Raw genomic sequence first — 61,505 nt, 5'->3', positions numbered from 1 at the left:
GTGCAAAGTCACTCTCAGAACACTAATATAAGTGTAAAAATTTAAAAATTGAGCACCATGAACAATTTTCTGAAAGGTTAAAGGCAAAGTGGATTACAGCGTTGGTCTTTTGTTTTTGGGACCAGGGCTGAGATGGAGCCCAGTCGGATTAGGGCTAAAGTCTCTTTTTGATGACAAAACAAAGCAACTCACTCCACCTCCCCGAAATCATGAGTCTGACTTCCAAATGCCAAAATTTAAGACAAGTTGCCAACGTCACTCCAGGAGACCATAGCAGATTTGGATAATGGGACTGGAACAGTGGTGAATACTCAGTTGAGTTTGAGGTTAAAACACATGGTTGCCAGGATAATGTGGAGAAAATGTCAGGAACTGGATGAAATCAGCAAACAGGCTGGAACTGACTGTCAGACTGCATTGCACAGTCTTGGGTTAAGTGAAATTCCAGATCGTAATATTCTGCCAAAGTTAGAGCATCATTAGAGGTAATACTGTATTGTCACAGTTTCAATAAATGATCGAACATTTAAAAGAGACCAACATAGGCAATAATCACTCACTTTTAATGATGAGAAATCGCTTTATGTCTTATTAATCTAATCAGTCAATTATGATCATGAATGAATTAAAATTGCTACATAAAATGCCAGGTTTATGCATAAACATGACAAATTTGTAAATAATACATCAACTGTTAAACAGGTGCCTGCAATGTATTATGTTGTACAGCATTCCCTCGTGGATTGTCATACAGCACATATTAATCTGAACCTGGCAGTGTATCAAAGACTTGATAAAACTTTCATATGGAAAGATGAAACATGAGAGGATATCCTTGACAAGTATTTGAAAATAATATTGATCTTTCTCTACACCCTAGCTATGACTGTAACACCACATTCTGCACTCTCTCGTTTCCTTCTTTATCAACGGTATGCTTTGTCTCTACAGTGCGCAAGAAACAATACTTTTCAATGTATACAGTTGACGATAATAAATCAAATCAAATCAAATAGAGATCATCATAACTTTGCCCTCCTATTCATTATACTATACTTAGGATTGGGTGGTTGGAATCCACTTTCACATCAGACCTTTGGGAGAAACTGTTTACCTCATTTCCTTTTTTAATTGAATCATTAAGCATTTCCTGGCCAGATGTAGCATCAGCCTGATGTTAAATTCCCTTTGCTCTGCCCCATCAACATGTATTCATCTCAACTTCAGGAAGGCATTGGTACTGTACCATTGCAAATGTTCTACTTTACATACTAATCAATCTTCTCCCTCTCTGGGCAATACTGGCAATTTGGTGCTGAAATATAAGCAACTTTGTACTGCCTATCTGCATATTCAAAATATATGGCCTCTATCGCAAACACAGAGGGGATTTTCATCCCTTCATTATGACTGGTTTCCAATTTAAGTACCAAAGGTGAAAAGGAATGTGCCCTAATCCACTGCAGTGCCCAGTACAGCTAATCAAAGCTGTGATAACTTACCACAATATATAACACTGATTCCTGTCAGTTGTAACATTGCATATTATCATATTGCTAAAATAGAATAATAAATAAAATTTAACATTTCAGGGTCAAAAGTTGTAACAAAGAGTCATCCGGACTCGAAACATTGGCTCTATTCTCCCTCCACAGACACTATCAGACCTGCTGAGATTTCCCACATCTCCTGTTTTTCTTTTAACATCTTAGGGTTTGTGCTATTTCAGAACAGTACATGATTTATGAGAGCATCTGAAATCATGAGTAGCCAGGACAGTCATCGGTGCAAGAAGTGATTCAAGGTGGATCTGTTGAAGCTTAGAGGTGATAAGCTTCAGAAATGGAGACATTCCAGAGTGCACAAAAGGAGGCAGAATTCCTGACGGGAGGTGATCACTCAGATAATGGAAATACTGAGACAGAAAAAGGACAATGGATGACCATCTAGTGAGGCTGGTGAAGAAGGACACAACTGGAGGTACTGCGGCAAACCACTGGCATATGGAGTTGTTTGGTAGTTGTGCAGTGCTGGATAACTGTGATGCAAAGCAGGACAATGTCACAGGGAAGGGTTAATCATGTGCAAATCAATGGCACCATGAAGCAATTAATATCCAACTGAGGAATATACTGAAGTGGGTGAAGATGAATCTGGAAGGGAGTGTGAACAGGTCAAAGTCACGGTTCACCTTTGAACCAGTGACATGTGAGGAGGGGGTTAGGTGGCGTCAGCATGATAAAGTTCGTATGTGGGGAATTTCAGGAGTTAACCTGAGATTTGGAAACTGGATGGTAGTAATTGCACCATAGTCTTACAACCAAGTGCCAGGCGAGTTGAACCAGATTAGATACCAACATTTGATTTGAAGATAGTTTAAGAAGGGAGGGTTCTTGTTTTTCTGAACATCAGTATGAGTTCTGGAGCAAGAGCCTCGGGTGACTGTCTGTGAGAAGTTTGCACATTCTCTTTCTGTCTGCGTGGGTTTGCTATGGATGCTCTGGTTTCCTCCCATAGTCTAAAAAGTGTAGGTTAGGTTGATTGGCCATGCTAAATTGCCCCTTAATCTCCAAAAATGTGTAGATTAGTGGGATTAGCCATGGTAAATGTGTGGGGTTGCAGGGTGATGGGCGATGAGCCAGGGTAAAGGTGTTCTTTTGCAGGATTGGTAAGGGTCAGTACAGACTCACTGGGCTGAATGGCCTCCTCCTGTACTGTGGAAGCACCAAAGCTAAGGTGGGCTTCACCTAAACTGCTGAACCAGGTCCATGCTCCCAATAGTGAGGATAAATAACGATGTGAGAGGATTTGTACCGAAAAACTAGAAAAGGGCAAATATAGATGAAAGATGAGGAACCAATATAAAATAAGAATATAAAATGACCTAAAATAGTTTGCTGGGAGGAAATGGAGTGACAACCTGGAACAGTTAGGAAAACAATTAAGAAGAAAGATAGTGATGGCCAAATAAGACAGAATATAGAAGGGTAAAGTATACTGAAAAATATAAATGTGTCAGGGTAGCAACATTTATATATGAAAAGCATTAGAAAAAAACATGGGATAAGTTGGCTAATTAGAATGAACTCAGTTATCACTGGAAACCACACAAAATCAATGTCATGTTGAAAATGTGCATCCGATAAATTTAACTCAACAGGCATGCGTGAAACTGGAAGCCATGCCTCATTTTAATAAGCTGCCACTGTTCCTCATGCTCTTGTTTGGCAGCTCATCAATTTGGGTAACAACCATTTAAAGGCAGCCTGCACATCTTAAAGGGTCGATGCATTATGCGCATCTGCCCACTGCAGTTTAAAATGGCAAGCAGAGGTGTGTTGCGTTCCGCTAATCCTTTCAACTCTCCTCCTGCTGCCTGGAAAGTCTTCAAGGCATTGAAAGCGAGAGCCAAGAGGCGCAGGCATCCTGGGCAGCTCGGTGGCACAGTGGTCAGCACCGCTGCCTCACAGCACCAGGGATTTGGGTTCAATTCAGGCCTCGGGTCACTGTCTGTGTGGAGTTTGGACTTTCTCCCCATGTCTGTGTGGGTTTCTTCCAGGTGTTTCAATTTCCTCCCACACTCCAAAGTTGCGTGGGTTAGCTTGATTGGCCATGATAAATTGACCCTAATGTGAGGGAGTGAATGTGTGGGGTTACGGGAAAGAGGGCCTGGGTGGGATTGTGGTTGATACAGACAGACTCAATGGGCCAAATGGCCTCCTTTTGTACTGTAGGGATTCTGCGCATGACCTGCTGCTGGGCTTTGATACCAGGTGACCTAATTCAATGACAACATCCATTTGAAGCAGAACTGCTGGACACAAAGCTCCTCACTCAATCTGAAATAGAAGATTCTGTTGCAGAAGACCAGTAGACTGTATGGCATTTCCCTGCTTGTAACAACAGTTGCTGCTCATTCCCTTCCTGTGCATCAGAAGAAGACCTAGCAACGCATTCATTTTATTATACAAACAACTGAAGCCCTTCCCCTCAAATCTGAAAAAAAAGTGTTTTTGCAAACTTTTCTGAACCATTTTCTCACCCATGGAAGTTAAAAAATAAGTTCCTTGATCTTAACAAGATCTTATGCAAGAATGATGATAGGAGTAATGTGTCACTCCCACAGGTACAGGAGTCTAAAACTAGAGGGCATAGATTTAAGGCGAGAGGGGAGAGATACAAAAGTGTCCAGCGGGGCAATTTTTTCACACAGTTGTGGTGAGGGTCTGGAACAAGCTGCTGGAGGTAGTAGTAGACACGGGTACAATTTTGTCTTTTAAAAAGCATTTAGACAGTTACATGGCTAAGATGGGTATAGAGGGATATGGGCCAAATGCAGGCAATTGGGACTAGCTTCGGGATTTAAAAAAAGGGCAGCACGGACAAATTGGGCTGAAGGGCCTGTTTCCATGCTGTAAACCTCTATGACTCTATAACTTATTGTTTTGATTTGGGAATGGCACATGCCTGAGATTTCCTCAGGTCTTCCCCCTGTGAATATTCTCCATGTCCCAGCAATTGATCATAAAATAATGCTTATTAGGTGGCCTTTCCACTGAGGAGTATCAGCCTGTTTCTTGTGACCTAGAAAATGAGTATGATTGATGGCTGTGTCCTGGTGGTTTACCTTTCTGATTCCTGATTATCTCAAATGTATCAACCAGACTTTTGTGCAGATTCAAAATTGCAGTCTCTTGTTTCTTAGAATAGGTGAAAACACTGCAATCCCAAAGAGTTTTTGCCATGGTAGTGCCATGAGGTGGCTTATATTTCAACCAATTGATTTAATGCTATCATTCTCTCTTTGTTCAATGTAGTGCAGTAACCCAATGAAGTTTTGGAATTGTTCTCATTTTAGAATGTAAATAACAATGGTTAAGTCTGGTAGAAGCCATACAGATTGTGTTGCAAACAAGTTCATTTATTAGTCTCATGAGTAGGCTTACATTAACACAGCAATGAAATTACTGTGAAAATTCTGAAGTCACCACACACCAGCACCTGTACAGCAGTGCTAACCACTGTGCCACCGTGCCACCAAATGCACCCTTGATGATTCTATGACTTCATTTAGACCATGCAGATCAGAAGAGGCTGCACATTCATTATTGGTCTGTGCTGGGGCAGCACGGTGGCACAGTGGTTAGCACTACCGCCTCCCAGGGTCCTGGGTTTGATTCCCAGCTTGGGCCACTGTCTGTGTGGAGTTTGCTTGTTCTCCCCGTATCTGTGTGGGTTTCCTCTGGGTGTTCCGGTTTCCTCCCCCAGTCCAAAGATATGCAGGTTAGGTGGGTTGGCCGCGCTAATTTGCCCCTTAGTGTCAGGGAGACTAGCTAGGGTAAATGTATGGGGTTATGGGGATCAGGTCAGGATGGTAGAGTGAACGGTGCAGATTCAAGGGCTGAGTGGCCTCCTCCTGCACTGTATGATTCTATGATTTTAGCTGGAACGGCAACTATGACAACTATAATCAACTTCAGCTCCTCTGGGTTATAAGAAAACAAGGGACACATATTGCAGCTTTTTGAATGCTATCTCCTGTGGTGGTATGCATGTGATGTCATCAGGAAGGATAGGATTGGGTTTAACTGTGACATTTGTCATAACCTATCAACACTTATTGTCAGGGTTCACACTTGAAAAACTTCACACTGAGCAAGTAGACTGAAAAAGACAGGTCCATGCGAACAGTAATTTGAGTTGTAATCTTAATTAACACTTAAACACAATGCAGAGGGAATACTGCACTGCTGGAGATACAGTGCTCTGAATGAGACATTAATGTAAGGTCCAAACTGCCTGATTTTTTTTGGGTGATGCAGAACAACTCATGGCACTACTTAATAAAAGAGCAATGAGTCCTCATTGTATCACTATCAACTGCCATTACTAACCAAAAGAACACCATTTAACAAATCATTCATCTTATGGTTGTATTTGGGTTGTTACTGCTGCAGATGACCACCCCCCCCCATTTAACATGTGACTACATTTTAAAAGCATTTTATTTTATGATGCATTTAAGATGTTCTAACAAGATAAAATACCATGCAGATTTTAATAAAGGAAAACAGTGCCTGCAGGAGAGATGATGGGAAGAAAATCTGAGGAAAAATGAAGCATTAAGAATCCTTAATTAACTTAAGCAGATCATTATCATCAATATGTGACCTTCAGACAGAAATTATCTTGAGGGCCACAGTTTTAAAATGTGATACTTTCTGGTTTTAAGCTGATTTTTTTTTGTTGCAAATATAGACATTTACTTCAAGGCTGCTAATAGTTAAGTTGTCCCCATTCTCTGCCAACTTCATCCTTTCATCATATCTACTAATTAATTATAAGACATCAATTTAGGGTAACACTGTGATTAGCACTGCTGCCTCATAGTGCCAGGGACCTGGGCTTGATTCCTGGCTTGGGTCACTATCTATGCGGAGTCCTCACATTCTCCTCGTGTCTGTTTGGGTTTCCTCTGGGTGTTTCGGTTTCCTCCCACACTCTGAAAGACCTGCTGGTTAGGTGCATTGGCCACGCTAAATTCTCCCTCAGTGTGCCGGCGTGGGAGTCAGAGTGTGGCAATCAGGGGATTTTCACAGTAACTTCATTGCAGTGTTAACATAAGCCTACTTAATGACACTTTTTTAAAAAATATTAAAACATTATCTGAGTGATTTTTATTGCAAAACTATTGAATTGCTTAAAGTAACAACTTGAGGTTCATAGCTCAAAGTATAGTCATTATAATCTTATTGGATACATGCTGTAATTAAGAAATTTTTCACAGTATGAATTATTTTGATTCATTGTATTAGAGTGAGAGCATTATTGATATGGAATCATTGGTGTCTATTGGAAGGGGAAATAATGACTGAATCACTTTAGGTAGCATTGGCAATGTGCCAAAAATGTACTTGCCTGTTTGGCCCCTTTTAGATCTTATTTCACGGCCATGCTTGTGTGCTAACTTTAAAAGACAAACTGTGCATGGCCACAGGGAGGACTGTTGTTCAGTTTGGAGGGAATATTACACTGGGCTGTGAATTGCCACACATTTCTGCAGGATTTGCACAGCTCCAGCATTAGTATTGTAAAAATGGGAGCTTGCTCATGGGTTTTAAGATATTGCCACATTCGCACTGTTGAAGCAAACACTCGCTAGGAAGTTATTGGCACTTTGATATAAGCACCCTTTTAATGATCTGGCCCATGTTTCTGCAGTGTTACTCCACCAGGTGGATTGTAGGTCATTGTGTTCAAAGTGGATCTTTGGATGATAAGGGGACGTCACCACAGTGTGTGAGAGAGGTGGATTGATCCATGGTCAAAGCATAGCAGAGCAGGCTGGTAGGGCCGAATGGACTACTGTAGCCCCTTTTATATTCTTGCAACATGGAACTGAGTTGATGATAGGGAAGTGGTAGCTTGTTAAAGATGCACTCTCAGAAGTTGTTCTTTATACGTGCCAATGTGACTACTTTCTCTGAGAAGCTGTTTACTTTGATAGAAGGGTTGGAACAGAACCCCAATTATAAATAAGGTTGGCACCGTTTAACAACAAATAGTTACAATCAAAATGTATTTTTTACAAATGTGGTTGCAGCAGAGAAAGATTGTTGATTTCACAAAACTGTGATTAACATTGCTTCTTGAATCTCGATTATAGAATCAGGGGAAATAGTTTGACCTTAGATGTGCGAAAGATATCTGAATAAACGTGATCCTTAACCCTGAAAACATTAATTGTTAACCCAGAGAGTTTCTGCTTTAATCACGAGGTTAATGTGAGCTCCCATTTCTGCAGTGTTGTTGTTGTTGGTGTGTGTGTGTGTGTGTGTGTGTGTGTGTGTGTGTGTGTGTGTGTGTGTATATGTTGGGAGGGGGGGTTGGAATCAGCACAAATCATCCAGGAATTTGTGGTACTCGCAGTTTACCGGTTCTCTCCTTATCAGTACAAAGCACTGAGCTGTTTCAATTCGCCTCGCACAGGGCTCGGTAAATCTTTCTACCAAAATAATACTACCAGCGCTTGCTCCTTGGATAAAAAAGGTACCAGGAGACACAATTGGTTGTTAAAGATAATTTGTTGTAACCTTGGATTTTTTTTAAGAATACGATAGTGCTGGTGACATTTCTTTTCACCTGCTCCCAAGAGTTTGAGTTCCTTAAAAGAGGCCAAGCGTTTGAGTTTTTAAGTGTCGCATTTCTACAGTGCAGATGGAGGCCCATCAAGTCTGCACCAACCACAATCCCACCCAGGCCCTATTCCCATAGCCCCATGTATTTACCCTGCTAGTTCCCTTGACACTAAGCAGCAAGTTAGCATAACCAATCCACCTAAGGTGCATATCTTTGGGAGGAAACCAGAGCACCCAGACAAAACACGTGCAAACAACGGAAGAATATGCAAACTCCACACCAGTGTGATCCAAGCCGGGAATCAAACCCAGGTCCCTGGTGCTGTGAGGCAACAGCGCTAACCACTGTACCACCCTTAAGCCTATTGCATCAAGTATTCCCAGGCAGTCTCCCATCCAAATACTAACCAGGCCTGAGTCTGCTTAGCAGCTGAGATCAGACATTATTCAGACTAGTATGGCCCTAGATATACTCAGCAAATGAGCAGGGCAGGAGTCATCTGCTGTTTCTCATAAACTGTTTATTTATTCCCTTCGAGATATAACAGCACCAATACGTTACATATTATACCACATTTACTATTGTGGTGTATCATAACAACAGCCACTTTCAGAATGGAATTCTGAAAGATAAAAGTGGAATTGGTTAGATGAGTTTATGATTATCAAGCCATAAGTTGCTGATAAGATTTGATTAGTTTTTTTTCATTAATTCATGAGACATGGCCATTGCTGGCTGGCCAGTGTTTATTGCCCATCTCTACTTGTCCTTGTTCAGAAGGCAGTTGAGAGTCAGCCACATTGCTATGGCTCTGGTCTCACAAGTAGGCCAGACTAGGTAAGGGTGGCAGATTTTCTTCCCTGTTGGACATTGGTGAACCAGATAGGTTTTTCTGACAATCAACAATGGTTTCATGATCACCAGTAGATTAATTCCAGATTTTTTTTATTGAATTCAAATTCCATTGTCTACTGTGGCAGGATTCGATCCCAAAACACAGACCAGTAACTGAGTTTCTAGGTTAATAATCTAGCAGTAATACCACTAAGACTTCACCTCCTCCAGTTGGGTCTGTATGCTAATTCTATCAGTCAGGTGAACTTTTCCAGTTAGGATTTCATGCAGTGAGAGTAGGCAATGATTAATAAGAAGCTGTTTAACAAGGGTTTATTTACCAAAGGTCGCTACAGCATGGGATCAAAATATATGTTGTATGCATGACCTTGAATTTGTTGCTCTGTTCAATTATTGCTGGGTTTTGTCTGACAGCCTGTTTGAATATACAGTGGAAACTCTGATATAAGAAGTGAAAGTTGCCATGAATTCAACAACCATAAGTTTATGGGTGGGGAGTGAAATGTTCTGACAGACTTTAGCCAATTAGGGTCCAGTTGGAAAGGCAAATGAATTTGAAATTGGGTGAGGCAGTAATTCTCTGTGTACTGTATAAACGGAGAAGTCTTTCTTAACTCTTATTTAATTAACATAAGTTCATTGATATGAAACAGTCATGGATCTACTTTTACAGCACTTTGAATCTACAGTTTTTATGTCAATCCATTTATTCGATCATTAGAGGCTATATGTTGTTACGGTGAGTTTGATCACTTATAAATTTATGTGTGAGCAGAAGTGAGCTTTATTGCATTTTTAAATCCACTAAAATATTAATTAAGTTCATCATTCAGTAATGGAGAGTATGAAGAAAAATTGAATTGTTTAGTATTATGTTTGCTGGAGTTCAAAAGAATAAGGGAGGAATCTCCTATGAAGCTATAAAATTCAAAGACGACTACACGTGAAGTGTGGTAGAGAGGACACATCTAAGGATGTGGGGTAAACCTTTTGGGACAGAGGAGAAATTTCTTCACCAAGAGAGTGGTAAACCTGTGGAATTCACTACCATAGACAGCAGTTGAAGCCAAAATATTGTATGTTTTCAAGGCGGAGTTAGATGTAGTTCTTGGGGTGAAGGGGATCAAAGGCTATAGGGGGGAAAGTGGGATCAGGCTATTGAGTTGGATGATCAGCCATAATCATAATGAATGGCAGAGCAGGTCTGAAGGGCTGAATGGCCTACTCCTTTTCCTATTTTCTATGTTTTACGAATATAAAGCTCTTCACAAAATATTATACATCCTAAAACTAAATAATGTAACAATTTTGAAGGAGAAGTGTAGAATTCATCCATGTTTAAATAGCCTAATCGGGAAACCATGGGTGGGATGCCCAAACTTCTTATTTGGGAGTACATGAAATATTTCTCCATTAATTTGCATATATCTTAAGTTGTGGATACTGACAATCTTAATGTTTTATTTAAGATTTATCCACCAATGAGGCAACAGCAATTAGTATTTTTTCCAAACTTTAGGTCACAAAATGCAGACAAAACAGTGAGTGAGAAACATGAGTGCAAAGTAGGACTAAACTGGTTTTCAGAGCCAGTGGACTTCTGCTTGAAGATCCCTAACTTTGACTCTAAGAATACAGTTTTCCAAAGCACAGAAAAGAATAAATCCAAATGTGTCAGTACTTTGACCCACAAACACTCCTCTCTCTAAAAGAAGTGGGTCCTTTCTATGTGCAATAGGTGCTCCTATATCATATGGTTGAGTGTGTCTTCCTTTCCTCTCTGAATACTCAACTGCACTATCACAACACATAATAAATCACCATCAAAAATCAGTCAGATAATTAACCAACGCAATCATAGAATCTTTACTGTAGGTGTCAAGTTGCCACTATAGGATTGGCTACCTGTTGTACCCCTATCAATTTCAGTTGGAATGGGAAATTTAATCGTGGATGGGTAGCCGGTGGGATATTGCCAGTTTTGTGCCTGACACATTTGAACAGCATTTTTGGCAATAAACCAATGCTGCAGGTTATTCACGAACGTTTAATCAATATCTTGCGTACCAAGACTATGTGAATGTACAAATCTCAAAATAGAATTTCCCAACCAGTAAATAAAATCGAAGTGTATGATCCAGTTGAGGTTTTGCTTTGGAAAGCCTTAAAAAAAAGCTGAACTACTATGATATTTTTATTGTTTGAAATGTTGAACTTATTACTCATACAGTAGGTTAATGAACACATTATTTTAAGGCAATGAACTGGGGTTTCAAAGAGAAATGGACAGAATCACAGAATGTGGTCTCCAAGACATCAGCCAAAATCCTGGAAGGTCTTGTAATCCCATGAAGATAGATGAAACTGATTTGTTGCACCACCATAAACTAATCATTCTATCAATGGATAGAATTGTTGAACTCCAATTAACTTAGTACTTGCTGTAAAAAGTGGTCTTAGTTATTGTGGTGTGGAAATGAATTAAATGAAACGTGATCTTGAAATCAAGTCATGACCAAGTCAAGTCACTTTGATCCCAGTAAGGCTTAATCTTTTATAATTATGCAAGTTTTCATAATTTAGTTTAAGGGTGCACCAAGACTAAGGTCAGAAGAGCTGAACTATGTAAATTTTCTTTTGCTATTAACTGGATCAGTGTCTGTTTAAATCAATAAGGTCTACAGGTTAATTGGATTTTAATTATTGTTGTTGAATTTGTAAGTGAGACAGTAATTGTAAACTTCTGGTTTTGGCTCCATTATTTATTTATTTTATTTTATTTTGTTCCATTAAAAAATGTGGCATCTGGAGAGTGATGAATATTGCTAGATGCAAAATACATTGCTTTCATTTGGCATTGCACATGGTAAACCAGGAAATAGATCAAAGCTATGTAATGTATGAGAAAAAGGTGTTCAGCCACATTCTGCAGTGGCTGCACATGGATGTGATACTCCATTATCATAATTTCTTTGAAAACTGAGCAAGTGAAATTAGCATTCTAAACCAAGGCCTGATATCACTGGTCTGCCAATCAATTATGAAATTGGTCTCTTGTTCCTAATCACTTGTACACTGTGTCACACTTGAAGTGTCATGGTTATGGTACCAGAGTAGGAATTCAGAGATTTAAAAATTCAAAACCCATCATGGCAAGTAGTGAAAGAGAATAAAATAAAAATCTGGTAAGTAATGATAAAAGTTGCTGGGTTATCATTTAAAACCAAACTAGGTCACTTGTGTCATTCAGGAATGGAAATTTACCACCCCTACCTATCTGACATGATGTGGAGATTCTGGCATTCGACAGGGATGGGCACAGTAAGAAGTCTCACAGTACCAGGTTAAAGCCCAACAGGTTTATTTGGAATCACGAGCTTTCAGAGTGCTGCTCTTTCATCAGGTGAGTCCTGATGAAGGAGCAGTGCTCTGAAAGCTCATGGTCTTTGTACTTTAATCTGGTGTTGGGAAACTTTTTATTGTACCTGACATATGTGTTACCCCAATGTGATTGGTTCTTAATTCCCTCCAAGGTGATATAGCAAGTCAATCAATTCTTATAGAAACAAATCATAAAAATATGAGAAGGACCCATCACCCATAACCAAGTCATTAGACCTGAACATTACTCCAGTAATCCCAGTTCAATTGGCCCAGCAAAATATTTCTGCCTACCATTTAAGGATTTGTACTTGTGTTGATCAAGCTCCAACAAACTATTCAAGCAACAGCAGTATCATATTTATCAGCTCACCTCCTAAACACCTCCAATTGGGATGCAGTTTTAGACACCACCACATAGTACATCATTTAGATAAATTTAGAGCAGGGAATTCTCAACAAAGTAACCAAATTTCAATAAGTCTCATGTTTCAGGTCAAAAAACCTTATGGTGATCACCTGCAGCTCCTTAAATGGGGAATCTATCTCAATCACCTTTCTCATGTTCTTTCTGTGGGTCTGCAGCCCTATGGTCCTTCTCATCATCCTGCTGCTCCAAATGCAGCAAGAATATAAGGACCAGGAGCAGGCAATTAAGCCCCTCAGGCCTGCTCTGCCTTTCAATACAATCATTGCTGCTCGTTCACCATGACCCTTCAACATATCACTGATTAAAAGTCTATCTCCTCAAATCTACTCAATGACCTGGCATTCACTTAATTCCGGGGTAGTGAATGCCAAAGATTCATTACCCTTTCAGAGAAATAATTTCTCCTCATCTCTGTTTTAAAACTATGACCTTTGTTCTAGATTGCCCTACAAGAGGAAGCATCTGCTCTATGTCTATTTTGCTGGAGTTTCATATTTCATATTAAATCTCTTGATACTGTCAATGTGAGTAATCAAAGCATCATGACTGTTCCCTGGATACTAATCATATGCATAACTTTTTTCCTGTGGCTAGATACTCCCTTAACATCTATGGAGTGGCCTTCTTTTCTGTTCAGGTCAGATTAAGATTTCCATGTAAATTCCATATAAAACTCCCATGACTTTTGGATAAACTATCTGGGGGGGGGGGGATTGTGCCTCTCTGAATGGTGTTTCCTTTCCATCTAACAAGATGATAAAAATTGTTTCCCTTGGTGAATATGATGTTAGTCAAGATTGAATGCAAATTAGATTATCCTATAGCTGTCAACTGCAGTGGCTTGGAATGAACACATTGCGTTGTTACCAGTGTAACTTGCAGGAATACCATCCCATTCCTTGAGGTCCTCTGAATATCAAACTGCAGCAGATGGCACAGCTTTGATTATGACCTTTGTCAGTCAAGTAGATGAGGTGAAGACAGCTTTCTGACATGTTGAGGTAGGAATGGCCTGGTCTTTCAAGGTGAATCCTTGGGTACTGAGAGCAAAAGGCATGTCAGAGGAACAGTGAAAGAAGGAAGCAGGGCAGGAAAAGACATTTTACTGCATAGTGGAGGGAACAGAAAGTAGTTGTAAAAAGAAAACAAAGTGCTCAGAGCTGATAGGATGGGTGTGAGAGGCAGTAGGAGAGAGCAAAGAAGAGTGATGAGAGGAGGTCTGAATCCTTTGACCCTCCACCTCAAGATGTGTTAAAGGGGTTTTCCAATAGTAAGCTGGAAAATCTGTTGTCTAAACAGTAATATCCGTTTGAATTTCATATTTTCAGTTTGAATCGGGGATTTCCCTGTCAGCTAGAGTGGGAAAGCCTTGAGAAAATTCTGCCTGCACTGAAAGTAGTGACATTTCTAACTGTAAGCAGAAACCTTCCCTAAATTAATGAAGTGTATTTCCTTTTAAAAGCAGGTGTGTTTTCAAAAATGCTGACAATATCTTAAGTTGCATTTGGTTTTGTAGCCAGAGAGAGAGAGAGACAAACAGCTACATTTCAGATTAGTGTTTCAGTATTGTGTTTCATTGTGATCTGTTGCTCAGAAACTAGCACATGGTCTAATGTGAATTGTTAATGAATTTACAATATAAATAAACATAAAAGCCTATATGGAACTAATGGAATTTTAACAATATTTTATATTGGGAATGACTATATACAAATGACATTACTCACCTAAAAGTAGGCTTTGGCTCCATTAAAATTTGCCATGGAATTAGCTCTGTCCTGTTTAGCTCCCCTTCGTAAAGCAACAAATAGGTCAAAATGTCTCGACCTGAATGTATGACGGGATATTTGGCAGCACCAAAGCATTGGAATCTGTTGTTTGAATTCTTTTCCTCCTGTACTGAATGATGTAATTGAATAAATTAACCCAGCAGCCAATGAAAATGCATTCTCTTATGAAATATCTGAAACCTTTCCAAAGTGTGCTGAAATGTTGTGAGATCTGATATTTTGTTTCAAGCTGATGATGAATACTTTGAGGCTGCTGTATTGGAAAGTGAGAGCTTCATGTCTCTATGAGGAGAAATTGAGTAAGTACCCTATTTTCATATTACAACCTTACTACATTTTTTAATCTTCTAGGCTTTACTCTGTGCATCTTCATGGGAACAGAGTTAAATATGCAAGCTAATTGTTAAAGGATTCTGAGTATTAATAAATCTGCCTCTTTGAAAATATTAAATTTCAAGACAACTCTAGGAGTGAATACTTTTGTTCAAGGTACAAAGGGTTACTCACAAAGAACATCTTATTCCATCACCTCCCAAGATTTTCCTACAGGATTTCCCACCCTTCTGGTTAATCCAGATGTTAACCATGGGCCACCGCCCACGTGGGCTGAGACTGAAAGCTGCCAAAATGCCTGGAAATCATGTTACAGGCTGGAAAATCTGACTACACCCAAGCAAGGCACACTCTGTTTTTAAGATCTTCATTTCTAAGATGAAATCAGTGTTGAAAAAGAATTATGAAACTGAACTTCTGGAAATAACATTATTTAACATTAGAACATTTAACAAAATACTTTAACCCCTGTCCTTCTTTAAGTTAATTTGAGAAATTAGTTGTCAGTGCATTGTTCGTCTGACATTTATGATTTTCTTTTTGAGTGGTGTGTAAAAATATAAATAAATCCAGCAATCTACAGATCCACAAGTTACGCTGCAGTCGATCGAACTGTTTCCAAAATTAGTAAACCTCAATGCTCTGGTTCCTCAAAGTGATCCTGTTATTTTTGTGTGATCCAAGTCCACTGTCTCCAAGGACAATCTGTTACACACATTCAGCATCCTTTGTGTGTGAAGCAATAAAATCCAAACTGTGTTTGCATCTTCCCTCTTCTGAACTTGGAATTCATGTCCCTAATCCTAAAGTTTGTGATTAGTATGAAGCATATTATCTGTGCCCATCTCTTCCCACAGTCCCTCCTAAGGATGTAGAAAAGACGGAATCAATTGCTAACAGTGGTAAGCATTCCTGCCCCACAGCGCCAAGGACCTGTGTTTGATTCCAACCTTGGGTGACTCTATGTGGCGTTTGCATGTTCTCCTGTGTCTGCGCTCTGGTTTCCTCCCATAGTCCAAAGACATGCAAGTTAGGTGTATTGGCCATGCTAAATTGCCCTTTAGTGTCCAAACATGTGTAATTTAGGGGGATTAGTAGGGTGAATATGTGGGGTTACAGGAATAAGGCGGGAGCTGGGCCTGGGTAAGATGCTATATTAAAGAGTTGATGCAGACTCGATGGGCAGAATGGCCTCCTTCTTCACTGTAGAGATTCTATGGTTCTTAATGTTCGCTCATTTGCAATCATGTCATCTCCGGGCTCTTTCATCAGTCAAAGTGCTTTCAAATTAATTTATAGACATTACTGTATTCAATACTCTTGTTATCCTACCCCCTTTATCTGGGTATCAGATTTATCTTAATTCACTGTGCTTCTCGCAGCTTAATATTTTAGGGACATTGGCTTAGAAATTCAATAATGCAACCCATTTTCCAAATAAAAAGAAGCAAAGAAGCACAATGTGGTCTAAGGCATGTGCACATACATTTCTTGCCAGATGATCACCATATTGGTTAAGGTGACCCAGTAGCTCTCACCTGCCTGAAATTGACCAATGCAAGCCTGAGTCCAAGTAACTATTTCCAGTCCCTTTTACAAAACTGGTTTCAAACTAATTGCAGCATCCACCCGGAACGCTGTTCTATTGCAGTTATTCTCTTTGCCATGATATGCATATCCTTACACTCTACTAGATTCTGTTTGCTGTTGGTTCTTACTTAATGTCCATCCCAATAATCACACTGCCCTCATTGATTCATATATTTTTATATTTGCTACTCCATTGCAAATAGACTTTGCTACCCTCATGATCCAGATTATATCTTTATCTTCTTTTCTAAATCCTTGCCAAAGGACACTGACTTAACTGGAGCTTCAGGCGATTGATTCTAAAGTCTATCAGACTGAGAGTTAGGCTACATGCCAACAGGCAATTCATTGAGCTAAGACATGTACTTTTGAAAAACATCTTTCTCTCATTTATAAAACAAAGACCCAGCTCTATTTAAGCAACACCATGGCCAGAATCTTATGGCCATTCGTGCCAGTGGGATTTGCCCATCCTGATGCAGTGAACAGGGATTTAAGTTAATGTTTATTTATTAATAACAAGTATGCTTACATTAACACTGTTATGAAGTTACTGTGAAAGTCCCCTCGTCACCATACTCCAGCGTCTGTTTAGGTACAGAGAGAGAATTTAGCATGGCCAATGCACCTAACCAGCACATCTTTCGGACTGTGGGAGGAAACGGGAGCACCCGGAGGAAACCCCATGCAGACACAGGGAGAATGTGCAGACTCCGCACAGATAGCGACCCAAGCCGGGAACCAAACCTGGGTCCCTGGTGCTATGAGGCAGCAGTGGTAACCACTGTGCCACCGTCATTTGGCTGGTTGCCAAATTCTCTGACCTCGCTGCAGTGGGAGTGCAGCATGAACAGCTGGTTAAGATTGCGCTCCATATTCATAAGAACATAAGAAATAGGAGCTGGATTAGGCCATCTAGCCCTTCGAGCCTGCCCCGCCATTCAATAAAATCATGGCTGATCTGAAGTGGATCAGTTCCACTTTCCCGCTTTCTCCCCATAACCCTTAATTCCCTTCTCTATCAAAAACCTATCTACCCATGACTTAAATATATTTAGCGAGGTAGCCTCCACCACTTCAACGGGCAGAGAATTCCAGAGATTCACCACCCTTTGAGTGAAGAAGTTCCTCCTCAACTCCGTTCTGAACTGCACCCCCCCCCGCCTTATCTTGAGGCTGTGCTCTGTAGTCCTGCTGTCCTTTCTAAGCAGGAAGAATTTCTCTACCTCTACCCTATCTATCCCTTTCACTAACTTATATGTCTCTATAAGATCCCCCCCATCCTTCTAAACTCCAACGAGTACAGACCCAGTCTATTTAGTCTCTCTTCATAGTTCAACCCCCTCATCTCCAGTATCAGCTTAGTGAACCTCCTCTGCACTCCCTCCAAGGCCAATATATCCTTTTGCAAGAGCGGCGACCAAAACTGCACACAGTACTCCAGCTGCGGCCTCACCAGTGCCCTGTACAGTTGCAGCAAGATCTCCCTACTTTTATATTCTATCCCCCTCACTATAAAGGCCAGCATTCCATTCGCCTTTTTGATCACCTGCAGACTGGGTTTTTGCGACCCCCAGGTCCCTCTGCACCGTAGCATGCTGCAGCTTTTCGCCTTTTAAATAATAATCCCTCCTACTATTATTTCTGCCAAAGTGGATAACCGCACACTTGCTAACATTATACTCCATCTGCCAGGTCCTTGCCCACTCGCTTAGCCTATCCAGATCCCTCTGCAGACTTTCCACACCCTCCACGCAATTTGCTTTTCCACTCATCTTCGTGTCATCAGCAAATTTCGTCGCCCTACACTCAGCCCCCTCCTCCAGATCGTCTATATAAATGGTAAACAGTTGAGGCCCCAGCACCAGTCCCTGCGGCACTCCACTAGTCACCAACTGCCAATCAGAAAAGCACCCATTGATACCAACTCTCTGCTTCCTATTAGACAGCCAATCCTCTATCCACGCTAACACCTTACCCCCAACTCCGTGCACCCTAACCTTCTGTAGCAACCTTTTATGAGTCACCTTATCAAACGCCTTTTGAAAATCTAAAAACACTGCATCCACCGGTTCCCCTCTGTCTACCGCACTAGTCACATCCTCATAGAATTCCAATAAATTTGTCAAACACGACTTCCCCTTAACGAATCCGTGCTGTGTCTGCTCTGTCACACAATTCTTGAAAATTATTACACACTTTGTGACAAAATCCAACCGTAGAGTCAACTGGTCTAATGACTGAAGACTTGATGGATTATTTGGACTTGACTAAACATTCAAATGGAAGTTTTTAGCCTACTAAAGGACTATAGCCTTTCCAAGTAGGTTAATCCCCATGATAAATTAGATTTCCTTTCATAAAGAACACTGCATTCCAACACCCACCACTGTTTTTATCTCTGAAGTAATCTGTATGTCATGTTTACACAACCCTTGCCACTATTATCAACCTCATCATCACCTCTCTCAAGTTCTGCACTGTTGCTAAATGACCACACTGTGTATCCTACATCCAATTCTAGATGAGCAAAAATATTTCCCATTTAAATATTGGGAAGACTGAGCTATCGTTTTACTGCCCCCCCCATCTCCCCATACTTTGTTCCCGAGCTACTGACTCTCCCCCTTTTCCTGGTAACAGCCTGAGATCAATCCAATCTTTACACACTTGGAGTCACATTTGATCCCAAGATGGGCATCCAATGTCATTTTTGTGCCAATGTTTCGGCATTTGTTTTTTATATTCTTTAGTGGGACGTGGACATCATTGTTAATGCCAGAAATTGTTGCCCATCCCTCATTGTCCTTGCGAGGATGGTGGTAAATCACCTTCTTGAATTGCTGCAATTCATATGGTGCAGGTATATCCACTGTTGTTAGGGAGTCCCAAAATTTTGATTCAGTGACTGAAGAAACAGTGATGTAGTTCTAAGTCAGAATGGGTGTTTGGTTTGGAGGGAAACTTGTATATGGTAGTGTTCCCTTCTTACCTCAACTATTCCCATCCACTCCTAGCTTATCTCCCACATTCTATTCTCTTATTTTTCTCTTGAGATACCTCAAGTAGTCTGCAGCCTGTGTCTTAACTCATAACAGGTCCTTCCACAGTCCAAAGTTGTGCAGGTTGGGTGGATTAGTCATGCTAAATTGCCCCTCGGTGTCCCAAGATGTGTAGGTTAGGGGATTAGCAGGGTAAATGTGAAGTTATGGGGATAGGACCAGGATAAAATAAAACGTTGGGTTGGTGCAGACACGATGGGCCGAATGATTGCCTTCTGCACTGTAGAGATTCTATAATTCTAAGTCCCATTCACACATCTCCCCTGCACTCACTGGTGTGCACTGACTCCCTGTAAAGCAACATCATGACTTTAAAATTCTCAACCTCATTTTTGAATTCCTCCTAGGTCATTGGTGAGGCCGCAGCTGGAGTACTGTGTGCAGTTTTGGGCGCCGCACCTGCGCAAGGATATTTTGGCCCTGGAGGGAGTGCAGAGGAGGTTTACTAGGCTGATACCGGAGTTGAGGGGATTGAGCTATGAGGAGAGGCTGAATAAACTAGGCTTGTACTCGTTAGAGTTTAGAAGAATGAGGGGAGATCTCATTGAGACGTATAAGATGATGAATGGGATGGATAGGATAGAGGTGGAGAGACTCTTCCCGCTCAAAAAAGACAGTAGGACTAGGGGGCACAGCCTCAAGATAAAGGGGAGGCGGTTTAGAACGGAGTTGAGGAGGAACTTCTTCACTCAAAGGGTGGTGAATCTCTGGAATTCTCTGCCCGTTGAAGTGGTGGAGGCTGCCTCGCTAAATATTTTTAAGAAGCGGGTTGATGGGTTCTTGATAAGAGAGGGGATTAAGGGTTATGGGGAGAGGGCGGGAAAGTGGAACTGAGCCACAACAGATCAGCCATGATCTTATTGAATGGCGGGGCAGGCTCGAAGGGCTAGATGGCCTACTCCTGCTCCTATTTCTTATGTTCTTATGTCTCATCCCTCCTTCGTTCTGTAATGTTTTTGTCCCACAACTCTCCCAGATACAATTTTTGCACTCCAATTCTGAACCTTCTGCATCCCCAATTTTAATTGCTTCACCATTAGTGGCAGTGCCATCAGGGCCCAAACTCTGGAATTCCCTACTATTCCCCCTCACTTTCCTCCACTAACATATTCTAAAACCTACCTTTTTGGTCATCTGACCTCCTAATGTGATTTGATGTCATACCTTGTTTTATAATGAAACATCTTGGGATGTTTCATTGCATTAAAGATGTTATGTAATTATAAGTTGCTGTTGTATTGAACTGTGTTTTCATAATGCTTACTGAGATTACTCTATCTGCTCCATCTATCAAGAAGCACCAGGTGTCCCATTCTGTTCTGCTTACATTTATAGAACTTTTGGACATGATCCACTTTCCCTATAATCAAAAACTGATCTGTTTGTTACCTCTGCCACTGAGGGTGAACAGAAGTAATGCTACCAGCTGTGTACATTAAGTCTTTTTGTCTGTAAATAATATATTTCAACAATTAATAGATAAATTTCAATAAAACTTGGAAGCAGGGCATGTCCTAAGGAACAACTGATTCATTTTTGGCAAAGCTGCAGATCCTGAATTTTTTAAATGGTCTGTTAACTTTGGGAGATGAGGTGAATTGATTTTAATTTTAGAATGTTGTGGATTGTTTTACTTAATGTTGTTGTTTGTTTTAAGATGTTTGGGTCACCTACAACTTGTTTAAGGTGTTTTGTGTAATTTGCACAGCTGTCCAAATGTGAGCAGGGTTTTCGGAGCAGGTTGTTGGGGTGTGGATTGGCCTGAAGCTGCTGCAGTGTGATGACAGTTCTGAATAAAAAGATTTTTTTTGGTTTTTGTAGTTACAGAATGTCAACCTGGCAGGGAAAAGCCTCAAGGAAGAATAGTAATAATTTGAGGTAATTGGGGTGGCAAGGTGGTACAGTGGTCAGCACTGCAGCCTCACAGAGTCAGGCTCCTGGGATCGATTCGTGGCTTGGGTCACTGTCTGTGTGGAGTAATGTTACATACACATTCTCCTTGTATCTGCATGGGTTTCCTCCAGGTGGTCCGATTTCCTCCCGCAGTCCTAAGATTTGTGAGTTAAGTTGATTGGCCATGTTAAATTGTGCCTAGTGTCAGGGTAAATAGGTGAGTTTAAGGGCCTGGGTGGGATTGTGGTCAGTGCAGATTCCAAGGGGCAAATGGCCTCCTTCGGCACTGTAGGGATTCCATTCTACGAACAGGCACTGGAGTGTGGCGACTAGGGAATTTTCACACTAACTTCACTGCAGTGTTAATGGAAGCCTCCTTTGACACTAATTAATAAATAAACAGCGTGGAGGAGATATACTCTCTACCGTGTGCCCTCTTGTTTATATTGTTTGTAGTCACACTGTTGTCTCTACCTACTATGGCATCACTTTCCATCAGCCCTTGCTTTAATAATCCTTCTTCTTATTTCTTTCTTTGTGTCTCTTTCACCCTTCGTTCAAATATTCGCCCCCACCCCTTTAATTTCTTTTTCAAGAACACTCCCAATCCTCCACCCGTGCTATACACAGGCCCAAATCTAAAACTGCCCGCAATCTTGCAGCATCTAATCCGCCCTCTGGGCAGCTCAGTTGATATTAAATACACTTCCTCGTTCTCTCTCCTGCCGAACATACACATCTACCGATTCTCGGTCGCGTTTCTGAGAATGTGACCGTCTCCAAACCATCACGGTCCCCCCACCCTGGCTCAGGCTGATCCTGTCGCGGAGGGAAGTCTGTTCCGCTGCGGCTGTAACCTGACACTGATGTGGGGCTCCTGCCTCAGGGTAGAGGGAGAGGCTGAGAGAGCGCGGAAGTGAGTGATCTGGGCGGAGTACAGGATCAAGCAGTAGCAGCGCCATGGCAGGTCAGTGCTCGCCGCCCTGCCACACACGGGGCAGCAGGGCGAGGGCTGGGCGGAGTGGCCTGGTCTGCTAGCACCTCGCCGCCCAAAGCCCTCCCGGCGGCTGTCTTCATTCATTTCATTTTAATCTGGGTGGGTGGGTGTGCTGGGGTGGGATGAAGTTGGCGCTGGTGGCGCCGCCTTGTTATTTCCTGGCAATGTATTGTAATTCCACCCTCCTTGCTGCTGTTTGTGATCCCTGATCCCAGCTCTCAAAGCCTGTCCTTGCAGGAAGCATCAGGACACAGTCAGCTAACCTTGGCGTTGATCAGTCAGCTGACCTTGGCGTTTTATTGTCAAGGGGGCTTTGTGATGATACATTACTCACAAATCTTAACACTGCCTTTCTTGTAAATTTCGAGATTAAATTTCAATGTCAATTCTCGGAGCAATTGGAGTTCACGTTGTCCTCTGTCATAAATAGATATATAAAGAAAACCTTCCATAGTAATTTTCACAATCACCAGACCTCTCAAAATCCCTTAACAGCCAATTGACTGTTTCTCGGATTAGTCACTGCTGCAATGTAGGAAATGCAGCAGCTAGTAACACATTCTGCAAACTGCCACAAACAGCAATATGATAATGACCAAATAATCGACTTTTGTGATGTTTGTTGAGGGATAAATATCGGCCAAGAAACCAGGGGTCAACGCCCCAATAGATTTTTGAAGACTTCTCATTAAAGGAGCCAGTTCCAATTCCATCAGACCTGTTTACAGCACAAAGTGACATCTTAAGAGTTTTCAACACAAAAAGAGACCCTTCAACCCATCATGTCAAGCACCTATCCTAATCCCATTTTCCAACACTTGGTTCATTGCCTTGCACGCTGTGGCATTTTAAGGTGCTCATCAAAATGCTTCTTAAATGTTGAGGGTTCCCCCTTCTATCAACCTTTCAGGAGCGACTCCCTGATTCTCACAACCTTCTGGGTGAAAAGGTTTTGCCTCAAATTCCTATAAATCGCCTTTATTTAAATCTATGCCCCCTGATTATTGGCCCCTCTACTAAGGGAAAAAATTTCTTCCTATCTATTTTGTACACCTCAATCAGGTCTCCCCCTCCCCTCAGCCTTTTGTCTGTGTGAATTTCCTCTGGGTGTTCTGGTTTCCTCCCACACTGTAAGAATGTATGGGTTAGGTAGATTGGCCATGATAAATTGCCTCTTAGTGTCAGGGGATTAGCAGGGTAAATACCTGGGATTACTGGAAAAGGGCGGGATTGTTGTTGGTGCAGCCTTGATGGGCCAAATGTCTCCTTGTACACTATGACTCAATGTTTTCCAAGGTAAGCTGGAAAACATTGCAGTCACACACTAGGACAGAAAAACTGTGTAATTATGCTTTCACAGCATCCATTGTTTCCACAAATTGGGAGCAGATTCTCAACAGAGTCCACCAAAGATGTGTAGGTGAAGTGAATTGGCAATGATCAGTGGGCAGGGATAGAGCAGGGGAGTGGGCCTAGGTAAAGTGCTCCTTTGGAGCAGCAGTGTAGAGACAGTGGCTGAATGGCATCCTTCTCCATTGCGGGGATTCTATGGAAAATTACACTGAACCCATTCAGGAAGAATTTGAACTGGTTTTCCTGTCCTCTGAAAATTGGAGTGTGAACAGAAGTAGGAAAGTGGTCTGAACTGAGAATAGCAGTTTAAACAGATCATGAGGCAGAGATATTGGCCCAGAATCTGCTGGAGCCGATCCTGTTCGTTAACATTTTAATCTCATCGTTCAGTGTGAAAAATAATTGAGCTGATGATGACCAAGGTGAACCAGGTGATCTTGGAGATATGGATAGAGTAGACAGCATCCAACAATTTAACCCCTTAACCTGTGAGAAATAAGAATAAAGATGAGGACAGGAACAATAGAGGAGGAAATGGGATGAATTAAAGTCAGATTCTGTTAAGAGCAAGACGAAAAAAGAAAAATCTACAAAACCAAATATTTTGAACTATCTTCAGGAATGAGACTTCACATCTTTAGTTCTGTTTTTGAGCCAGGGAGGTTGTGTGTCACTGTGGAAACAAAAGATTCTTCATTTAAAAAGCCCATTACATTGTTAAGTGGCCTAAAGTTCCTGTGACAAGTTTAGTTTGTGTAACAGAGCAAATGGCCCAATTCTTTGACACGTTTGGGAGATTGGTGGTGTAATGATATTGTCCAGTCATCCAGCCACCCTGGTAATGCACTGAGGAGCTGGGTTCAAATCCCACCATTGCAAATGGTGAAATTTGAATTCAACATAAATCTGGAGTTAGAGGTCTAATGATTGTGTTGATTGTGATTAAAAACCCATCTAGTTCACTCCTTTAAGGAAGGAAACTTGCCATCCTTGCCTGGTCTGGCCTACATGTGACTCCAGACTCTCAGCAATGCGGCTGATTCTTAACTGTCCCTCAGTTCAAGGGTAATACAGTAGGCTGAGCCAGTGACATCCAGATCCCGTGAATGAATTAAAGAAAATCTGGGAGATTGTTGGCAAACTCCCATTTACAAGGCTAATGGCACAAGAACACTAATCTACCATCTGACAATTCACAACTCTCTGCATATCACTTTCAAATGCTGGGTTATTTAAAAATTTTAAACTTCATTTATATTAAAGATTGGATAGACTGGGGTTGTTTCCCTTGGAGTGGAGGAGACTGACAGGGGACATGATTGAGATGTATAAAATTGAGGGGCATGGATGGAATAGCAAGGAAAAAACATTTCCTCTTGGTGGAGGAATCAATGACTAGGGGCTTAGATTGAAAGTAAGGGGCAGGAGGTTTAGAGGGGATGTGAGGAAAAACTTTTTCACCCAAAGGGTGAGAGAAGTCTGGAAGTCACAGCCTGAAAGGGCGGTGGAGGCAGAACCCTCCATAACATTTCAAAAGTATTTAAATGTGCACTTGTGATGCCAGGGCATACAGGGCTATGGGCCAAGCGCTGGGGAATGGGATTAGAATAGTTATGTGGTTCATGTTTGACCGCTGTGGCTAAATGATCTTTTTCTGCTCTGTAGACCTCTATGACCTTAAACCTGCTGTTGTCTTTCCATCAAACTATGTGGCATTACATTTTTACTCTTAGTTTTATTTTCTTTTGTAAATTTTCTCCCTTCTGCTCCTCTGAATCTTACAATTATAGAATCCCTACAGTGCAGAAGGAGGCTATTCAGCCCATTAAATCTGCACCGACACCAATCCCACCCAGGCCCTATCCCCATAACCCCACATATTTACCCTGCTTGTCCTGCAGTCAAGCAACCTAACCTTCACATCTTTTGGAGTGTGAGAGGAAATCAGAGCACCCAGAGGAAACCCCTGCAGATGCGGGGAGAGTGTGCAACTTGCACGCAGGCAGTGACCCGGGGCCGGAATCAGATTCTGGTGCCTGGCATTATGAGGCAGCAGTGCTAACCACTGTGCTGCCCGAAGAGGGTTGACTCCTTGTTAGGTTACAGACTGATATGTACCAGGCCCACTCTGGTACTGTGCTCCGGTGCAGCCTGGCACTGTGCTTTTTGTTCTGTGTGTAAGATAAACTGTGGAGTCTGAGTTTGTAATTTATTCGGCAACACTTAAGAGACAATGTTTCACCTAAAGGAGCTGGTAGTTTTCCAGTTTTGAACTCTTCTCTGGGATTAACAACTATTGTCCCAAAGATTATTTGACATTCAGCTACAAAAGGATTGATTTTGTTAGCCTTTGGGAGGAGTAAGAAACATGACCTTTAGTGACCTCCATTTTTAATGGAAGAGCATTGAACCCACTGCTTCAGCTAAAACAGGATTAGGATGAGGATAGTTTGGAAGGGTCGCCTGGCATTCCTGCCCACTGTGATGTTTCATGTGTCATTGTTTGTTGAGGCTTGGGGAAGGTCGGTGATCCAGTTGCAGTGAAAAGCTGGTCGTGGAAGTCGTCTTGCCAACCCTCCAGCAATGTCTTGGCATCTTCAGGAACTAAAGATAAATATCCCATGCGCTGCTGTAAGCAGTCCAGAAGGAAATCCCTTTGGGATATTTTAAAATGTCAACGATGGGGCAATGAAAGTTTTTATTTTGACTGACTGTCAACAGAGGCCATTTGTTTTCTATTTGGCACGAATGGAGTAATGTGGCTCAAGGTGAGAGAGCCTGGGGTCATTTGAGGGTCATGTGATGACACCTTCCTGAATGGCTCCGATCAGAGTTGGGAGCCATATTGAGAATGTAAACATGAGATGGGAGAACTAATGAAAAGGAGAAAGGAAACATGCTGAGCAAGTGATCAAACTTGGGAAATCTGCGCTTTGTTTGATAAATGTCACACATTTTGAAATAACTGGCACTAAAATATACAAAGCACAGTTTGTTTTAATACATCTGCAATTCATGTCAATTTTTAAAATCTCAAATCTGGTAATGTGCCTTATGGGGATAGAAGCCATTATAATAAAAGGGTGTCCAGCAGAGCAAAACTTAATGTAGGACAGTACTGTCCACAGTGTGATGTAGAGAGTGACATGGTAGTGAGCTGTGTGTGGTGGAGGCTAAAAGAGCCAGCATAGAGGCAGCACCTGTGCAGGGTTGTACCTTGATATGTACATGATTATGAGTAATTAATAGATTTTTATGTTCAAACATACAACCTTCCAGACCTCTTAGTGCGATACCAAACAACCGTACAACATTAGCTCTTACCATTTCCAATAAAACCAGGGTAGTGAATGGGGAAGACTGAGAAAAACAATCAGGTAAGGAGAAAAGAGAGAGGGGAAACTGAGATATATATTATCTTTGCAGTGTCAATAACTGGCTGCATCAATGCAACTTATGGCTTTTATCTTTTCCTGCACTTTTTTCTCAGTCGGAACTGTAATTTAACCCAGGGTGAAATCCACAAATATGCTATGTTGGGTGGGCTAACACACACAATCCATATTGCCTGCTCTTGTACCTACAGCAAAAGCAGCTGGCGTTGGTTTGTTTTTCAAATGATTCTTTGGATATTGCCAAGAGTTTGGAAATATCAGTAGCATGAGAACAGCCAGTAGTTATTTTGGACCATCAAGAGTTATTTTAAACCCTGTATGTTACATGTTTTCAATCTGTGTACATATATACACAGGGCGGCACTGCTGCCTCACAGCACTAGAGACCCAGGTTCAATTCCCACCTGGGTGATTGTCTGTGTGGAGTTTGCACATTCTCCCTATGTCTGCAAGGGTTTTCTCTGGTGCTCCATTTTCCTCCCACAGTCCAAAATGTGCAGGTTGGATTGATTGGCCACGCTAAATTGTCCCTAGTGTCAGGCATTAGCAGGGTAAATATGTGGGATTATGGGAATAGGGCATGGGTGGGGTTGTGGCCAGTGCACTCGAAGGGCCAAATGGCCTCCTTCTGCACTGTAGGGATTCTGTGGATATATGTACCAATTAAATGTCAATTTCTAGCCAGCACCAAATGATTTTTGGATGGATTTACCACAGTTAGATAGTGACATGCATGACAAATTTAAACTAAATGACTTGATTTCATTGTAACAGTACTTTATGTACTGCAACCCTATTCACATTTTACCTTTCGGGTTCTGAATACCTGATTTAAAGTACTGTAGTGATCAACTTAGAGCAAACTTATTCAATGTCTCAGATTAAAAATCAATCAACTGCAATGTAGCACAGTGAACCTGAATGTACCATTTTAGTGTAATATTCCAGATTTTCATTGTACCCATGGTTTTAGGTAATTTCACAAATGAAGGTATTGGAGAACAGTATTTGGAGCAAGTATATACAACCTGGCATTTACAGAGAAATCACTGCACAAACAAGTGAGGATGGTGAATGTTGAGAGGCCTTTTTACTTTGGGGAAAACACTGTCTAGTCCTGTCTTTATGTTCTCGTGTGCATTTCCAGGAGAAGTCACTGGACAACAATTAAACACTGAACAACTCTCACCGTATTAACCCAAAGGACTGATTCTAATATCAGCTCTATTTGAAAGCCTCGCTGGAATTAAGTACTTTGGCATAGGTCAGATTTAATCTGTAATCTGTAGGTTTTGGCTGTTCACTGCCTTCAGCAACGTGGTAAATTGGAGAATTTTATGTTTCATTTTCCATGCTCAAGGTGGGATTTGTCCTGGACACACTATACTGTCCCTCACCACTTGTACTATCTTTAGTCTGCACTTCAAAATCTTTACAATTCATGTACAGAAAATCTTCAAAATTCCTGCGCCATTTTCAAACCATGTAAGAATGTAATTTTATAAATTATTACTATCTGGTGGTGAATTAAAATGGGAGATGAAAAATATACGCTCTACCAAAAAGTAATGTTGAATATTTTAGAAGCCAAATTTTGTATCTTTGGTCTATTGATCACAAACACAGAGTTAAGAAGTGGGAAAATATCTGGATTTTGCATTGATTGCAACAGAGATCCTGTCAGATTCTTTTTTACTGATTTTACTTTGAGGCAATAATCAGACCGTAATTAAGCATTAACAGTGCAAACAATCCTTGGAACTGTTGGAAGACCTGACTTTGTCTGATTCAGAAGAGCTTTTCAATAGTATTGCTACATTATATAAAATAGCACACTATATATTTTTAAACTGTTTCTTTGTCATTTTCTCCTCTGCTGATGACAGATGGTTAATACCATTTGCCCAGTATAGGTGGCTTCCTATGACAAGCACACATGCTGTAGCAGTCTTTGGCAAAGCTGCAGGGAGAATACCTGCAAGGGAATGGAGCCAAGTTGGGCGGCATGGTGGCACAGTGGTTAGCAGTGCTGTTTCACAGAGCCAGGGACTTGGGTTCGATTCTGGCCTTGGGTCACTCTCTATGGAGTTTGCATATTCTCCCTGTGTTTGTATGTTTCCTTTGGGTGTTCGGGCTTCCTCCTGCAGTCCAGAGATGTGCAGGTTAGGTTGATTGGCCATGCTGTTGACCCTCGTGTCAGGGGATTAGCAGGGTAAATATGTAGGGTTACATGAATAGGGTCCAGGTGGGATTGTGATAGGTGCACACTTGATGGGCCAAATGGCTGTCATCTGCACTGTAGGGATTCTATATGAAGTTTCAGACCACAGCTGATGATTGCAGTGATTGAATATAAAGTATGCCGAATGCCACATAGCACTTGCATGGAGGGGACAAGTCTAAATTAGGTCGAAGACCAAAGCGATCTAGGGGTACTGTTAAAAGCAGCAACATAGGTTAACATGGCCATGTGTCTTGAGACGTGTCAAAAAAAAACAGCTTGGCTTTGTTCCCAGTCTAGAGTGGTAGGGAAATTGCGTTTCACTTTATAGAAACTTTGATTTTATCGCAGTCTGCAAGAGTGTTCTGAGTGGTTGAAATTAAGTGGATTTCTCTGCAGAGAAAGTGAACAATGAATAGTCTGATAGTGTTATTTCCTGTGATAAACTGTTTGTGATAGTGACATGATGGGGGGGTGGGGGGGGGCATGTATAGTGGATAAACTGCAGCACCACAACCTCCCTTTGCCCTCTCATCCGATATCTAGGCTCACCAGAAGTGGAAGACGATAACAACAACACAATAAATCTGACTCTGATTTGTTATCTGATACTATCCAGATGTTTGCTGATGTTGTGATATTTTACAGATTACTGCAAGCGACTGGAAAAGGACACACCGTTTCTAACAAATGAAGGTACACTCAATGAGAAACTGGTGGACAAAATTGTTCTTCACCTATACAGAATCTATCCCCAGATTCTGAATAATGCAGAGGCCGAAATGGTAGGAGATGTGTATATATTGTGTTACTATGCGCAAATTGTTTTGTTGTCTTGGTGAATGTGTATCGGGAGCTCAATTAAAGCGCAGTTGTATTTCAATGGCACAGCTCATTACTGTGCTAACCTGCTGTGGGGGTTGGTAGAAGAACAAATATCCCCCCCCCTCTCATTGTCAGGGGTGGTGATACAGGAAGGAAATATCAGAAGGTGAATTAACCCAGAGCACTTTTTGTCACCACCACCTGTTTTCAAACAGCTTTGTAACAGAAGAGGAACATGCCTAGAATTGGGGCATGGCATGAGGGAAATGCAAGAGGTGATGATCAGATAGAAAACAACACAGAGGGGGAGGCTGTTTGATCCACTGTCTATGTTGGTATTCAGCCAACATCTCAACTAGAACTATCTCATCAAATTTACTACTCTCCCCTATTTGCTGCATTCTTTTAGTTACTTGCTTTTCAAATACACATCTCATTCTCTTAATTGATGTTCGTCAATTGAAAGGCTGAATATGGAAAATAAAAGCAAAACCAGAAATATTGGAAACATTCAGTAGGTTGAACAATATTTGTAGAGAGAACATGAATGTTTTAGAACTTTAGAACAGGGGGCCGCACAGTAGCGCAGTGGTTAGCACTGCCACTTCACAGTGCCATGGACCTGGGTTTGATTCCCGGCTTGGATCACTGTCTGTGTGGAGTTTGCATAAGTTTCCTCCGGGTGTTCCGGTTTCCTCCCACAGTTTGAAAGATGTGCTGGTTAGGTGAATTGAACCGAACAGGCATCGGACTGTGGCGACTAGGGGAATTTCACAGTAACTTCATTGTAGTGTTAATGTAAGCCTCACTTGTGACTAATAAAAAGCTTTACTTAGTCCATGCATATGGTGGAACATTCCATTCATATAACCATGTTCAATTCCGGCCTCCGGTCACTGTCTGTGTGGAGTTTGCACCTTCTCCCGTGTCTGTGAGGGTTTTCCTCTGGGTGCTCCGGTTTCCTCCCACAATCCAAAGATGTGCAGGTTAGGTTGATTGGCCATGCTCAATTGACTCTAGTGGAAGGGGGATGAGCAGGGTAAGTACATGGGGTTACAGGAACAAGGCCTGGGTGGGATCTGGTCAGTACATACTTGATGGGCTGAATGGCCTCCTTATGTACTGTAAGGATGCTATGATTTACAGAAAATGCTACAAACAGTCAGCAAGTAAGTCACCATCTGTGGATAGAACAGGCAAATGAATGCAGATTCTTAAGTTGCGTAGGAACATAGGATTTAGGAGCAAGAGTAGGCCATTTGGCCTTTTTTGAGCCTGCTGTGCCATTCAATTTGATCATAGTTGATCTAGTTGTGGTCTTAGCTCCATTTTCCTGTCTGCACCCAAAAAACCCTTGATTCACTCACCTATCAACAGTCTATGTAACTCAACCTCAAATAAATTTAAAGGCACAACCTCCACTGCTTTCTAGGAATGAAAATTCAGAGAGAAAAGAAATTCTCCTCACGACCATCTCATAAAAGGTAGATTTCTATATCCTCTAGTTTTATTCTCCCCCACATAAGGGGAAAAAAGACAAGTTCTGAACCATTCACGTGTCCTTTCTATAAATATTGTTCAACCTGCTGAATGTTTCCAATATTTCTGTTTTTGCTTTCATTTTCCTTATTCATTCTCTCAAAAGCTTTCATAGTTTTGAAAACTTCCATTTGATTCCTTTCTCACCTCCTCTGCAAAAAGCCACTGTTTTTAAAACCTTTTTAACTCCTCTTCCCAATGTTAATTTAAGAATGTTTTGTTGTAAGCGTCCTACACATTTAACGTCCTTCCATAATGGGGTACCAGAATTGCATGCAGTACTCAATGCTCTGAGATTCACCAACAATACAATGCATAAAACCTTGAATCCCAGTTGGATTTTTTTTTTATGGTCTTTTTGACCTGCACACTTTTAAATGTTTATTGATCTGCATTGCTGGATCTTTCTGTTCCTTCACTCTGTCAAGAAACTATTTGGGAACTACTTTATTGTGTGTATGTGTAACTTTGATATTTATCCTGCTGAACAGTTATTTTGAAGAGAGGAATCTGTTATCCCATCCAAATGGCATTCTTTGAGAGCTCTTTACAATGAATGTTGACAGGAGTACAGTTGTTGGAGATTAGGTTGAGAAAGAAAGGAAAATATACTTTAAAATTTGAAGACAAGGCTGGAAAATAAATTGCAGTCCCTTCTCTTGGCTATTGCATAGCCTCCTCTTTAACCTCATTCTTTGCAGGATCTGAAATCAGTATCTTACTCTTGTATTTTCTCCTTCATGTGGTCTTTATTCCCCTTTTGCTAATGGACCTGCCATGCCAGTCCTCATTTCTAGATCTCTACTGGCAGCCAGGGAATACATGGCCTGGGATTCCTTACCGTTACATTATTAAATTATTGTGTGAAGACACAGATGGAGATGTACGTGAGTATACAGCTCCTCAGTCAAATCAGCCCTTACGAATTATATTGCATTAATCATGTTCTTTGTCACCTGCTTTGAGAAAATATTCATGAGATGTCTTTCACTCCACTATAATTGCTTTCTAGGTCCTTTGCAATCATCGCTAATCACCTGAACTCCCTTAGGAATAGGGCAAAGACCAAGTGAGAATCTTATGACAAGCTACTTTTGTGGAAATGATGAAAATGATAAACCGAGTGCAGCATTAGTAAAACTATTATATAATGTCCCTCAACCTACTGGATAAATTGTAATACTGCAGTTGGGAAATAGATTATCCAAGGCTAAATTTTCACTGCATTTCTCTCAGAAATGAATGCATATCGAGTCCAAACTTCTCCAATCTGGATTTTGATTTAAAGAGAATCACTATAGGTACAAGAAGTTTAATTTCCTTTTGAAAAACATTTAACCATTGTCACACGATTTGGCATGCAATTTAATTATCTTCCATTAATGTTCTTCTAAAGATAATATTTGTTAAAGGCTTATAGTTTCTTGTTACTTATTACATAAGTTGGACTACTTGTTTAGAATACAACCTAATACCATTGTGTACAGACGTTATTTTCTTTCTGGTACTTGAGTTTCTGAATTGAACAGTCTGACTCTTCCTACTTTTGATTGATGACCAAAAAGGTATAATCTTCATTTGCATGAACCTTACTTATTAAGAGCATAAATCATTTCATTTTAAAATTAAAATTTCTTATCAGCACAAGTAACATCTTTGCAGTATGCTTCAAAACTTTCCTTCCAAAATGTACATTAGCTAGTGACAACTGGCTAGTCTGTCCATTTTTCAGATAAATTAGAGCTATTTTATACTTTAATAGTGAGCAGGTACTTTTGCTTTAACATCAGTTGTTTTCTGTGCATCCTTCTGTTGTGAGGTCCACAATTGATTACCTTGTTTATTAGGACTTATTTTTAAGGTCAGCAAAGGTTCTGAAAATCTGTCAGCAAAAGTTGATTGAGAAGATAACTGCATGATAGAAGTGAAGTATAGCTTCTCAAAGGTTGTAGTATGTTACGGTTCACTCGGAGTTCGAGTTGTGGCATAAGACCATAAGATATGGGAGCAGAGTTAGTCCATTCGGCCCACTGAGTCCACTCTGCTGTTCAATCATGGCTAATACGTTTCTCAAGCCCAATCCCCTGGTTTTTCTCCATAATATTTGATCCCTTTATCAATCAAGAACCTATTCATCTCAGTCTTAAATATACTCCACAACCTTCTGTGGCAATGAATTCCATAGATTCGTCACCCTCTGGCTGAAGAAATTCCTGTATTCTAAAGGGTCGGGGGATTGAATATAAAAGTAGGGAGGTCTTGCTGCAGCTGTATAGGGCATTGGTGAGGCCGCAGCTGGAGTACTGTGTGCAGTTTTGGGCGCCGCACCTGCGCAAGGATATTTTGGCCTTGGAGGGAGTGCAGAGGAGGTTTACTAGGCTGATACCGGAGTTGAGGGGGTTGAGCTATGAGGAGAGGCTGAATAAACTAGGCTTGTACTCGTTAGAGTTTAGAAGAATGAGGGGAGATCTCATTGAGACGTATAAGATGATGAATGGGATGGATAGGATAGAGGTGGAAAGACTCTTCCCGCTCAAAAAAGACAGTAGGACTAGGGGGCACAGCCTCAAGATAAAGGGGGGGCAGTTCAGAACGGAGTTGAGGAGGAACTTCTTCACTCAAAGGGTGGTGAATCTCTGGAATTCTCTGCCCGTTGAAGTGGTGGAGGCTGCCTCGCTAAATATTTTTAAGAAGCGGGTTGATGGGTTTTTGATAAGAGAGGGGATTAAGGGTTATGGGGAGAGGGCGGGAAAGTGGAACTGAGCCACGACAGATCAGCCATGATCTTATTGAATGGCGGGGCAGGCTCGAAGGGCCAGATGGCCTACTCCTGCTCCTATTTCTTATGTTCTTATGTTCTTATGTTTATTCTGAGGTGTGCCCTCAGATTCTAATCTCTTCTACTAATGGAAACATCTTCCCCATGTGCAGTCTATCCAGGCCTCTCAGTATTCTGTAAGTTTCAATGAGATCGTGCACACTTACATGCTTGTTGTCGTCTGGAGCTATCGATCATGATGGTGGAGGCATAGAACCATAGAACACTACAGCGCAGAAACAGGCCTTTTGGCCCTTCTTGGCTGTGCCGAACCATTTTTCTGCCTAGTCCCATTGACCTGCACTTGGACCATATCCCTCCACACCCCTCTCATGCATGTACCTGTCCAAGTTCTTCTTAAATTTTAAAAGTGAGCCCACATTTACCACTTCATCTGGCAGCTGATTCCACACTCCCACCACTCTGTGTGAAGAAGCCCTAATATTCCCTTTGAACTTTTCCCCCTTCACCCTTAACCCATGTCCTCTAGTTTTTTCTCCCCTAGCCTCAGTGGAAAAAGCCTGCTTGCATTCACTCTATGTACATCATAATTTTATACACATCTATCAAATCTCCCCTCATTCTTCTACGCTCCAAGGAATAAAGTCCTAACCTATTCAATCTCTCTCTATAACTCAGTTTCTCAAGTCCCAGCAACATCCTTGTAAACCTTCTCAACACTCTTTCAACCTTATTTATATCTCTCCTGTAATTAGGAGACCAAAACTGCACACAATACTCTATAGAACCATAACATGACTGACCAGGAATCTCTCCTGCTGATACCATTTGCCATTGGCATGTATTGAAAGGCTATGCAGATTGATATTCAACCTGTTTGGCAGATTTGTGAATGCATCTTCCTCAGCCATCAAATCCTGAGATAGGAATTGAACTGGGAGCTCTTGCCCAGAGGCAGAGATGCTTTACAATGCGCCCAAGAACTCCTGTCTTAGAGATGGCATTGTAAGCATCAGTGAGGGAGTCATAAGAATTTGAACAAACTTTAACTTTCATTTGTCCTAATGTCAGGACACAGCTGAAAATTAAAAGGAAAGACCTGAAATGTATATAACTCTTACAAGTAAAGTGCTTCACAGCAGATTTCAAGTGGAAATCAGGAGGAAAACTCTGCTGCTTGGAATCATGTCTGGCACAAAGGAGGATAGTTGTGGTTGTTGGAGTTCAATCGTCTCTATCTCATGACAGCATTGCAGGAGTTCCTCAGGGCCAGCCATCTTCAGCTGCTTCCCCACAATATAAGTGGGGGTGTTCACTGATGACCACACAATATTCAGTACAATTTGTATTTCCTCAGACTGAAGGAGTCCATGTCCATATGTAACAAGAAGTGAACAAAATTCAAACTTGGGTTGATTACGGGTAAATAACATTCAAGCCACACGAGCACAATGACCACCTTTTATCAACAGGAAATCTAACCACCACCACTTCACATTCAATGGTATTACCATCACTCAATCCCCTACCATCAACATCTTGCATTTACCATTGACCAGAAACTCAACTGGAGGAGCCATATGAATACTGTCTGCACCGACTCTTTGACAGAATATCTTATCCAGCCTGTAACCCCACAAGAGCTAGTCAGGCAGGGATTTTGCAGTGAATAACTCACCTCCTGACTCTCCAGAGACATTCCACCATATATAAGGTACATGACACCACTTGTCCAGGTGAGCGCAACTCTAACACCATTCAAGAAACCTGACCCTATTTGGGACAAAGCAGCCCTTTTGATTGGCACCCCATCCACCACCTTCAATATCCATTCCCTCCACCACCAGCATACAGTGGCAGCAGTGTGTGCCATCCACAAGTTGCATTGCAGCACCTCACCAAGGTTCAACAGCAGTTTCCAAACCACTACTACCTGGAAGGACCAGGGCAGCAAATGCATGAAAACACCATCCATTTGCAGGTTCCCTTCTAAACTACAAACCATCCTCACTTGGAAATATATTGCCGTTCCTTCACTGTCACTGGGTCAAAATCCTGAAACTCCCTTACTAACAAGAATATGGGTGTACCTATACCATATAGACTGCAGTGGTTCATCACCACCTTCTCAAGAGTAATTAGGGTAAAAGGTGCTGGATGAGCTGGTGACACCCACATCCTGTGAACAAATTTAAAAAGTGCAGACTTTGTTATATTGTAACCCAACAGCCAGTTTGCACACAGCAATATCCCACACACAGCATTATGGCAAAGGCCAAATAATTTCTTTTTAAAATATTGTTTAGGGAATAAGTATTGTTCTCCCTTCCACCCTGCCATGGAATCTTTTATATCTGTGATTGGAAGATGGGGTTTCTGTTTAACGCAGAAAGGTATTACTTGTGAAAATGCAGCACCCCCTCAGTATTGCACTAGAGTATCAGCCTTGATCTAATTCAAGGGACTGAGTTATAGGGAGAGATTGGACAGGTTAGAACTTTTTTCTTTGGAGCAGAGGAGACTGAGGGGTGATCTTATAAAGTGTATAAGATCATGAGAGGCAACGATAGAGTGAATGCACTTAGTCTTTTTTCCAAGACTGGGGAATCGAGAACATTGGGCATAGGTTTAGGTTAAGAGGAGAAAGAGTTAATGGGAACCTGAGGAGCAACTTTTTTATACAGAGGGTGATATGTGTGTGGAATGAGCTGTAGGAGGAAGTGGTTGAGGCAGGGACATTGACAACATTTAAAAGGCATTTGGACAGATTCATGGATAGGAGAGGTTTAGAGGGACATGGGCCAAATGGAGTTTTTAGCATTTTGGTCGGCATGGACCAGTTTGAACCGAAGGGCCTATCTTTGTGCCGTAGATCCTATGATTCTATGACTCAAGATGAGAGTCCTACCCACTGAACCAAGGCTTGCATCATTGGGATAAATAGTACATTGTCAGAGGATGGTAAATTATTACTAAAGGCAGTGGCTCAGTGATATTGTCTTTTAATCCAGAAACCCAGAATAAGATCTGGATATGGTGTGGAGATGCCGGCATTGGACTGGGGTAAACACAGTAAGAAGTCTCACAACACCAGGTTAAAGCCCAACAGGTTTATTTGGTAGCAAAATCCACTAGCTTTCGGAGCGCTTGTTGCTCCTTCGTCAGATGAGTGGGAGTTCTACTCACAAACAGGGCATATAAAGATACAAACTCAATTTACAAAATAATGGTTGGAATGCGAGTCTATATAGGTAGCGCTTCGAAAGCTAGTGGATTTTTCTACCAAATAAATCTGTTGAATTTTAACCTGGTGGTATGAGACTTCTTACCAAGATCTGGATACCCAGATTTGAATCCCACCATGGCAGATGCTGAAATTTGAATTCAATAAAAATCTGGAATCAAAAGTCTAACGATGACCATGAAACCATTGTTGATTGTGATAAAGACCCATCTGATTCACTAATGTCCTTTAGGGAAGGAAATCTGCCATCCTTACCTGGTCTGGCCCACATGTGACTCCAGAGCCACAGCAGTGTGATTGATTCAAATGCCATCTGACATGGAGGGCGGTTAGGGATGGGCATTAAATGCTGGCCCAGCCAGTGACAATCACATCCTGTAAAAATTAATTTAAAAAAAACTTGTCTTGATGTGTTATTCATTTGGTAACATTCAAACTGAACTTGTGGCTTCTTCCAACAGTTCCGAAATGTAAACACTCCAATGTATGCAAGAATATCTGAGCTCCTCCTTCATCTACGGAACAAGAGCAACCGAGCCTGTAAGGAATTTTACAACGCTTTGGAGACAAATGATGGGCGGATATACAAAAACTTGCCAAGCAAATATCTGGGCAGTAAGTTTTTTGATTTCACAAAAAATATTAAGTAAATTGGTTGGATTTACCGTGATACAGGGTTTTGTGCAAGCTCTATTGTTAATGTAAGTTAATTGTACAAGCCAATATTATCAGTATATCACAAACCATTCACCATGTCACAGTTAATTGGAGATTGGGGATAGAATACTAGATTGGATTGAGGATTGGCTGACTGACGGAAAACAGAGCTTTGGGATAACTGGGTCATTCTCTGGCTGGCGAAATGTAACTAATGGCAGTGCTGCAGGAGTCAGTCCTCGGATCTCAACTGTTTACAATTTATGTAATGATCTGCAAGCAGGAATAGAGTGTAACACAACAAAATGACACTTACCAACCTACCCCACCCACTACTCAGACCAATTGCGATCCTCTGGGAAAGCAGGCAGTGAAGAGGATATAAAGATGGATATGGATAGGCCAGGAGAATGGGCCAAAATTTGGCAGAAGAAGTTTAATGTGGGCAAGTGCGAGATTATCCATTTTGCCAGGAAAAAAAAGGCAAATTGTTTCTGAAATGGAAAGCAGATTCAAAATACATCTTGTGCAGAGGAATCTGGATTGCAATTGGATAGTGTTGGTGAGACCACATCTGATATTGTGTCGAGCTTTGGCCTCCTTATTTGAGGAATAATGTGGTGGCAATGGAGACAGTTCAGAGGAGGTTCATCAGACTGATTCCGGGAATGGGTTGACGTATGAGGAGAAATTAAACAGTTTGACTTATACTTGCTGGAGTTTAGAAGAATGAGAGGGAATCTAAGGTATGTAAAATTTTAAAAAGGGATTGATAAAATAAACATAGACCAAATGTTTCCTCTCATGGGGCAATCTAGAATAAGAGGTCACAGCTACAGGTTTCAAAGTGGTAGATTTAAAACAGGTGAGAAGGAACTACTCCTCGCAGAGTAGAGGATTTGTGGAACTCTCTGCCCCATAGACTTTGATTTTAAAAAAAGCGAAAGCAGCATATGGGGAACAAGTGGGGAGGTGGATTTGAGACCAGGGAGAGATCACCCACGATCTGTTTGAATGGCGGAGCAGGCTCAAAGGGCTTAACTTGCCTAAGTCTGATGTTAGTTTTGATGTAAACTGGAATGTGCTAACCGGTCGTTTTTGGTGACCTGGCGTCCTTGCGTTATAATTCAATAATAACCCAAACACAGTTGAAGGTCCACGTTTAGTTGTAATTACTATACAGTGACTGCTAGTGAGGCTGTGTTGGTTGGCCATGGCGTTGGGTTTGGCTGATGCCAATGGAATGGAAATTGGGCAGGCTCTATAAAAATACATGATCCATTGAGCAAGAGCACTGACCTGGCCGATGATGAAGAAAATTACTTTTTATTATTTCACTTCTTGTGACTTTATCATGATGTACATCTAATCACTTCCCTCCCTAAAACAAAAACTAAATTTGCCCAATGATTTTGCTGTGATGACCAGGCACCTTTTTGAAGTCTTGCATGGTATAGTTGCTCCTAGTTCAATATAAGCAACCTTTTTGAGTTCATGATCTCTTACTCTGTTCTGACATGCAATTCTTTTATATTGGGATAATACACAGAGTGCAGGAAAGTGAAACTATATAAACTGCATCAATTCCTTTACAGATTCAGCAGGATCAATGGGAGTTAACATGGATACCTACAATAGGGAGAAATACATACTGAATGACAGGGGTAATTTATTTTTAAAATACATTTTTTTTGGAGGTAAATGAGTATTTGATGTATCAATGTGTAAGAACACTGAACTTCTGTTTTATATAATTGCTGCAATTGATTGACATTAATATTGAATGTTTCGCAAGAAGCAGCACTGCAGGGAAAGCTCATAGTAATCATTTCTGAGAGCATATACTTTAGCAATACGTAATTATTAACACAATTATGTAAATTAAAGTAGATCTACCCCTCCGTTCCTGAGTTTTAGTTCACCAACAATTGTCAGCAGTAAAGTGTTTGTGGCAGTTGAAATGTTCCCATCCTTTCAGAGTGTTTAACAGTGTTTTGATGGGAAGTGAGATTGTGGGTGAGAGATGGATTCTGACTTTCGTCATATTCCATCATGAAGCCTGGTGCTGGATTTAACCGTAGGGGCCAATTTTACCATTTTCATTCTAAGTGCTGAATCTGGGCACAATTCAGATCCGACTTGGAAACCTGCTTTCAGACACCCCCATACGCTCTCAGCCTGAAATAAAATCGCGAGTCTGAATCGTGCTGCGGGCAGGGCTTATCGTGCCCAAAACGATCAGAGCTCTGAACTGCGCATGCGCAGTTAGAAAAAACTTGGAAAAACGTACTCCTGTCACATTGCTCCTGGGCCACAAAAAGCAGATAACGTGGCCTGGGAGTGAAAAGCAGGAGTGATGGTCTCCACAGATATCGCCCCACTTCCATAATATAACTGTCCCCCTATCCGCCCACCCCATCCGCTACCCCGACCAATTGCAGTCCCCTGCCCCCTTCCCCCACAGGTCGCACAAGAATGTCCCACAAGCACAGGCAGCGGATACTCCCACCCCACCAGAAATCCATCTGGCCCCCCCCGCCCCCCTCCACCAAAGAATGACTGGGCCTCCCCACCCCCCACACCAGACAACGATCCAGGCTCCCTCTGCTCTCCCACACATAAGATAACAATCTGAAAACAAATCCAAAAATGGGCGTGACGCAATGGTAAAATTGAGCCTGTAGCTCATTTTGACTATGAATTTCTGAGGGTTGACAATTGTAGCACAATTGCCACTCTGTCCCTTCTTTCCTACCTAAGTGGGGAGCTACACATTTCTTGCCCAAGCTTCTTACCCAGGCCTGTCGAGAAATATTCAGCACAGTTTCTCAAGGTCTTCCAGGGCAGGGCAAGCAGCGTGGGGAATATGAAACCATGCCTCATTCTTACAGCATGAACTGTGGTAAATTGGGTAAGTTTAAAGGTCCCTGCGAGTTTGGGAAGCTAAAAAGAAGGTCCATGTGTAAGGTAAGTGGGTAGGATGGTTTGGCTAGGGAGGGGACGAGGGTGGGGCATGGGTCTGGTGATGGTTGGGGAATACAGCATGGCTCATGGGGATTTGGGAAGTCAGTCAGCAAGAGGTTGGGATTGGGGACAGGGGGTGGTAGTGTGGAAGGGATAATACACGGTTACGGTCGTGAGGTCAGAGGGGTCAGGTTGGGCAGGCTGGTTGGTAGTTTGGGGTGTGCAGTAGTTGGAAGGGTGGGGGGGCCAGTCAGGGGATCTAGCGGGTGGGTTGGGTGGATTAGGCAGTGGGTAGGTTGTTGGGTCTGGGGATAATCAAGGGAGGTAGTGGGAGGTTAGGGTGCTTGGGAGAGTATTTGGTGTGGGGGGGTAATCAACGGGGGTTAGCTTCAGGAGTACTCGCATGGAACGGTAATTGGAGGGGTGCAGTGCAGGTAGGCATTTGGAGTGTCGACGTAACGGATAGTCGAGGTGCAAGAGGGGGGAGGTGGTTCAGGGATGGGGGTCAGTTACCCAGGAGTTGAGTGAATTTTTTTCTGGATCACTATTAGAGTCAAAATCATCCAAAGTCTCTGATTTAAATTGGGGTATTGGATGGTTTCTGGTGTAGGGTAATTACCCATCAGAAGTTTAAACTTCCTGGGCAGTTTCCATACATTCTTTTATGCAGGGACTTCTGAGTGGAAGGACACATCCTGTGGGGTGCCTCTGGAGATTGGGAGTTCTGAGTTTCTGTATGTTACCTGCAGTGGTCATCCCAGTTACAACTGTTGATTGAAAAAATGTAGTGCATGACCAATTTCTTAATAAATCTCAAATGTTTAATTACTCTTTTACGAATGACTATTGTTGGATGTTTGCTTGAAGTGAATCAATGAAGGGGCCTGTATTAAAAATATAGCAGCTATGTTGAATTTTTAATTTAGCGTGCTATTGTTTTACTGATCATTGTTTGCAGATTAATATTGGTTGCTGTGTGCGGATGTGTGCATCTGATCCTAATCACTTTAAGTCGCAAAATGTTTCTCAAACGTTAACTGCAACCTACTTTCTATGACGAAAAGGGAATGAAAGAACCAGGGTGAATTCAGAGCCGCCTTTCTCTTTTTGAAAGAGAATGTTGATTCAACGTAGCTAGAAGTGTGTTAAGTGTAGAATGAGTCACACTCTGGATTTCTGGGGAAATTTTGATTTCTTTGACGATGGATAGTCTACCACATCTGCATGAAGGAAAAAAGAGAGCCACAAAAGTAACTAGCTGATTTTTTTTTTACGTGGCTCAAACATTTCCTGTCTGTTCTTTTTCATATATGTAATTAGTGATTCCTAGCTTGTTTTTCTATCCTGGATGGGAAATGAGGATTAAAAGATTCTACCCAACTCTGCAATTATAATGATCTGTATCTTTGAGCTCAAATGTGATGTTTCATACAGTAATGCTGTAGCCAGTTTTATATGCTATTCATAAGAACATAAGAAATAGGAGCAGGAGTAGGCCATCTAGCCCTTCGAGCCTGCCCCGCCATTCAATAAGTTCATGGCTGATCTGAAGTGGATCAGTTCCACTTCCCTGCTTTCTCCCCATAACCCTTAACTCCCTTGTCTGTCAAAAACCTATCTACCTGTGACTTAAATATATTTAGCAAGATAGCCTCCACCACTTCAACGGGCAGAGAATTCCAGAGATTCACCACCCTTTGAGTGAAGAAGTTCCTCCTCAACTCCATTCTAAACTGCCCCCCCCCCCCCCCTTATCTTGAGGCTGTGCCCTCTAGTCCTGCTGTCCTTTCTGAGCAGGAAGAATCTCTGTACCTCTACCCTATCCATCCCCTTCATTATCTTATACATCGCTATAAGATCCCCCCTCATCCTTCTAAACTCCAACGAGTACAGATCCAGTCTATTCAACAACGGTCTATGTTTACACCAGGGGTTGGTTAGCTTAGTTGGCTGGATGGCTAGTTTGTGATGTAGAGTGATGCCAACAGTGTGGGTTTGATTCCTGTACCAACTGAGGTTATTCATGAAGGCCATGCCTTCTCAATAAGTGTGGTGATCCTCAGGTTAAATCTCCACCAGTCAGCTCTTCCCACTCAAAGAGGAGCAGTATATGGTCATCTGGGACTATGGCAACTTTTTTATGTTACATGTATTCCGTCATGTTCATCCCGTCTGGGCATTTTAGGCTGAGAAACCAATTTCCTTTTGTGCCCTAATTTATCTTAAAATTTATAGCTGGAATTTTCTGACTGTTCATGCCAATGGGATTTTTCCCATCCCGCTGAAGTGAATGGAGAGTTGGCTTGTCGTGGGAGTATGGTGTGAACGGGCGGTAAGATTGCACTCTGTATCCTGCCTCTTTAGATTGTGCTTTGCACTATTCTCAAATTAATAGAACAGTCAAACAACAGGCTCTCCCCATTCTGCAAACGTTGGTTGTATGTCATTTTTGGCTTGCGATGGCTTGTAATAACTGATTCTCTAATGACTTAGTACTGAACATAGATTCACTGGTTTACCTCATGGAAGCAGGCCCTTCGGCCCAACTTGTCTGTGCTGCTCTTTTTTACCACTCAGCTTGTTTTCGCCTTTTATTGCAGAATGTATTCCTTATTCTGTGTTCCTCCTCCTCAATAGCACTGCTGAGTTTAGTAACTTAATATACAAAGTGTAGAATGAGCATGTTGTATTGCTCTTTGTCACAATGGATTGAAGTAACAATGCACAATATTCAAACTGTTTGTTTATATGCAAATATATATTTAATGTTTTCAATTCATAGAGTCCCTACAGTGCTGAAGGAGGCCATTTGGCCTGATCGTGTCTGCACCAACACTCTGGAAGAGCACCTTACCTAGATCCTCCCCTCCGCCTTGTCCCCATAACTCTGCACATTTATCATGGCCAATCCACCAACATAGGTTTGTGTAAACCCAGGAAAGACTTAATGTGTTCTATATGTGTGTGGTGAAATAGTTCTGATTCATGAACTAAATACATTTTTATTCATCCATTTTATAACACGCGGCCGTTGCTGACAATGGCCAGCATTTATTGTCCAAGCCTAACTAACCTTGCTACAAGGCTTAGATTTCTGAATCCTTATGGGCGATTCTCCCGAAAGTGCTGAATTGGTGGGAAAACTGTTCCGGATCATGACTGTTTTTTCAGTGCAACTTCAGGCCTAAATCTCCCCACTCTGTGCATTGCAGAGATCACAATCGTGAATTTTATTAAAAACCCAGAGTGGCAGAGACTGACAGCTCCAGAACTCTGTGCATGCACATTGGTCCTGATCTGACAGTCTCCTTGTTTGCTGGTCAGCCTGGGTCCCCCTCAACAATTCCCGGGTCAGCCCCGACACCTTCCTCACAGCACCCTGCAGCATCGCAATGTCCAGCCTGTCTCGATTGTTGGCCTCCCTCAAGCCCAGACCAATCCCAATGCAGAGTGGCAGTGGGACACCCTGCCCCCCCCTTGGCACTGCCTGATGGCTGGTGGGCAGTGCCAGGTGCTCCCTGGGCATGGCACTTTGATCCTTGGGCAGTGCCAGAGATACAGGCTGGTATTGTCAGGGTGCCCATGTCCAGGGGGCACTACCCCCTGCCACTCAACCCCCTGATGGGCCCCGTTGCCCCCCCCCTTCACTTTGGTGGGGTCTCCCACTAGTTCCCTGAATGTGGGGAGCTACTCTAAACCCCGCCGAAATTAAGTACTCCTGGCAGGGTGGGCGATGCTACTGGGCCTGGCAAGTTCTGTGCCAGGCCCAATAATCACATTTAAATATATTCAAACTATATTTAAAACATATTCAAATGAGTTATTTCTGCTGGTTTTCTGCGAGTTCCCAGCGGTGCCATTTTCTTCCAGTTGGGAGATGCGCACAACCTGGCCGACACGCACATCTCCCAACCCAACCCAACCCAACCCAACCCGCCAGAAAAGTCATGGGTCGCAATGGGAGAATTAGGCCCCTTGTTTCCTTTCTCAAGCCTGCTTTATAAATGAAGGGACCCAACCATTTAATTCAAATGCCTGATCTATAATCCATCATAAAGTGTGTGTCATTGACCATTGCATTCATTTTCAGGTCCTGTTTTTTTCCTGGCCTGCTTTAGTGTGGCAGCAGGATTGGCTTTCCTTCTGTATTACTGCAAAGAAGGTAAGGATATATAATGAATAAAGGAAGTGATTCATTAAACTAATGTTAAAATGTCATGCCTGCCCCAGGAGGACATAAAGATTTTATTTTTATAACAAAAGGTTAACGAAGATGGAATAAAAAGAACTGAAGAGTGCAGTTTCAGCATCTTGTACTTGACTAACTAGAGTTCTGAGTGTGGGTAAACCTCTGACCCAAAGTATTTTTCTGCATTCGTATTTTGTGAAGGAAATTCCGAGCAGGAAAAGAAAATGGGAACACCTAGTGGGAGGCGGGACATGCAGAAAGATTGGGTAAAAGGAATTAGGTGGATTTTGACAGCCAATGATGGAGATCAGTTTGGAGAATTTTGAGAGGGAGTTCTATAGTACCACAACCTGAAACTAAAGGATTAACGCCAGAGGTGTGGGAAAGGAAACAGAGACTGAAAAATAGATGAATGGGAAGTCGAGTATGCCACTGACTTATTTGACTTGAGCATGTTGCTGAGGTAAGGTGGGGTGAAATTACGGAGATGGGCAGCACAGTGGTCAGCACTGCTGCTTCACAGCTCCAGGGCCCTGGGTTCAATTCCCGGCTTGGTCACTGTCTGTGTGGTGTTTGCACATTCGCCTTGTGTCTGCATGGGTTTCCTCCAGGTGCTTCAGTTTCCTCCCACAGTCCAAAGATGTGTGGGTTAGGTTGATTAGCCATGCTAAAATTGCCCCTTAGTGTCCTGAGATGAGTAGGTTAGAGGGATTAGCAGGGTAAAATATGTAGGAATATGGGTGTAGGGCCTGGGTGGGATTGTGGTCAGTGCAGACTCGATGGGCTCTCTGCACAGTGGGGTTCTATGATTCTATATGAAAAGGGGGTACAAGATGAGTCCAGGGTGCATGAGGCACGACAGCTTGGCAAGAGTATGACTGATCAGTGCACAGGACTTTGTGAACCAATTGTAATTGTGCAGATTGACGGCTGGTGACTGAATCATTCCAGTAGGCAAGCTATAATCTGATGACTAGAATTAGGGAAAATTTAGGATTGGAGACCAATGATGTTGCAAAGGTGGAATGAAGTTGTCCTGGTAGTGAATGTGGGGAAGGAAATGAGTAATTGTATGAAATTTAATGAACTATGTTCAGAAAAGGCCAACGGTTCTGCTTGTTCTCTTATTGTCACATATTTCAGCGCTTGCTGCTTAACATAAGAAATGGAAGCAGAAGTTGATCACACATCCCCTCAAGCCTACTCCACCATTTGATACAATCATGGCTGATCCTGCTTCAGCTCCCATAGCCTTACATCCCTAAGAGCCCAGAAATCTTTCTATCTCTGCCTTAAAATCCAACACAGTACTGTAGGAGGTGCCACATTATACAAGGTCCCCATCTGTTTGCTGTGGTGGATGTTTAAAAGCACTGTGTCAAAGAACATGAGGGGATTTATCCCCAGTGTCCCGGCCCTCAGACAAATTCACATTATCTGGCCATTATCACGTTGTTGTTTGTTGGAGCTTGCTGTGCACAAATTGGCTACCACATTTTCTAAGTTACAACAGTGACTGCACTTAAGTATTTCATTTTCTGTAAAGCATTTTGAGACGTCTTTAGATTATGAACGCAAGTCTCTTTTTTAAACATATTCAATAATGGAACCCCCAGTGTAGAGAATTCCAAAGATACTCAACAATTTAAATGAAGACATTTTTCTCTTCACCATCCTAATCCTGAGATTATTCCAGAGTGTTTACCTTGTCAAGCCCCTCCTGAAGGTGATACGTAAATTCAAAAGACAGAAAGGCCACTGTTTCAGGCTCCCTCGCTGTTACACCAGGTCAAAACTTGATCAATAGATTGAGCTGTCAATTGTTTTTGCAATGTATTTCTTTTGTTTAGTATTTAGTAGACAACCAAGCCTACAAATGAGTAAAATGTGATGAGAATATATTTCATCAAGTTGTCTGGATTAAATCTATTTGATCAATGATTTTAGCTACATTATAATTTTCAACTGGACTCCAAAATTATTGACAATAAGGTGATATAAGAATATTAGTTTTGTGTTGAAAATGAAAACATATCCAGATCTCATTCCATTGAAGGCATTGAATATAAGCCACTAACAACATATAAGAAAATGCCTTTCAGTAATTTCTCTTGTGACTGCTTATGAACTGATTGCAAATCAATTCTTCTGGCCTATAATGATTTATAACAAATATAAATTATTCATTTTACTTATCAATGATTTATAAAATTAATACCTCAAAGTTAGATGGCAGACTGTTTCTACATTTGCAATGGACACTGTATAATGATTTATTTCAAATTCTACCTGCAGATACTAAATTTGAAAGTGCTGCACAGAAGATCATAGGATTTTCTTCTCTTGGTGTTGGAAGACGGGCTAGAAGGTACTTGTTAGCGTACTTTGAAGACCAGTCAAAGAGGAACTAATGAAAGAGCAGCTCTTCAGTGACTAGTATGCCTGCCTTGTCACCAAAAGACTGGGAATACATAGACTTGTATTTTAATGGACAGTTTTCTCTGCCAATACCAAAGATAGCTACATTTATCTATTTGTATTTAAAGTAAATGCGCTTCCCAGAAATATTTCTACTGCCAGTCAGCACTGAGGTGGGCCACGAACCTCAAATAAAACGACAATGTAATCTGCTTTATTAGGAAAAAGCATGTGGATTTTACTTCCCGTGTGCACGCAGTGCTGGCAGCCAATACACAAAAAACAGGGATTTGGGTTATCCGTCCTTTTACTGTAAGTACTGCAATTGCAAGCTTTAGCCAGCCAGTTTGGAGAGTTCATTGATGTTCAATAGAAAAAAAAATTCTAAGTGTTCAGAGTTCGGTAATTAATGTTGTGTCTTCCTGAGAGCTCTTGAATTGTTTTGAGATGAGTTTAAAAACTGCAATTATACTCGTGCTATAAGTGCAGTGACAGGGCTATTAAAGCAACAATGGTGCTTGCAGATGCATTGTCTGCTTGTATGCTACGAGTGAAGGTAATGACAGCAGAGCTGCATGTAAACCTGCTCAGATAGCCTAAGTGATTTCACACTACCAGCTATTTTGTTTACTATCAGCAAATTCTAATTCGTTGGAAAATAAAGCAAGTCTTTTGTATGACCAGAAATTTTTTTTGAACAAATGTAGAAGACCAAATTTGCAGAGATTTCTCACTGTAACTGCAATCAACGTGAGGTAACCACTCCATTTATGATAGACTTATATCAATACTGCCAAAGATTTTAAAGCTGCACTTCTAGCATATGGCAAACAATGGTTGCTAGTGATGGAATGCATTGATAGCATGAGAAGCTTGGTGAAAAGAGACACAAAATAATCACCGTATGGATGCAGCAATGAGAGGCTTTAATTGAATGCCTGAAGAATAGAAATGTCTTTTAAAATGTAGGCTGTGGTCTGGCAACATTTCATTGATCTACCCATGCAGTACCTGTATGATTTTGTGCCTGGTATTGCCATTCTCTATCATCAACTTGAACCTGGGCAGTAATAAATAGTTTTAAGAGTTATTTTTCTACCTATTGTAAATTAGCAAAGGGTTAAATATATTAATTCTAAAGGCTCTCGCTCTCACTAGTTGCTGAAGACCGTTTGTTACTGATTTTCTTATTTCTAGAAAGCAATTAAACCTCACCTGATATTGTTACAATGAGGTTCCGACAGTTACTATCACCGTTACCCCTTTTCAGCAACCCCTTTCTAAATTGAATTGTTTTTAAAAGTTATGCTGCAGATTATCTTCACTCACATCTAGCTTTCTATACAGTTTCCAGTTTATCAGCAACTTGAACCTTGGCACAGCAGGAACAGGATTGGAAGCTTACTAATATAAAACTGCAAATGCTAGTTTTTTTTCTCTACTGAGAAAATAGTATTGATCATTTTGAAACTGAAAGACTGGGAACCAGTAGATGTTCTGTCTGCCTGATGTTTTTCATGAAACTGTTCCCCTCATTTTTTGAACAGAAGATGTAGGTCATGAAGCAGGCGTTAAGACTGATTCTGAGTGATTTGAGCAGCTATCTAACCCACTTCCTTAATAACATTTAATATTTAAAGTTGCTGATGAAAATCTGTTTCTGCAGTTAAATGCAGGCTATTAAGAGTTTGACTATTCAGCAACTTTAATATTAGTACTGTAATAAATATGCCTTGTGGCAAGTATTCTCAGGACAGAATCAAAACTTCTTCTCAAGTGAAACAACCTTGTATTAGATGATGACAGTGTTGGAAATATTTCTTTGGTTGTACGTGTCATTTCATGAATGTGATAGACTGATAAGAAGTTATAATGCTGTTTAGAAAACCCAAAGGTTCAGATTTACTAACAAGTTGTTTTAGGATGTGATTACACGGGTCTCACTCTGAGCTGTAAGATGCAAGAACCTTTAGTCACTGGCCTTTATTCAGGAAACCCATACAGCTAACACAGTTGATCATTTTGAAAAAGTGAAATCCATTGAACACAATAGTTCTTGACTTGAATAGACGGTGCACATCAGGGAACAGAAATCACTGAGACACACGTTGAGTGATCTGCTATCTAGATGCATAATTCTTTCTCATCATATGTAGTTTAACTAAATATCAAAGTTGGTTCCTTCTTGATATCACTTTATTTTGATGTATTATACTATGAGGTGCTTAATGTGGTCTTCAAAAATTGCTGCCACGGAGATAGAAGGGAATCCGACTGAGTTCATTGTTAAATGTTGAGGTTGGCAAAATCGGAAGTGGACCAAAGAGCATCAGTAAGGCAGTAAACCTGCTAAAGAAACAAGGCATAAAGGACACCACCTGAATGAGGTGCCATCCCTCCCGTCCTCCTTGCTATTTTTCAGGTAAGCCATAAAATATAGCCTGCCCAATCCCACTACCTACTCGTACCATCCATATTATAATACAGCCAATACATTATTTGGTTCATTAGGCTTTTTAACGAGTCGAATAAGCCTTTCATTATTTATTTACATGTGGTGGACAGGCTACCAAATTTGGTGTCCACCCACTTAGCATTTAATGGGATTGATGGTGGGTGAGAAGGCGATGGGTAGCTTGGGGTTATGTAACACCTGGTGGGGGCATGTACAACCCAGCCAAGAGCATTGTGAAATAGATGAGTCATATTTAATCATGAATAATGGCAAATACAGGAATGGAACAAGCCAAGGAATGGACAGAGAGTAGCATGGCAGGAAACTTGTCTAGCAACACAAGTGGAGGGGATTTGAAGGACACACAGCGACATTGGTTTATTACGTACTGTGCTTAATGTTGTTGGAATTAGTTTCCAATCATTAATCTATCAGTGCGACAGGTTCAGTATTATCTATCTTGCAGTGTGCTCCCAAGTTTCCTCAAAGCAGCATTCCATCATAAACTCAGTCCCTGAGACGAGTGCTATTAGTGATTCAGAGACAAATTTTCAGAACCATTTGGCTGTGCTTTTGTGCCTGTGCCAACTAGTACATTTGCAACAAAATGAAATTCATTAAACGCCTCTCCTTGTATTGAGATGTCAGACACGCAGAATGCAACAGCAATTTGATCAAATACCCCCAGAATGATTGTGATATCAAAGGGCTTTCTCTGTTCATGGTACATTAGCATATCATTGTCTTTGCTATGCAATGATAGAAGACAAGTGGTAATCTGGTGTTCTCATAGACAGTTCTCAAGGTCAGTTGTTAGTTGATGGTGGGAGAAGGAAGAGCAAGGAACCGTAAGCCACTTCCCTATAGGGCAAGTAACATCAGGCTGTTCTTATTGCTTCTAATTGATTACTTGGAGAACACCATTGTTAGTGTGCTGGAAGCAGATGACCTACTTTAATTCTCAGCTCCCTGGATAATAGTGCATGGGTTTTAGCTAGCCAGAGAGCTGATCCATTTTGAGAATTGCCCCTCATTACTTTCTGAATGGTGGGTTGAAAATGCTAAATTAGTGTCCTGATGCAACATCCCAGCTCTGAACCAGCACGGTTTCAGGAAGTCAGAGACCAGTCAGGCCATGTGAAAAGCTAGATCTGGGATAGATCTTCATCAGGTGAGTGATCATAACCTGATGAAGGAGCAGTGCTCCGAAAACTCATCATTCCAAATAAACCTATTAGACTTTAGCCTGGTGTTGTGAGACTTCTTACTTTATCCACCTGCTTCTTTTATGGACTTTCTGCCCAAACATGGCAGCTGTCTGTCTTTGCTCTTGGCACCAGACAAGCCACTACTAGCTCCTGGAAACACTCGGTCCCACTTGCTAGGTGCTGAGCTCATCTCTCACCCAATCAACACATTTGTGGTATTACAGAAGTGATGCAGTTCAGGTGCAGAGTTGGGACCCAGAATTCATCACGGTGTTGGTCTCCCAACCCTGCTTTGAAAATCCAGCTTTATGTAATTCTATGTTGTCATTGAATCACAAAACGTAGTGGCCCATTTGTAAGAACCATCCAATTCACTTCACTGGCTCTTTCTTCGTAGTTCCCCCCCATTCCCCCTGCTCCTTTTCAAGTCAACGTTCAATGTCGTTAAGATTGAAGTTGTTTCCATCACTCCGTAATGCAGTGAATTACAGATCATTAAATCTGAATACATAAGGGAATTCTCCATATCCCTTCCCTACTCCTTTTGCCAATTATCTTAAATCTTTGTCTTTTGGTTACCAACCCTAAGTGAGTGCAAGTATGTCCTCCCTATTCCATCATATCCCTGCGCAGTTACTTCCATTAAATCACTCCTTAACCTCTGCTCGGAAAAGAACAATCACAATGTCTCCCTTTTCTCCACACAATTGATGTCCCTACTACCATTCTAGTAAATCTCTTTTGCATTGTTTAGATGCCCTTCCAGAGATACCATGCCCTGAATTGGCCACAATATTCCAGCTGAGATTCAACAATTCTAGAAATTTTCTTTTGTGATATATTTCTGTAGCAGTAACTGAGACTGTCCATTAAACACATGTTTATTTGGGTGGGACCGTTTGCTGATAAACTAAATTGATAGGGGGACAGATTACTGATTTTGTTGCTGGTTGCATTGCAGAGACTGAATGACGAGTTATGAGAAGCTTGAGATTCATTCACTTGCATGCTTTTTCAAAAGGGTCACAATGCAGCAGGAGGAAAAGTAAACAGGGTGAGATCTTGTATGTCTCTGTGAGTATTTCTTATTACAATTAGGATTTAGCAGCATTGCATTTTCAATCATTAGAAGTATAACATACACATTTTCGATCCTGTTGTTGCTTCACTACATTAGTTTGTAATAATAGGCTATAGCATTTGGCAGTTCATTGTGACATTTTGGCAGTACCATTACAAATATGAGGTGTAAAATGACTGGGTTGCTATTTCCAATATACTTTAATTCTAAAGAAACATAGAGTTGAAAAACATGCACATTCTAATGAGTACTGTTGTCAAAAAAATGGCTTTATACAAGTGGCATTTCCAACCTGGGGGTTTGATTTTTCTTTTGTAAAATCGCTTTGATGGGTTTAATGGTAGTAACAGTTAGCATTCACCATCATTATTGCTCAGAAACTGACAGCAACTTCTGGAGTCTGCCAGTATAACTGTGCCATACGATGCACATTTCTCCAGGAACTAATTTCCTGGAGAGAGGTTTGCTGTAACATGACATTTTGTTATTATTCATTCTTGGGATGTGTGCATTGCTGGCAAGGCAAACATTTATTATGCATCCATGATTGCTCCTGGGAAGTTGATAACGAGCCACCTTTTGCACCAAACAGACACCTTTTCCTTAAGTATCTTATTAGAGGATAAATATTACTAGATTATTCTGTACCAAGAATGTTTCATTGCTGAATTAATCTGTCTTCAATAAACTTTCAGCTCAATTTAGTACATTTATCATCACAAATCTGAAATCCAATTGTGTAAGTTATGAAGATGAATCATTTGATTCTTGTTACAAAATTGTGCAAGTGAAAATTATGTAATGCTTCCATGTTTCTCACAATATTTATCCCAGACAGTAAGAATGTAGTCTCACTATAACATGAAAACTCAGGGCCACTGTTTTACTTGTATAGTCATTTCTGCAGAGTGGCATAGTGATTAGCACTCCTGCCTCACAGTGCCAGGGACCTGAGGTTGATTCCCAGCCTGGGTAACTGTCTGTGCTGAGTCTGCACATTCTCCCTATGTCTGCGTGGGTTTCCTCTGGGTGCTCCGGTTTCCTCCCACATTCGGAAAGACATGCTAGTTAAGTGCGTTGGCCGTGCTAAATTCTCCCTCAGTGTATCCAAACAGGCGCTGGTGTGTGGCGACTAAGGGGATTTTCACAGTAGTCATTGCAGTGTTAATGTAAGCCTACTTGTGATACTAATAAATAAACTGTAAAACTGTATTTAAATATATGACACATATTAAAAATTTCCATTATATATTTGGGATTACATAAGAACTAGGAACAGGAGCAGGCCATTTGGCCCCTCGAGCCTGCTCTACCATTCATTAAAATCATGGCTGATCTTTCATGGACTGAGCTCCACCTATCTGCCCACTCACCATATCCCTTAATTTCTTTACTACATAAATGTAACCAGTGTTTTTTTTTACTGGCAGCTATGGATCCCCATAGTATAGCATCAAAAGTTGATATTTTGGTTAGGGGTCTACCTCCCTATTCTTCAGCTTGTAAATAACTTAGAAACTGTGCAATGGAAATGAACACTGCTCAACAAAATAACCACTCAGCCATTCATCATTTATTTGCTTCTTTCCTGGTTGCTTTCTCTTTGAACACCTGATTGATATTTTTCCTGATTTATGCCAATGATATACCATTTGTTACAGATAACCTGGAGTAGCATTTAACCTTTTCCAGGTTGAGTTTCCCAGTTCACTCAAGTTTTCTTCTGCTTGTGATGCTCTTGACCAAGTATTGCTGATATTTTCCATCTGGATTCAATGACCTCCATCTCTTTATTAATTTTGTCATTTTTACAGTGTGATTAAGTTGGTTTATTCATTTTTGTATTTTTTTCATGTGCTTGTATTATGGTATGGGGTAAAACTGAAAAATAAAGTTTTAAAAGAAAAACAAACGGCTTCGTTGACCCAGATTTTGTTGTTAAAAATGACAGAATTTGTTAGTATTCTCTGATATTACTCCTTTGAAATCGACAGCAACTTCTGGAGTCTGTGCAGTTTAATGCAATAACTCAGAAATTGCTTTCAGTGCTCCACACAATCCCATTGGCTGTGCTGTTGAAGTGCACCTCCCCCACCAATCAAGTAGAAATTACTGAACTGATGAAAACTTAGTCCTGGTACAATATCAATCTCGCTACTTAAAACCCCCTGAAAAGAATGGCACCTTGTTGAATGAGATGCAGTTGGGTTTTAAAGCATTGCTGGGAATAACAAGAAAGTGGATTTGAGGGACATCAGCTAGGACTTTATTCAATAGCGGTGAAGTCTGCCATGGTTGTGTGACCAATTCTTCAACTCTTATTTATGCTCTTCACCTTCTACCTTCATCTCTTAATTTGTGTCCAAATCACTTGCTTTGCTCTTTGCAAAAATTTTCAATGAAACTGAAGGAAAAACAGTGGACATTTGCCTTACCTGAGTTGAGGGGGAACTTCTTCACCCAAAGGGTTGTGAATCTGTGGAATTCCCTACCCAGAGAGGCAGTTGAGACCACCTTGTTGAATGTTTTCAAGGCAAAGATAGATAAATTTTTGAACAGTAAAGGAATTAAGGGTTATAATGAGTGTAAAAGAACTACCTTCTAACCTAGCTTTTCCCTGTATAATTTGAGTCTTCTGGTCCTTCCTAACTACTTTAATTCACTTGTGAGATGTGGGTGTTGCTGGCTTGGCCATCATTTATTGCCCATCCCTAACTGCCCTCAAAGGTGGTGGTGAATTAGCCCCTTCGTCAGGGGCTAACCCGAAAGCTAGTGAGTATATTATCAAATAAATAGGTTGGACTAAAACCTGGTGTTGTCAGACTTTTTACTGTGTTTACGCCAGTCCAATGCCGGCATACCCAAATCATGACTACTATCTGTTTATAAAATCATAGGCAGAATCTTCTGGTCTGGAGTATAATTTGGGAGGCATGTGCAGAAGTGAGAGCGATTGCTGCTTGGGGACGGCAGGACAACTGGTCACACAGGATCTCACACTGGTCAGCTTATTAGATATGCATGCATGGACAGCACAGTGAATCTTGTGATAGGGTGGGCAAAAAGTTGATGCCATTACTGTTTCTTCCTCTGTTGCACCATAGCACGCAGAAGTGCAGGGTTACCTGAAGCCAGCGTCATGTAGGCCTGAGCTGATCTGTAAACAAATGGCAGTGGTCCATCTAGTCAGCATATTCTTTCAAGCTGTCCTTCTGGCCCTGAGCATTTTGCCCAATGGGAAACCCTCTCACTAGCATCAGTTCACCCTTGACCCTCTCCCTGCCTTCACCCCAATATGATCAAGCCCATCCTGGAGGACCCCAAATAAGTTCTCTTCTTCAGACGTCCATGTGCATGGAGACTGTAGCCTTGAATGGGATAATGAAAGCCATGTCAAATACGACCAGACATCCCTCCACCACCCTCATCGCACGTTTGAGAGACCCTTGCTTTGCCAACATGGATTTACAACCTACCTCATTAATAGCCATGACCATCTATCTTCAACTCTTGAGGGTTTTAAACCAGCATACTGCTGTTTCCACCCCCACTTGTACCAGCCTCCTTGAGGGAGCTAACTTCTTTTCTTAACCACTGCCTCTCGACTGCCTTGTTCAGGTCGAGTTTGCCTTTAGTGCTGACTTTGCCGCATCTCCACATCTTGCTGGGATCTCAGTGAGTCAGGGAGTAAACTTGCTGTTGTGTGGGCTTCACCATAGAGAGGAGAAGACACCTGAGCGTGGTTTTTATCCAGTTAACTCTTGATTATTAGGGTGTCCCTTTGGTCAGCCAATTGTGCTCAGCTTTAACTCCACCCACCCAAAAAGACCCCCTCTCCCTTCCAACATTCCCACGTACAGAACAAGTATTGTGAAGAAAAGCCTTGAGAGAATGGTATGTATAACTTTCCAGGTAGGCTACACCTTCAACCCTCCTCCTGTAATGCACCAATTCCACCCCCACACCCCCATTGACCTTGATCCACCCAATATAACCATTCCTCTCACCGTTGTTACCTTTGAATCTCTCCCCATTACACTTGAGCACATAATCATCACTCTCTGTGCCTTCCCTCCCCTCTGAACCTACACTCATGATTACCCTGGCCCCTCCCCTTATCTGTGCCATCTGTTTTATCCATTTCCATGACTATATTCCATATTATACTCGTGACTTCACCAGAGCTTTATAGTTCTGTGTAATTTCCCTATTTTTGAACTGTTTGTACATGCAGGTATTTATCTTCTTGCAGCTTTCCAAACTTTAGATTTCAGTAACTGTAGAATCCCTGCAGTGCAGAAGGAGGCTATTTGGTCCATCAAGTTGCACCGACTCTCTGACAGAGGGTGGGATTTTACAGTCTCACTCATCCCTAAATCATAAGATCCCACCCAAGGTCAATGGACCTTTCCATGGTCCACCTCTTGCTCACACCGATTTCTGTGGTGGGCGGGGTGGTAAAATTCCAGCCAGAAAGTCTTACCCAGGCCATCTCCCCTACTGTATCCCCCTAACACTGCACATGGAGCATGGCTAATGCAGCCAACCAACGCATCTTGGGACACTAAGGAGCAATTTAAAGTTTATTTTATTAGTATCACAAGTAGGCTCACGTTAATACTGCAATGAAGTTACTATGAAAACCCCCTAGTTGCCACACTCTGGCGCCTGGTTGGATACACTGGCCATGCTAAATTTTCCCTCAATGTACTTAACCAACATGTCTTTGGACTGTGGAAGGAAACTGGAGCACCCAGAGGAAACCCACACAGACACTAGGGAGCATGCAAACTCCACACATTCACCCAAGGCTGGAATTGAACCGAGGTCCCTTGTGCTGTGAGGCAGCAGTACTAACCACTGATGTAGTCACATTTTATTGACAGTTCCTAGCTAATGATTTATATACACCAATTTTATTTTATTTTTTTAAATGTGATTAAATGCAACTTTCTTCTGAAGGGGCAGTTAATTCAAAATGCAAAATTACAATATTATTCACACGCTGATCATGTTGCAAATTTTGCACTCGTTGGAGAAAATCTGCATCCATCAAAAGTGAAACTGCAGCGTATAATGTTTCATTAAATGCTGTATATCACTCCTTTGAATCACAAAAGACTCCCCTGTGCCTATTATTGTTAACCTTTCCCTGCTAACTTTTTTAACAATTTAATTATTTCAGGTTTGACAGCATTAGCACGAGTGTTCCATTTCTGACTTGAGTCTTTGAATGAATCATGGACTCAAAAAACATTTATGTGTTTGTTTCAATGCAAGAACAGGATCACAACATCGACTCCAATAAATGACTGTTAAAACAGTGTTGCTTTGTTCTGTAGGCCACATGCAGCTTGAATTTTATTCTAATTTATGACTGCAATTATGTAATTAATGGAACCACAGTGTGTTTTATGTTCTTTGCTTTCCCTGACAATGCACAGAACTACTTTGTCATCTCACTTTACCAGCACCAGTGTGACATTAACACACCAGACACAAGATTGAGAATATTCTATGGATATGTGCCAGTTCCAGCTATTGTGTGTAGCTGACATAATTTGAAGTGAATTTAGGCCCTAATTTTTGTCTGGCATAGAAGAAAATGAAATGGGGAGATATCCATTAAACTCTGTGGCAGACAAGGAATTTTTTGACAGATTTACACAAAAGCTTTGGATTGTGTATTGGTGGAATACAACTCAATACTTTACTAGGTTACTTCATCATCAACAATGTGAATGTGAGAACCCTATAGTGTAGAAGGAAGTCATTCGGCTCATCAAGTCTGCACCGAGCACAACCCCACCCAGGCCCTATCCTCATATCCTCACGCATTTACCCTAGCCAGTCCCCCTGACACTAAGGGGAAATTTAGCATGGCCAATCCACCAAACCCACATATCTTTGGACAGTGGGAGGAAACCGGATCACCTGGAGGAAACGTGCAAACTCCACACAGATAGTGACCCAAGCTGGGAATCGAACCCAGGTCCCTGGCGCTGTGAGGTGACAGTGATAGCCATTATGCTGCCCTTACTGTGCTATCCTGCTGGCCTTAAACAGGTGGCACAGTGCTAGGGTAAATGGATGGAATTGTGGGGGTAAGGCCTGGATGGGATTGTGGCCAGTATGAACTCGATGGGCTGAATGGCCTCCTTTTGCACTGTAGGACGCTATGATTCTATATTGATTGGAGTCGCATGTAATCCAAAATGCACCAGTTTCCTTTTCCTGAAGGATATTAGTGAACCAGTTGAGTTTTATATCAATATATGTGGTGAAATTTTCCCAAATAAATCTAAATGTCGTAACAACGAGAACAATGCAGCGATTTGCGCTAATCTCTCATGCATGCTCTGCACTGCAATCATCCCACACAGTCACTTTTCTGGAGTGCATGAGGTGCACACACAAGGGGATGGGCCTAAACACATCTGTGAGCTTGACTTCAGAGCACTCCAGCATCATTTTGCAAGGGCGCCCCGATCTCTCAGTGCACTGGGCGAACTTCTCTTTCCCTCCATGGGTATCAGGACCTCTCCTCTCATCAGCAGCGTGTTTCCCCACTGCCTCCCTGACGCAAGTCACCGACACTGGCTCATTGGGGTCTACCAAATGGATTCCCACTCATGACTCCCAACATGCGCCCCCCCCCCCCCACCATCATGACCCCCTTCATGATTCACCCCTGTATTATCCCCCCATCAGCCCGCCTCCCCCAGTTATGGCTCCCACTTGGCACTGCCCCAGCACATTGGTGCCCAACTGGCACCACTAGGGTGTCCGGTGGCCACTGTCAGTATGCCAGGTGACCTACATCCATGACCATCTCCATGCCCACCCTGACTCCTCCCATCATTGTGTCAGCTGTCTTATCCATTTCCGTAACTCTCCCATGAGAGTGTCCATGACTTGGACAGGTTGCAGAGCTGGGCTGAGAGGTGGCGGATGGAGTTTAATGTGGAGAAGTGTGAGGTAATTCACTTTGGCAGGAATAACAGATGTGTCGAGTATAGGGCTAACGGGAGGAGTCTGAATAGTGTGGATGAACAGAGGGATCTAGGTGTATGTGTGCATAGATCCCTGAAAGTTGGGAATCAAGTAGATAAGGTTGTTAAGAAGGCATACGGTGTCTTGGCGTTTATTGGTAGGGGGATTGAATTTAGGAGTCGCAGCGTCATGTTGCAACTGTACACAACTCTGGTGCAGCCGCACTTGGAGTATTGTGTGCAGTTCTGGTCCCCACATTACAGGAAGGATGTGGAGACTTTGGAGAGGGTGCAGAGGAGGTTTACCAGGATGTTGCCTGGTATGGAGGGAAGGTCCTATGAGGAGAGACTGAGGGATTTGGGGTTGTTTTCGTTAGAAAGAAGGCGGCTAAGAGGGGATCTTATTGAAACATATAAAATGATTAGAGGTTTAGATAGGGTGGACAGTGATAGCCTTTTTCCTTGGATGGAGAAAGCTAGCACGAGGGGACATGGCTTTAAATTAAGGGGGGGTAGTTATAGGACGGATGTCAGGGGTAGGTTCTTTACCCAGAGGGTGGTGAGGGATTGGAATGCCCTGCCTGCTGCAGTTGTAAATGCGCCTAGTTTGGGGGCGTTTAAGAGATCCGTGGATAGGTTTATGGATGGAAAGGGATTGGTTTTGGTTAGAGGGTCATTGTTTTTTAACTGGTCGGCGCAACATCGTGGGCCGAAGGGCCTGTTCTGCGCTGTTATGTTCTATGTTCTATGAAGTAATCCAGAAACTGACCATGATCCTGGACCTGCCACCCTACCACATTGCACGACCCGCTCACTACCTGTCAGTGTGCCAAGTGGCTACTCCTGGGGTATCTGGTGGATACTGCCAAGTGGGCACTGCCTGGCCATCCACTGACCAACCAGGGGCTTCAATGGTCTCTGAACACCCTGGTGTGGTCATCACACCAGGTTTAAATTTAGATTGATTTATTAGTGTCATAAGTAGGCTTACATTAACACTGCAATGAAGTTAATGTGAAAAACCGCTAGGCACCACACTCAGCACCTGGTTGGGTTCACTGAGGGGGAATTTTGAATAGCCAGTGCACCTAACCAGCATGTCTTCCAGACTATGGGAGGAAACTGGAGAACCCGGAGGAAACTGACACAGACACAGAGAGAATGTGCAGACTCCACACAGACAGTGACCCAAGCCAGGAATTGAACACTGTGCTGCAGTCGTGCTAACCGCTGTGCGACCATGCTGTAGAGACAGGTAGTGATTTGTGCCAGCATGACCTCCTGCCAGAGATGTGGGAATATTCTGGAGGTGGGGGGGCAATTCCAGCCTTAGGTGACTGTCTGTGTATACAGTCTCCTCATGTCTACATGGGTTTCCTCTGGGTGCTCCGGTTTCCTCCTACGGGTCCAAATATGTGCAGGTTAAGCGGATTGGTAATGCTAAATTGTCCCTTGGTGCCCCAAAATGTGTAGGTTAGGGGAATTAGGGAGATAAATGCATGGGGTTATGGAGAAAGGACGAAGGTTGTGCCTATTAAAATGCTCTGTTGAAGAGTCGATGCAGACTTGATGGACCGAATAGCCTAAGTCTGCACTGTCAGAATTTTATGATTCCATAAGTGTTTGAAAAGGCATCGACTGTGCTATTAAGAGGCACTTATTCAGCAATAATGTGCTTATTAGCACTCAATTTGGGATCTGATTGGAACACTCAG

The 61,505-nt window shown here is 41.8% G+C and overlaps 1 protein-coding gene across 3 annotated transcripts; it reads left to right on the top strand.

Moving 5' to 3' along the window:
• Positions 1 to 14,775: 14,775 nt before the first annotated feature.
• card19 (caspase recruitment domain family, member 19) lies at positions 14,776 to 58,372 on the top strand. 3 transcript variants are annotated; one of them, XM_080182444.1, is made up of 8 exons: positions 14,776 to 14,894; positions 30,088 to 30,224; positions 38,288 to 38,441; positions 40,079 to 40,147; positions 45,538 to 45,609; positions 47,932 to 48,004; positions 55,696 to 55,800; positions 57,984 to 58,372. In XM_080182444.1, exons 1-8 carry the CDS (start codon positions 14,828 to 14,830, stop codon positions 58,021 to 58,023), a joined length of 717 nt encoding a protein of 238 aa, XP_080038570.1. In that variant the 5' UTR covers positions 14,776 to 14,827; the 3' UTR covers positions 58,024 to 58,372. The 3 variants fall into 3 exon arrangements, with proteins under 3 accessions (XP_080038570.1, XP_080038587.1, XP_080038579.1); XM_080182453.1 differs by lacking the exon at positions 14,776 to 14,894 and adding an exon at positions 22,055 to 22,440; XM_080182461.1 differs by lacking the exons at positions 55,696 to 55,800; positions 57,984 to 58,372 and having other exon boundaries at positions 14,787 to 14,894; positions 47,932 to 54,686.
• Positions 58,373 to 61,505: the final 3,133 nt, after the last annotated feature.

Source organism: Carcharhinus amblyrhynchos, chromosome 3, assembly GCF_965287045.1.
Source record: "Carcharhinus amblyrhynchos chromosome 3, sCarAmb.v2.hapA, whole genome shotgun sequence".
In the NCBI taxonomy this organism is placed as follows: domain Eukaryota; kingdom Metazoa; phylum Chordata; class Chondrichthyes; order Carcharhiniformes; family Carcharhinidae; genus Carcharhinus; species Carcharhinus amblyrhynchos.
Note: the sequence above shows the minus strand (reverse complement) of the source record. Positions and strands in the feature narration are given on the sequence as shown.

Excerpts from the sequence above, each read along its gene's own strand:
- card19 (XM_080182444.1), top strand. The coding sequence starts at position 14,828 with ATGATGAATACTTTGAGGCTGCTGTATTGGAAAGTGAGAGCTTCATGT. Across the intron at positions 38,442-40,078 it reads GCCAAGCAAATATCTGGGCA|ATTCAGCAGGATCAATGGGA; the intron begins GTAAGTTTTTTG and ends ATTCCTTTACAG. Across the intron at positions 40,148-45,537 it reads ATACATACTGAATGACAGGG|GTCCTGTTTTTTTCCTGGCC; the intron begins GTAATTTATTTT and ends ATTCATTTTCAG.